At 39.1% G+C, this 72,089-nt stretch overlaps 1 long non-coding RNA gene across 5 annotated transcripts; it reads right to left on the reverse strand.

The window, feature by feature from the left end:
* Nucleotides 1-3,003: 3,003 nt before the first annotated feature.
* LOC142361951 (uncharacterized) lies at nt 3,004-45,922 on the reverse strand. Of its 5 annotated transcripts, none has more exons than XR_012764541.1 (3): nt 45,815-45,922; nt 43,771-43,841; nt 3,004-3,149 (listed from the first exon to the last, which is right to left on the reverse strand). It is a non-coding gene; the product is annotated as an uncharacterized LOC142361951 (long non-coding RNA). The 5 variants fall into 5 exon arrangements; XR_012764540.1 differs by having other exon boundaries at nt 45,708-45,922; XR_012764543.1 differs by lacking the exon at nt 3,004-3,149 and adding an exon at nt 9,784-10,335.
* Between the last annotated feature and the right edge of the window lie 26,167 nt (nt 45,923-72,089).

Below are 72,089 nucleotides of genomic sequence, written 5' to 3' on the forward strand. Positions count from 1 at the left end.
TGCATTGCCACTAAGAATCTTTTGCAGCTGAAATACCTCATTGGCCGTTGTAGAAGACCGCTACAAACTGGTTTTGTCTCGACATTGCTGTTCTCATCTCTTTCTGGCCTCCGAAAAAACCGCCACGACGACCTGCAGGAAAGAATTACTTTGCGCTTGCGTGCAGACTAGCGCGTGGACCAGCAAGAGAGGACTTGTCTAAGGGGGCAGCACGTATGCAGACACGTTATGTGCATGGAAAAATGCCCCTATAAAAGGACAGCACATGGTCCTCTGAGCTCTCTCTTTCTCTTCTTCTTGCTGCCTGCTGCTCTGGACTCTGTCCTCGCCGGAACCTCCACACCTGCACAGAGACTGAGCCGACTGGATATCACTGGACATCGCTAAATCCGATGGTGGTGATAACCGATCACACACCGCCCCCCCCCCCCACCCTCGCCCCCCCCCCCCCCAACTCCTTTCCTCGCCCGCTGGGGTTGCTCGACTTTACTGCTTTCTTTCTTTCTCTCACCCTTTCTCCTTTTCTCCTCTCATCCTCCCCCCGCTGCTGTCCCCGCCCAACCTCTGATTCCCGGTTCACCGAAATAAAGTTTACAAGGTTGCATGGCATATGACTCTGTTTGTGTCTTAATCTCGTCCTTGGGATCGTATCAAAATCTGCCCAACAATGGATCAGGACAGCCATAACATCCAATCTTTGACACACATGTGAAGATATCAAGAAAGGACCTAAATATATAGATTTGGCTAGATTTTGCAACATATTATTGTGTGCACCTTCAGGTAATCTGTATGGCTTTATCATGGGGAAATTACTACCAGCAGAAGTCTCAAAAACAGCAAAATGTATTCCAAAAACCGATACGGTGTCAATATGCCACCCAACTGTTCCTCGTTGTTTCCGTGGCCTTATATAGAAATACACTTTCTCAGTCACTATCCTAGAGGTGTGTCCAGCCCTGCTATTTGCTGTCCTGGCCATGACATAACATACACGTCAGAAGGCCCCTGATTAACTAAAGAATCCTTCAGAAGACTCACTTTAAAAAACCAGCATGTGTAGCTGATACCAATGTCACAGCCTCTAGTCACCTGTGCATTTGCAGTTCCATTTGGGCCTTCTCTAGCCAGATTTCACCTTCTCTTTTCCCCATGATGTGGAAATCAATTAGATGCAATTATATTACTCCAGTGGTGTAAAATAGTTCCCTTTCTAGTCCAAGCCACAAAACATGTACAACACATCAGAAACAACTTAGAAATGTTTGATTTCTCTTGGGATCATATTTACAGACTCTTTTGCTCCTTTCTTTTCCCTTAAAGAAGAAAATAAAGTGCCTTTTCTTGAAAAGGGATTGGCTCATTTTGTTCTGCCTGTTTCACTTGTCCCATTCTCTGAGCCAGGAATAGTGAGTTATTACCTTCTTTGATGAGACTCTCTGCCATGTAGGTCCGTATCTTCTTAGAGGGGTAGCAGAAAATATCGAGAGTGTCTATGATAGATTCAAGTTTGTTCACTGTTCTTATAGAGTTAGTATTTTCAGGGTTTCACAGTCTAGGCTTTCTTGCCATTAAGCTTTGGATTATCCCATGGTCATTCGGGAGGGAGATACAACCTTGCCTAAGCATAGGTTTCCTTGCCCTGTACATTTCTCTATTGTAATTTTGATCTTCTTTCTTTGTAACCGACAACCAAGCACTGGTTTCAAAGGGAGAATGATAGTCATGTTGAAGCTATCCATGAAAGGCTATTCATCTTGAGATAATTATTGAAATATTAATTATTCTACAAACGCAGTGGGGAAGCTTAAATTATCCATGTTCAGAGGTTATATATTTACAAGTGAATACCAAATCACACACAGTATTTCTAAAGTAAGAGTACTCAAAACTCAATTTAGATAAAGCTATCTTTTGTCATTAATGATACCTGTTTCAAATTACTAGATTGTCTCATAATGAATTATGGCAAAATCCAGGGGGATATTTTCTCTAATTATTCTACATAATTATTTTCATTTATATTGAGTTTTATGTTGTCAACAAGTGTGTTGCAACTTCTTGTGATATTAATCGTGAGAAGTGCATGACCATAAAAGCAAATAAGAGCTTATGGAGCATATGCTGTGTTCCATAAGCATATTTAAACTTTATAATGCATAATACTTCAATTGTCATATGATAGCAATCTCATAGATATAAGCACCCCCAAAAGTCAAAAATTGCTTCAACTAATTTATTCACATTCCTAGAACATATAAATTTTTTTTTTGACCAAGCAAATAGGGGTAGAAAACAAGGACTCTTCAAACCTGCAAATTTGCTATGTGTGCATGCTGTTTTATGAAGATATGCAAAAATGTTGACACCCATACCATCTGTGGGATATTCTGCTTGTCAGTAGTCACTAGCTGTTCGTCAAATCATTGTTTAATATTTTCTTAATTCTGCAGTTCAGGTGATTTTTAAATAGTTTAATCATTCATTCAACCAGCCCATGCTTCCTCAGCTTAAGAGGCAATAGAAATGGGAGACTGTGTCAAAAGCCCTCATGAAAGGGCTTTTCAAGGTACATTGTATTGACTTTTTTCCACTTTTCTTCAAAATCAGTGATTTCAACATTGAGGGCAATCAGGTTGGTCAAGTTTGATATAACTTCGGTAAATTCTTGGTAAGTGCTTTCTCATCTGTACCATGTTTGGAAACGGTGGAAGTACATATTCTACAATTTTTCCTGAGACTTAAGCCATGGATCTGTGGATCTTCCTTTTTGTATTTAAGGAGGATGGGTATAATATTAGGAGTTTTAATGTCAGCTTTAGCTGGCTAATGTTAGCCAGCTACTTAGGCTGGCTAGTCCTTCTGGGATTTCCCTTAGGAAATTGTCATCAACACAGCACAGAATCTTCCTGGCTTGCTTGCACTACACTGTGTTGACTTGGTAGATGTCTGGATGGTTGAAATCCCCTGTGCAGATGAGGCTTTCCACAAACAGCAGAAGTCCTCTGGCTGCCAGCCTTCATCCTCTGCATCCTGTTGAGAAGATGGCTGGTAACAAATAATCACCACAACAATGCCAGTGTTCTTTCCCCGCTTAACAATGATCCAGAGAGTTTTAACAGCCATGTCTTTGGCTTTATACTGGAGATCTGTGTAGACAAAAAGGTGTTTACATAGAATATAAATACCTCTTAAATGGTGAAATCAAATTTTTTCAGTCCCTTCATTTCATGCTTAAGTAACATTACACACAGAATTATTTACACAAGTCAGCACTATGAATTGGATTGCTATAACATTATATGCCATCCCATGATATTCTAAGGTCAGTATTTTGTTTTCTTTGGTTAAGTGAGAGATGTTTGAAAGATTAGGTATATATGTATATACATATAGATACACATTCATGCCTAGAGAAACAGTAAAAAATAGTTGGCTTTTGATCCATTTCATTTGTTTAGAGGGCTCCAGGTAGGACTGAACAGATGGTAAGTTAAACATTGAAGATGGAAATTTATTGGAGGGGATTATTTGACTGTGATGTCAGTTCGCTAAGAAAATTTTGAGAAATCAGCTTTTCTTTTTTTTTTCCCTGAGAGTAAAGTGAAAGGCACTGGTTCAGAAGAAGAGCTAAAAGAATTTTTAGGCATTTCCATATCACCCCATTTACAGAAAGGCAGCATCTTTAAGTTTACGTATTAAAAACTTTTTTCTCTTTTAGGACTGAGACAAACGCAGACAACCGTTCTCTGAAATAGAATGGTTTTCTGAGTTACCTGGCAAAGCAACATCAACAAGTGTTTCCTAGATTTCTTGCTTGATATTGTTATCCATAATTATTTATCCATGAAAATTTAAGTAATTTGTTTATCAAGCATTTAGGTAGAAGTAGTATTAGTGTAGTCAACAACTACAAACAGATAAAGAGCTTCATGCACTCTACTTGCATGGAATCGTAAACTCACAGAATAATTTACACTGGGATGGACCTCAGGTCTTCCAGTTCAACACCCAACTCAGAGCAGGTCAGAAGTGGATCAGGTTACTCGGGCACTGTCCAGCTGATTTTTTAACAACAACAGGATACTTGTTAAAACCTCTGACTTTATTAATTCTGATTTTTTTTCTCCTGATATCTACTTAAAAGAACTTTACTGAAGAAGTCTGGACATGAAAAAGCTGGACATGAGCCAGCAATGTGCGCTTGCAGCCCAGAAGACCAACTGTATCCTGGGCTGCATCAAAAGAAGTTTGGCCAGCTGTTCGAGGGAGGTGATTCTGCCACTCTACTCTGCTTTGGTAAGACCTCACCTGGAGTACTGTGTCCCGCTCTGGAGCCCTCAGCCCAAGAAGGACATGGAACTGTTGGAGCAGGTCCAGAGGAGGGCTACAAAGATGATCCGAGGGCTGGAGCACCTCTCCTACAAGGAAAGACTGAGAGCTGGGGTTGTTCAGCCTGGAGAAGAGAAGGCTGCGGGAAGACCTTATAGCAGCCTTTCAGTACTTAAAGGGGGCCTATAAGAAAGACAGGGACAATCTGTTTAGCAAGGCCTGTTGTGACAGGACAAGGAGTAATAGTTTTAAATTAAGAGAGGGTAGATTTAGACTAGATATACAGAAGAAATTTTTTACCCTGAGGGTAGTGAAACACTGGAATGGGTTGCCCAGAGAGGTAGTGGAGGCCCCATCCCTGGAAACATGGAAGGTCACGTTGGGTGGGGCTCCGAACACCCTGGTCTAGTTGAAGAAGTCCCTGCTCAATGCAGGGGGTTGGGCTAAATGACCTCTGAAGTTTCCTTCCAATCCAAAGCATTGTACGATTTTATGATTCTGTGATACTATGATTCTGTGATTCAAATTTATTTCCATAAATTCAGGACTTTATTGGTATAGCTTTATATTCTTCTGAACTGAAAAAGGTGAAATACTTGCCTGGGGTAGCACCATTGCCATCTGAATGACTGAGTCATTTTTATACTGCTACATTTGGCCTCCTAGATTCACAGATATCAGAATCATGGGGGGAAAAAAACAAACATACGTGCAGTTGTCTCGCAGCTTGAGAGACTAATACACACGTGCAGATGATGTGAGTCTTCTCTGCTTATGGTCCAATTGAGCTTAACAAATGTTCAAGTAATATAGCATAGCTAAACCTACACATATTGCTTAGGGACAATGGGAAGGCATTTCACATTATTGTGTCACCAGCTTTAGACAAAGCCTTGTCATTTCTGTCTGTCACACATTTTCTTTGCCATTTTTGAAATCACACTTTAGTTTCATCTCCATCTGGGGCAGAAACAGGGGTGTTGCAATATTGCAAGAAAAAATGCTTTTTTGGTGTTTTTAGCTTGATTGGGTGATAAGAACTCTGAAAATGCCATGACATAGCCTGGTCTTTTAACGGTTATCGAGAAAGTTTGCAGATACAATAGGCTGACCATCTGCACAGCAAAAAGAAGCTTAGGATGACAAGTACTATATTAGCAAAGCTCGTACAGGAAATGACATTTCTCCAACAGCTATAGATATGTCTTACATGCTGCAGCCAAATAGGCATTCTTCAGATCTGGGCTTAGGCTTTTTGAATATGTATTCATCAATTTTATACATGTCATTAACACATTTTGTGGAAAATGGGAGAAATGGTGAATCAAATTATGCCCCAACATACAAATGTAAATTAAGAGTTTGGCTTTGTGTATGAGCTCAGTAGTTAAATAGCTTATACAAAATGAATGGGAGATAGTTGTTCAATGTTAATTATGCTGAATTAGATTGTGCTTAGAACAGGCTAACAGTAGTAGTAAGAAATTATTTCACTTTTATAAAGTATTAAGCAGCAACCCTATAATATTGTTGACCATCTGACTTTTTGATAATTTTCCAAATTTACACCAAGGAACATACATTTTCCTGTCCCTTCATCAACATAGAAATAGAGGCAGTAAAATGATTCCTGCTATTATTTTACACAGGCACTGTCATTTATCAGTAAAGTCAAGAACTGAATGACAGCAGTCTCAAGATATCTCAAGGTCTTTCAGTTCTGTAGAGATTTACTGAGTCCCTGCAGTGAACCTGCTGAACTTTTTAGTCCCTATATAAGATTTACAGAGAGTTTCTTGAATTGGTTATTTTTGTTGGACCAGGTTATATTGCTCTACCAGAGAACAGTAACTGCACTTTGAAGAACCAGCCAGCGTCTCTTGTAACATGTAAGACATGATTTGATGATTTTATTTTATTTGAAATTATGAGTTTAATGGTAATTAAAAGTACTTTCATAAAAGTAGTAATTAGACAGTGGAATAACAATACAGAGAACTGAAAACCAATAAAAATTGTGTTTTGAAACATTTTCAAATACTTGCGAACACAATACTTTTTTTCCTCTAACTCCTTTGTACAAAATATTTAAACTAAAATATGAACATACAATACTGTCTTTATAAAAGCCGTGTGTTTTTTAGGAGTCTAACAGAAGCTTACCTCAATCTTTTTATAAGTTCTAACACATTTAACAATTTCAACTGGATCTCATGAAAAAGCTCTAAACACAAAGCTCTCTATATCAATCCCAACCAAAGAAAACAGTAATAAAATAAGCAATATTTGCAAAATATTGGAGACATTCAAAAGTCGTATGGACATGGTCCTGGGCAGCCTGACCTAGCTGACCCTTCTTGATCAGGTGTGTTGGACAAGATGACCTCCAAAGGTGTCTTCCAACCTACAGCATTCTGTGATTCTCTGACACTTTCCAGGAAAAAGTATCTGAATAACTGCTCCCTCTTTTCCTCCATTCTAGGATTTAGAGCTGCTGTCTAGTCTGTGGCTTGTGTCTGAAATTACAATGTTACAAAACCATTTAAACCTTCCCTATCATGGATGTACATATTTTTGTAAGGTGTTTTCAAACCAAAGATTGCCAAATATGTTTTTTCTTTTTACAATCTCTGGTCTCTTTCAACACACCCCCAGAAATTCTAACAGTAGTTTCTAATACATTGTAACAATTTAGTTATCCTGACTTTCATTCTCTGCAGACAAGAGTTTGCTAAACCACGTCTCAGACTTCATTGGTATACTTCTGAACCTGGCAGTGCTAAATACAACTGCATCAGAAAATTCACATGAGCAGACTAATACTAATTAATACGACAAGTCAAACCCAGAGACGTGTGAACTTCTGCCTCATCTACAAACCTGATTCAAACTACATGTCAAAGCTCCAGTTCATTCTGTCTCTTTTTAAATGATGCATGTAATCTAAGTTAGGAGCCTAGTTACCGTCATCATCAGTTAACAGAGAAAGGAGGCAGGTCGAGAAGACTCGGTTTTGAAGGAATATTTTATTCCATTGACCAGCAAGGAAGTCTGGGAAGACCAGGCCACTCGTTTAAGCACCTTGGTGATGTGGAATGAATCTGGGTATCTGTGCTAACTGTCCAAACTGATGGAGAGTACACACCTACAACGTCAGGAACCTGAGCAGAGCTCATCCTTTAAGAAACACAAGAAAACATAAAACAGCTATCACTCAGCTCTTGAATCACAAGGCAGTAATTACAATGCTGTTCCAACTCATGAGAGACAAAGTTTCATAGTCTCAGTCTGAGGGACTGCAACCTGATATCTTTCATCTCATCAGATTATCAGAGTAGTTTAGGGCTTAGGGCAATCCTCATTCCTTCTGAAGAAGATCACTCATGTCCACTTGTCTCCGGAGAGGAAATCTGCGTTCTGCTTGTGTGATTTGTAAATATGTCTTTCAGTGATATTATCTTGTCAAATGCATAAAAAGCTATGGTAGGACGGAACACAAGTTAGTGTGCTCACCTAAATAAGGTGACCTGAAACATCATGTCAATAAGTAACCTTCTTCTGTTGACATTTTACAGAATTGAGGTGTATGGTCATATTTAGAAATAATACAGGACTGTATTATTAGATTAACACTGTATTATTAGAAATAATACAACCCAGAGAGGTAACTCTGGGACATTTCAGAACCCAAGGCAACTTGGTTTTGTCCTCCCTCCCTTTTTAGCCACTACTACCTCTGTTCACCCTAATATTTCTCTTCCAGATAGCTGCAACTAGAAGGGCTCCAGAACTCTTCTCGCAGTATGACAGTGCCTTTCTTTTACAAGAGCTCTGGGACCATATCTAGCATCCAGTGACATATGTGGAAGCCTGATATTGACATCTAGGAATCAATTCAATGCCAACTATAAGAGCAGAATAAGATCAAATACGACTCTGTTCCAACATTAAATTTAAGCAATAAATATCTTTTATGTAAAACTTTCTACCTTCAGATCACAAAGAGTTATATAAAAGAAGTTTTGTCAGTAGTCATATTTTGCAAATGTAAAAGCTGATAAACAGAAAACCAAAGAGGCTTGCTTGAGATGATGCCCAAATTTACTGTCTTTTCTGGAAAGGAAGAAAACAGATTTCCAAAAAATGTGCTCCTTTGACAATTTTACTTATGTGAGAGTCAGATTCTTTAACTCCTGAATATACAGACACTTAAAACAGAAGTGTGAGAGTGAGACATAAGAACAACAGTGATAAAAGAATTCTAATGAGTTCCATCAAAGTGATATAGAAAAAGTACAAATGTCTCAGTTTCACAGTTTAGTCTTAGTCTGCAGCTTTATAATCAAAGGGAAGACATTCGTATGAAAGAAAATAAAACTATCTTGAACAGAATAACATTAAATGCAATGTGTACTTTATTATAAAAAAATTTACAGCTATAAAGTAGAGTTATATTCAAGTATTGTCACTGTTCCTTTGAAGATAAATACCTTCCCAGCTTTTCTTGCAAGAGCTAGAAGGGGAAGTTTTACCAACCCAACAATGAACTTATAAATAACATTTCCGGAGATGGTGAATATGATGTGCCCCTCTGGGCAGTCTAAATCTGCTGAGAAGATCAATGACTCAAGGAGTAGAAGTTCTTTGGCTCTACTTCATAACAGACAGGAAGTTTTCCCCTTATTTCCTAAGTATTATTTGTCTTTCTTAGTTTCACAACCTCAAACACAAAATCAGATTTCTTGCAATGTTGTCTAACATTAGCTGCAGTTTTATTTAGTAGAAAAACTCTTTCACACCAATAGCAAATTTCATGTTTTAAAGAGATTGCCTATGAAATACGAACTCTCATGATGTGTATTTGTACTTTGTTAAGAAGAGAAAGCTTATACACAAAAGTGATGAAGAGTAAAGTAAAAAAACGAAAAAACAACAAAAAAACCACAAACATTCACAATTGCCACTGTTATCTAAGTCAGTGAAAGATTTGCCATAATTCTAAAGAATTCTGTTTGCCATAAACTCAGGCTGATGGCAGTGTCTTCAAATAGATGTCTGCTTTGTAAGCTGTATCAGTCCTGACAAAGGCTAGTGGGGTCTAATCTTGGCAGCTTTCCCCTAAGCAATGAAAGAAAGACAAAATTTTATCTTCAATATTAGAAGGTCATGTCTGTTGCTAGCATGCAACAATATAGAAGCACATAAATTATAGTCATAATTTGCTCAAGAACAGCTCATAGCTACTCTATAATTAGCTCTGTCTTAATTGTTTTTGGATGATATCTTTAAGGTTTTTAGACATAAAACCTCTTTCAGGATAGATTGCAGTATGTAAAAATCTTTACCATTTTATAAAAGCTTTATTTAATTTTAAAACAAGTATTTGAAAGTCACTGCATTGATACCATGGTTATCCCAAATAATTATCAGAATAACTACTTGTCACCTTGGAGACCACACAGTAAAATCTATAGGAGGGTACAGACTGTGACCCCTAAGACTCAGCAAACATGGTTACTCATAATTCATAAAACTAATAGTTACCTAAAATCCATTTGCTCAAAAGCAAATGATCGGTGACAGATATTATTGTTCATTCTCATCTTTAGTACTTTTAAGAGCTCGTAACTCTCAATATCAGCTAATTTCATTCTCAGAAAAATACTCTTAGAGACAAATCCCAGGAAGGAATTCCCCATAATTTTCAAATAGCAAGAAGCCTCTTCCTGCAGAATTATTAGGTTCAAAAGGTTCAAAGAAAAATACAATTTCTTAGAATTTATCAACGTTTTAGAAACTATAGTGAACTACTTGATGGTTTTATGACATTTTTGGTCAACTTAACTGTGTTTCGGTTTGATGATAAATGCCACACAGCTGCTGTGTTTATGTAAGATATAAGGTCCTCTTTTTATGCACTCAAATTTAAAGTGATCACTCTGTCAGGCAGGCAAGAGAGGTAAATGTCAGGCATTATTCGAGGTCTTGTCCTTACATCTCATTCTGTTTTCAAAACAAAGTAAAAATCACAAATCTGATTTGCAACATATAAGGTAATAATTTTCATGAAGTTTAACATAGCTTTAATCAGCCTGGAAGTGAAAACAGCTTCTTTTCCTTTCCTATTCTTGGACTATATGACAGTCATGCAGCTGCTAATCCTTGGTAGTCTCCAGTGCTGTTATCTCGTCATAGCCTCTAAAAAGTGAATGAACAAAAAATGAGAGCTAAAACATACAAGAGTTTAAAAAACAGCTCTGAAATTTTTCTCAATAACATGAAATAAAGGCTAGTCAGAGAAATAGAGACAGGATCTGGTTTCTGGAGAGAGAAAAGTAGTGCATTTTTAAAATATTTCAAATCAGAATGTGACTTAAATTTTTGCTTAAACAGGTCCGGGCAGACAAAACAGATTGTCAGCTTCATAATAAAATACCACATGAGAAGATATGCTATCATTAGAAATATAATCAAGGGTAAATGACATATATATGCTATAGACTGCATTGTGGTGGATGGATGACAGTTCAGCTGCAAACTTACTAAAAACTACGAGAAAATTCCAGAGTGTCTTTCACACTATATTTTAAAATTACTTCACTACAGTTTTTCCTATGTGCTTTTATCTTTTCTTTTTCATGATTAGTTATTAAAAATACAGCACTATACTCTTTTAGCAGTGTCGTATTAGCTAGCATCCTAAACATGGCCAGCAGAACATGACTTGCTTACCTTCTTTCCAAGACAAATGAGGTCAAACAGTAACTGATAAATAATGTGCACTTTCATTTCCATTTTCTGCAGGAATTTATGATCTATTGTGTTGGTGGAATTGCACAGTAAAGACAAAAGCATTAGCTGTTACTAATCAAGCCCTAAACAATCAGACTCTGATGGTCTGAATCGTTGAATTCTAGTTATTGTTGTAGTTGTTGGTCTTATGTCAATAGTCATCTCTGTGCACTATGGATAGCTTTCTTCAACATTTAGGTTTATTTTAAATTCAGCTTTATTAGAAAGCATGTTTTTTACAGAAACCTATCACCTTTAGATGTTGAAAAATATGAAAGGAAATTTTCAGAAATGGTTATGATTTTATTAAGAACTGTAAATATTGGTTGCTTATAAATTAGTTGTTTTGTATTTTCTTATGCTTATATAGTCCGTGTACAATATACTTTTTACACTTCCTAAGCTGATAAATGGCTCACAGTGTGGTTAATTACCTTTTCAAGTGGGACTAGTTGTGGATTTTGAGTTGGGAAACTTCGAAGAATTCAGAGCAGAAACTAAATAATGTTAGACAAACAACAAAATGCTATGGACCTGATAAACTACTTCAGAAACAAGGTTGGGACCACAGTGAAAAATTATGGGGCAAGTGAATTAGTATACCATTCTGAGAAAGAGTAAGATGCTAGAACAGTCCAATTTGGTTAACTTTATATGGAATTTTGGGTTAGAGATTAGTTTAGATTATAAACGTGGATTAGATTCCTGTTCTAGAACTGTAGCACTGGGCTTTCTGAAATTGCACATGTAAGTAGTTCATTCCCTTCAAGACTTGTTGACCTCTAGACTGAATGTTTTGACATTGTATCCTCTTCCCAAAGACCTGTCAAGCTAAAACTATCTTGTCACATCCTTGCTGAGGTCCCACCAAACATCTCTAACATGTACATTTGTTGTCATTTTCCTGGGGTATAGCAGTAAACTGACAGTGTATAATGAATGGAGAGCAGAGATGGCTGGAGAGCAAATACTGACTGAGCAGGAGAGGCCAATATAAGTTTTGCCCAAGAAGTACGTGAGACAGCCACTAGAGCGGTCTCTAACATTCAGAAATAAAACAGGTGCTTGCAAACACTCAAAATATTTTCTTCATTCTCCTGGAAATCACTCACCAACGCCAAAAGTTTTCGTGAACTACACAGGAAGGTGTCTACATACTGCAGGCTGTAAACTACCTGTAAAGTCAAAGATTGATTATTCAGTGTATCCAAGCAGAAAATATAAAAACTTCACTTGGCAAGAGAACTCAGCTGTGATTGTGGAGGCCTTGGAGGTTCGAGCAGAGGTCTTTTTCCGTTATTCTTCCTTGAGACAGACTTTTGTAGTGACAGGCCAGATGGTCAGGGGCACTGGGAGTCGTATATTGAGGCTGTATATGACCACTGTATCCCAAAAGCATTTAGGGTTTTTTTTTGTATAGTAAGACAAACTGTAACTTCCAAGTGACACTTTTCTGTAATAATTTTGTCAGGTACTCCCATTCTAGATGAAAAGAAACCATGTTTGCAAACTAGCTATGGATAATTTAGAATTGCCTGGTGTTTCTTCTCTCTGAACTTTTTGGAGACTTCATTTTTTTATTTCTGGTGATAAAGACTGTCAGCTTCTTAGTGGTGTCCATTGCAGGGTGACCTTGCAGAGGTGAGTGGTATGGCAAGAGATATTTCTTACTGTTCCTCCTGCTGGAAGAAAAATTTTAATTTCAAGGTCAGTAATAAACCCTTTCTGTGCACTGGATAGGTGCCCATGTTAGATGCCCACACAATCTGTTATGTTAGGGATTGTATGGGAGGGAAAGCGCACTGTAAAGAAGACACCCAATGCCTTGTAAAGCCAGTTGTTTCTTTAGCTACAGTATCAGGCAGCTACTGTATGATACATGCCCATAGGGTCTTAAAAGATGCTATAGACAACAGATGCATATTCTCATCCACGACATATATTTGTTTAGGAACTATTCTAATATTCCATTTTACAGGTGTGAAGAAGTTATCAGCCTGCCTCAGCACATTAAAGATTTGCTGCTATTGTTGCTGACTTCTGGCATCCAGGAGGCAGAAAGTAGCTGCAGAATCCTGCTAACTTAATCCAGTGTTTGTGGAAGGACAATATGGCAATATTTGGTGATATGGATATCATCTAGGGCACTTCCATGATGGAATTGTCTGAGGCAGGTGAATGTACATTGAGGAGATGCTGTAAAGACTTCTGACATGAGCCACAGAGACAGTAGCTGTATCTAATGAGCATGCATTCTTCATTCTGCCCCTAGAAATGGTGTTAGCCATTCTTAACAAATTTCACAACCCAAGTTGGTAGTCAGCCTATTCTCTCTTGCTTGAAAACTGGAAAACAAGCTCTGATTTTGTTTGAGAAAGGATAGACTGCAGACTAAAATCATAATATACTACATGTCTCTATAATGCTGGTAGGAATTAGTTATTAACAATAAATTAAATGTACACCACTGTTTCTTAACACACAAACAAGTCTTTGTATTTTGCACAGTAACATAGTCCAGCTTTACACTTGCCTCAAATAAGTAGTCAATAGTAATATAATCAGATTAAATTTGAACATTTAATTTTATATTATTTTTGTTGTTGCTATTATTTTTGTTATCTGAGACACCACATCATTAGTCCACAGAACACTGGAAGACCTCCTAGGCCATACACTGTCACAGAACATTTTCCCGGCTGTTTCAGAAAAAATTTGCAGGAGAACAGTTGTGGGAAAAGCTGCCAAACAAAGGCAGCTTATTCCTATTTCATCTGTTTAATTGACTTAAGCCCCGAAGCACGCACATTTACATCACGTCTATAAATCTTTGTTTTTGACGTAAGAATAAATGTTTCAATTAATCATTAACATAGCTATCCCCTTCTTGAAATTCTATCCTGTCCTTACTGATAGCCCCTACAGGAAAGAATTCAATTACCAATACAATTGCTATCAATCAGGCTTCTACAGAATAAGCTGCAGTTCAGACTCTGACAATTTCACAACAAACATGTTATTGCTCCTCTGTAACGGTAGCGCTAACTAGGTTTAATGGGTCCTGTTGGGATTTGACAATTAACCATTGGGATGGCTTTAGGGGAATTGCAGCTCCCAAACCAATCCATCTCTACCTGGTATAATATTAAGAATTACTAATTTTTCATAAATTCTTGAGCTACCAGTAAAAAGAAGAGAGTGCTGAGGCATTCATGTGTCTCTGCATCTTTTCTTTTTGGAGAGTTAGCAGTAGTGCACATTGTCCATTGATGTGATTAATGCATTAAGTGCTAGCAGGGAGGAATAGCACTGACACAGGTGCAAATAAGGATGGACAGACAGGCAGCTTGGTAATGGCTGCCTATTGCTAGGATCAGAGTGTCTTCTTGGACTTTGCATCCCAAGTTTGACTTAGTACGCTGGTGTTTGAGCGAACCCAACTGGAAGTCCACCGTGCAGGACTCTGATGAGAAGCCTTGGACTTTGACTCAGTCTGATCTTAGTTTGATCATTCAGTTTTCACAGAATCACAGAATCCATTTAGGGACCTCTGGAGATCACCATTTAGTCCAGTCTCCCTGCTCAGAGGAGGGACAACTGCAGCAGGGCACTCAGGATCACGTCCACTTAGGTTTCAAATGTCTCCAGGGATGCAGACTCACCAACCTCTCTCAGCAACCTGCTGCAGAGTTCGGTCACCTTCATAGTAAAAAAACTTTTCATACGATTAAATGGAATTATTTGTATTTCAGTTTGTGTCCACTGCCCCACTGCCTCTTGTCGTTTCCCTGGGTACCACTGAGCAGGGTTTGGCTCTGTCTTCTTTATTGCCTTTTGTTACATATTTACACATACTGATAACCCCTTTGCTCCCAAGCTTCCTCTTCTCCAGTCTAAACAGTCACAGTTCTCTCAGCCTCTCCCAGTTTGACCGATGCTCCAAGCCCTGGATCACCTTAGTGGCCCTTTGCTGCACTTGCTCCATATTAAAATGTCTGACTTGTATTGGTGAACCCAGCACTGCACACAGCACTCCAGATGTGGCCTCATCAATTCTGAGAAGAGGGCAATTATCGCTTCCTGCACCTGATCGTGGTGCTTTTCCTAATTTATCCCATGATACCGTTGGAATTCTTTGTCCAGCAGGAAACTCAGCTCCTTTTCTGCAAAGCTACTTTCCAGACTGTGGGAGCACAATGTGTACTGGTGCACAGGGTTCTTCCTCCGCAGATGCAGACTTTGCATTTCCCTTGCACTTGAACTTCTTGAGGTTCCTGTCAGCCCATTTGCTGGCCTGTCAAGGTCTGTCTGAACAGCAGCATCCACATCTGATGCTTCAGACAGTCCTGTCTGTGGCATATGATGGCATGGACTCAGCTTGTGTTTTTATTACAGCAATCTGCGTTTGTCCCCTTCCTCTATACTTGTCAGTTTTGCATCACCTGAAAATCTGCTGAGGGTGTGCTCTGTCCCATCATCCGTGTCATTCATGAAGGTGTTAAATAGTATTGGCCCCAGGGTAAAACCCTGAGGTAAGCCACCAGTGACTGGCTTTCAGCTGGACTTTGTGCTGCAGTTATTTTGTCCCAGCAGTTCAGCCATTTTTCAACCCATTTCATTCCTCATTTATCTAAGCTATTCTTCATCAGCTTGTCAATGAGGGTGTTACAGGAGACAGTGTTGAAAACCCTGCTAAAGTCAAGATAAACGTCCACTGCTCTTCTCTTATCCACTGACAAGTTACCTCATCACAGGATATCAGGTAGCTCAGGAACGATTTCTGCTTTCTAAGTCAATACTGCCTACTGCAAACCACCTTCTTGCCCTTCATAAGCTTGTAAATGGCTTCCAGAAGGATTTGCTCCATCACCTTTCCAGGGATCAAGGTCAGGCTGACTGGCCTGTAGTTCCCTGGTTCCTTCTTCTTCCTCTTATTGAAAATAGGAGTAACTTTTACTTTCTTACAGTCTTCATCAACCTCTACAGACCACCAGAACCTTTCAATGATAATCAAGAATCACCTCACAATGACATCAGCCAGCTTCCTCAGCACTCAGGAGTGCATCCCATCATGTCCCATTGATTTGTTTATGCTCAGTTTGTTTACCTATTCCCTTATCTGATTCTCATCATCTTCCTTGCTCAAGACTTCCCCAATGGTGTCAGAGATCTGGGATTCCTGAAGGCAACTCTTACCAGTAAAGACAAATATGAAGAAGACATTATCCATATCCCTTCTCACCAGGTCATCTGCCCGATTCAGCAGTGGACCCACTTTTTGCTTAGTCTTCCTTTTCATGCTGGCTTACCTGTGGAAACCCTGCTTGTAGCCCTTTGCATCATTTCCCAGCCTTAGCTCCAGGTGGGCTTTTGCTTTCCTAAACCCAACCCTGCACACTTGGAAAGTGTTTCCATATTCCTGACTCTGTTTCCATCTTTTGTATACTTTTTTACATATGTCCTGGTTTTGTCAGGAGCTCCTTATTCATCCATGCATTCATCTTGTCATCTTTCTTGACTTTCTTCACATTGGGATAGACCATTCTAGAGTTTGGAGGAGATGATCCTTGAAAAATCAGCCAGTTACCCTAGACCTCTCTTCTCTGCAAAACTGCCTTCCATGACATTCTTCAAAGCAGGTCTCTGAATAGAACAAAGTCGGCTCTCCTGAAATCCAGGGCTGTGATCCTCTTGTTTTGCTTGTTCCCTCCTCTCAGGATCCTGAACTCTAGCATCTCATGGTGTACTGTCTGGTTTGGATGGAGTTAATTTTCTTCACAGCAGCCCTTATTGGTGCTATGTTTTAGATTTGTGACCAAATCTGTTAATAATATATCAGCATTTTAGCTATTGCTGAACAGTGTCTGTACAGCTTCAAGGCTCTGTTTCATGCTCTGCACCCCACAGAGAGTAGGTGGAGGTGCGCAAGAGGCTGGGAGGGGACACAACTGGGACAGCTGACCCAAATTGACCAAAGAGGTATTCTACACAGTATAATGTCACGCTCAGTAATAAAAACACGGGAAGCAGTTTTCTAGGATTGCCATTGCTCAGGAATTGACTGGACTTCGGTTGGCTGGAGGTGGGTGATTGCTTTTGCATCATTTTGTATTTTCAGTTTTGTTGCCCCTCCCCTCTTTTTTTTGCCTTTACTTATTAAACTGTCTTTATCTCAACCCACAAGTTTTCTCAGTTTTACCCTTGTGATTCACTTCCCTATCCCACTGGGTGGAAGTGAGCAAGCAGCTGTATGGCACTTAGCTGCTTACTGTGGTTAACACACAACACATGGTCACTGCAGTCAGGGCTGTTCCTAGTCTAAAGATCCCCATCCAGTTCCTTCTTGCTTGCAAATACAAGGTCCAGCAGAGTATTTCCCCCCCCATTGACACTTAGATCATCTACATCAGGTTATATTCATCAGTGCTCTCTAGAAACCTCCCAGAATGCTTGTGCCCTGTTATGCCATCCTCCAGCACAAGTCAGGGTGGTTGAAGTCCCCTATGAGGACCAGGGCCCTAAATCAAGAAGCTTCTGAAATCTGAAGAAGGCCTCATCTGCCTTCTCCATAGTGCTGTCCTGTAGGTGCTTTCTTATTTGTGTGCATACACTCGAGGTGCACCTCTTCAGCCTTTTTTCATTGGTTTCACAAACTCTCAAATCCACATCTGCCTGCCCTTTTGCTTACTAACGCAGCCCATGAATTCCCATCCTGACTGTAGGTCATCATGTCCCTCTGCCATCATTTCTAGTTTAAAGTTCTCTTTGCAAGGTTGGCAAAGATAATTTTGCCTCAACCAAATGCATTAGCTCAAGATTTTTGTGAATATGCTTTTAGTTTTATGAATTTTGAGAGATATGACATTTACCACAGCATGAGTATAAATATAACTCTCAGTGGTGGAAAACAATACAAAACACTCGCTCCTCTTGGCTGATGTTCAGAGTATTTTGCATTTGCTATTTCTGGAAATTTGAGACCAAGCAGTGCTAAGAAAAATGTCCTCTTCTTTGATGAATGTATCATGTCTTCTCATTAACACCTAGAACATGTTTCTTATTGCATCATGAAAAATTATGGCTGCAGGATTTCCTTGTTTATTTGGAAAACTGTCTGGAAGTTATGTAAGTTGCAAACGTTTGTCGTTTAATGAGATATATCTTTCAAGTATATTACTATAAGTTTAGAAATATGCATGCATGAAACTGATAGGTACTCGAAGTATAGTGACCCACTGCACTGGAAAGTTATTCCCAGAAGTAACATATAAACTAGTTGCTTGCAGGAGCACTTTTACAGTTATAGACATTAGCTTTTCCTTTCTGATGATAATATTTCTTTAGGTACCCAAAAGAAGCTTTTCCTCTGAACGTCAGTGAAAGGACAAGACATAAAATATTCCCTTCTTTTTTTTTTCACCTGCTTTTTAGGCACAAGATTCCACGGTTGACCGAAATTATATCAAATTCTTAGTCAGATTGCAGAAGACATCTCTACCAATGTTAATATTTCCCTCAGAGTATAATATCAGAGAGCCTCAGGCAAAGTTGTGTAATCCCCTGAAGCTTCTTGTTACCGGGCTGCATATTATGCAGGTTTACATTTTCATAGTTCAGTTAACAAGTTAAAGAGACACTGCTACCTTGCATCTAGTTTTGCACTCCATTAGAATAGCTTTAAGTGTTTTGTTTTAGTCTTTAAGCTCTCTGTATTCAATACTGTTTGCAAGTATTTGGCCCCTAGGTTTCTCCTTGAATCTGTCCTCTGCTGTCTTTTTCTGCTCTTGTTCCCAGTGACATTTTCTACACCATAGCTCCCAGCTATCCCTCAACCACAAAGGTAGCTGAAGCAGCTTCCAAAAATACCAGCTCCCAAGAGCAACCCTTCTGTGTTTAGAGTATAAAACAGGTCTTCTCTCTGTGTAATAAATGAATTCATGATTCTCAGTTCCCAGCTGACATTAATAGCAGCAAGGAGCAAGAAGCAAGTTAATGTTAATTTCTGCAGGTAATGCGTGAATGTAGATAGGGAAAGCTTGAAAGGTCAACATCTGCCATCATGCAGGAAAGTTGCAAAATTTGATTGGCCAGTAAATGTCGACACCATGTTCTAAAATCTACATACTATCCTTTCAATTTAATCTTAGCTTTCAGCCCAGCTAGAGATCATGCAGCATGTTTCAAAAACCTTGAGTTTGAAAACAGAGTTGTATGATTGCCTTCCCGTGGCAATAAGACACTTGTAAATTACAAACTTGTCATTTAATCAGCATAGCAGGTAGTACAACTCCTGTGACTTTTTATATCAATTTTCAGGAAATGCTGAAGAATCCATAATGATTATATAATAAAGAACTGCAGTTCCAATTGTTGCCATGGTATTATGTAGTCCTCTTTTTTAAAAGCAGTGACCAGAATGTAAAACAGATAACGAAACTAATTGATTGTCCCCTGCACCTCACAGAGATGCTTTATTTTTGTCCCTGCTTTGTTCTCTGTTTTGTCTCACAATATGTCAGATGCAGAGCTACATTGTTTAGTGCATTGATGGCAGTAATTTAGAGGAGAGCAGATGCAGTTTCTAAAGCAGAAATATGATGACCAGCTCTAAGCAAATGACAATGAAAATTATATCCTCTTTGTCTAGATGGCAAATAGCAGTGGCTGTTGGAAAACATGTCCTCAGTCTATGTTTATGTAAAATTTTCTGTAATGTATGAGGCAATATTGAACCAGTGGAAGCTAGAGACAGGAAGAGGGAGTGCATGTGTCCACATCCAGCCAGCATAGATGATTATGTATAGCTTAAGCAGTAAAATGTGACTGCAAGCCTGTGATTCTAAACGCAATTTAAATTATCATGCTAAATGTCATATTGTACTAATTATAAAGCTGCACAATAAGAAAGATTCTGAATTTTTAGGTGCAGAAAGTTTCATATTCTCTGAAGAAATGCCATGCCTTGTTATACCTGGCCTTTCTGGGCCTTGCTCTATATCACTTAGCCCTGATGTTTCTTTTCATTTCTATGACTTGCCTCAAATGTATCATGACACAATTTGCTTGATCCATCTTATGCAGTGCAAAGGAGGAGAGCTAGGGGAAAACTATACTCCCTGCTTAGTGAGCCAGAGATGAATTGCTGTATGAGTCAATGAGGGGGAGGGAGTAGAGAAAAGAAAGGACTGGCAAATCTCACATAGACTCACATGAGAGTTTGGTGGTGCCATCTCCATGGGGGTCACATCACCTATATGTTTTTGAATTTCCCAACAAGTTCCAGTAAGCTGGGGAACAGAGTGTACTGAATTAACAGATCTGCAAACCAGCTTGCAGAAATTTCTGACAGGTCTCTGTAATTTTGTCAAAATAGCCTCCAAAAGATTCTATTGAAGTACCTGTTGTGACACTGCAAATCTCCTTCTGTTCTTTGGTATCAATTTTATGAGAGACTACTGGTAGATAGCTGTGCAAGAATCACTCTAGATAGGCCAAAATTGTTGTTACTTCTTCATATATTGACAGCCTACAACATGTGACTAAGGAAAGGAACTATGTCCTGGATTTCTCTGTATATTCACAGTGACCTTCAGCCTGCGTAAGTGGCAAAAAGCAGAGAAGCAGGTGAGAATGAAACCATGGAGCTGCTATTATCAGTGTAAAGGTCTTTATCAAAAAAACTGAAAATATTTTCAGAGCTGGAGATGAAAATCTCAGAGTTTTAAAATTATTTTTAATGGAAACCAGTTAAATAATTGTATATTTCTGACAAAAAGCATATGGAAATTCAATAACAAATCACAGAAAGAACATTTTGGAGTTCCAGAAAGCAGAACTATCGCTTAACTGGTTCCATTTTTTTATTTACTCTTTCATTGTCCACTGCTACTCCATGTGAGGTATGATGGTCTGTAAAAAGATATGAAAAGTCAAACAAGTTATCAAGGCCTTTAAAATTCTAGTACTAGTAAAGAAGATTCCTAAAGCTTTCTAGTCCTTTTAAATAGATGCTTAAAGAATGACAAATATTACAATATTAGACAAGATTATCTATTGTGAAAGTAAATCATGAAGGCAAAGTAGGAATTACATATACATTTTTGTGGGCACATTCTTGGGAAAAAGAGAGTCTTCCACACACCCCTCATACTCCTTTCTGAGGTCATCTTGAGGCACAAAGTTCCCCACCAGTTACAGCTCTTTACATACGTTGTTACGTTGTCACTGGAAGAATCGTTTGGCTCCCACAAGATCATTTTTCCCAGACAGCACCCACCTATGGCAACGCCGGTAATGTTCTTGAAAGGGTTATAAACGTTATAATACTCCTGTCACTGAACAAATTTCTTAATAGGTAAACAGAATTTCCCACTGTCTTTTAGACCAGTCTATTTATTTCACTTATTCCTTTAATTTAATGGCACTGCATTTCATTTGCGTCTGGTGAAATGCTCTGAAAAGGGCAGGACTAAGGCTTTGGCACAAGCTTCTCTCTTCTACTGCCTCTTATTCTGCCTCTCATTGATCTACTCGTACATGCCAAGTCAGTCGTGCATGGTTACTCTAATAGCTCCTCTCATCACTTGTCCTTCTTGTCTCAACCACAATCACTGAAGCAAAGAACCTTAATCTACCTTTTAAATATAATTACATGAGTAATTCGTATATGTATCTGCTCATTATTGATTTTCTTTAGAACTCCCTCTCCCCCAAAGTTATGTGCAGTAGAAATGGTACATCTGCTCACACATACATTTAGATTGTGAACGATTCTTTTGAACATCTGTTATACTGCTACTGAACAGTTGTGGTTTCTTTAAGAAGGCACAAGGGACTGGACCTGCAACACCTCAATCTCGGCTATTTTGGGGGGAAAAACAGCTCTGGGAGCCGTTTATATATATGGTGCCATACTGACACAAACTTACGGCTCACTGTTTCATCATTTCTTTGTCCATTATGTTATTGATCAGTCTGTGCTGTTATTCAATACTGAAACACTAACTGCTTTACATATTTGCTTCATTGCTCACCAGTCGTATGTGCTGAATATCAAAATGCCACAACTATAAAGCCCTTTAGTCAACTAGGATATGCGACTGAAAAACAGCTAGGACAAGAACCGCACATCAGAAAATTCGTCTCGGCTGGGAGATGCTGGTAGCAATTTGTACGATAATATATCAGAAGCAACAAAAAATACCTAACCATATTTATGTGTGGGAGGAGAAAAATGGCAACATCATGCATTCAGAAGCAAAAGGGTTTGTTGAAACACCAGTAAAACAAGAGTTTAAACTGAAGTCAATCAGACCAGCAGCTACTGTACTGTAAGTGATACATGGGGTCTACTACTCCAAAGGGGAAAGTGTGATGAGGCAAAAAATTCCAGAATTTCTTTTTTTAATTGTCAGATAAATTGTCTGAGAGATATTTTGAGCAATAATGAACAGCTCCTAATGTGTTTATTTTCTTGCTGGTTGCATCATGTAAGCAAACAGTGCAGTGACTTACGTAGAAGAATCGATATACGCAGAATTGCTGCTGATTTCTAGGACAGATTTCTATGGCCAATAATCAACCATGAGCATAGTGTTTACCACAAGTGTGCCACTGAAGATACTGTTCAACACTGGTAAAAATAGAAAGAATATAGATGGAGGACAAGAACCCTTGGCATATGTTATACCTAGGTGTCCTGCTTTCTGCTTGGGACAGAGTTAATTTTCCTATCAGTAGCTGTTGTGTTTTGGATTTAGTAAGAGAAGAATGTTGACAGCACTGATGTTTTCAGTTGTTTCTGTGAAATCAAGGACTTCTTTCCAGTTTCTCATATTCAGCTATTAAGCAGGTGGGCAGGAGCTGGGAGGGAGCACAGCCAGACAGATAGCCCAAGCTGGCCAATGGAAATATTCCATACCATAGTCGTCATACTCACTTTATGAATGGGCATTGGCCGAGGGCCAGGAATCTTTCCTCTCTCATTTCCAGGCATTTGAATCCTCTCTGGTCCAGGAGCTCAAACTTTTATGGTAGTTCAGCATTCCACAATTGCTGCTCAGTGGTGAAGAAATTGTATTGTATATAGTTTGTTTTGAATATTCGCTATTATCATTACTAGTAGTAATATTATTAGTATTAGCATTCACTTTGTTGTCTTATTAAACTGTCTTTGTCTCCAACCATGAGTTTTACCTTTTGTCCATTTCTCCTCCCTATCCCGCTGAGGGGGAAGGGGAGGGGTGAGCAAGCAGCTGTCTGGTGCTTAGTTGCTGGCTGCCGAGTTAAACTACAACACTAGCCTAGCCCCACTGTGATTTGATCAAACAGTTAAATAAAACCTCGCCAACTGCAAATTCTTATGTCAGATACTGATATTTTAGACTTGGAAGCCTCTATTCTTATGCTTGAACAAGGGAAGGAAACAACTTTAGTAGGCTTGATAAATGATGATGGGCAGACATCCATTCTTATCTTCCATAGCCTTTCTGCAACATTAACTCTCTCAACACTAAAAACACCTTTTTTTCCACCTGACAGAAATGCCAGGAATCAAGGGAATTACTTATATATGATTTAGGGCACTCCAAATGAATGTACCCAGAAAGTATGCCCAGAAACCTCCAGCTCCAGATCTCACATTTTACAGAGTTCCGTCGGGATCAGTTCTCTCTCCTAGCTGCCATTTCTCTAAAACTTTTAGAAGAACTGCTGAGGTAAAATACTGAAAGACGTAAATGCTGGTAAAATGCAGATAAACCACAACTGCATATACTTTTTCATTATGTGTGACTGTATGACCACTGCTGGTGTGACTTCATGCTCAAATAAGATGACTTCTAGTTGGTTAAAGCTCGTCTCTAGAAAGGCAAAAGTGATACAGGTTAAAAAGTTAGTAGTACTGAACTTTCTAACTAATTTACTGCTAGTGGTCATTAAAGGAGATGCATCCCATTCTGACAGACTATTTCTTGACTAAAAACTTATCTTTCTCCTTTAGTACCGTGCTGCAGGTTTTAGTAAAATTCAACTCAGACATACAGAAAACTCTTCCTATAGCTACAAAGCTACTGAAGCTGTACACCCAATCTTCTCTCTGTTGTTTGTTGCAGCTTCAGATTCAAAGGACATTGGTACGACACCAGCAGTAGACAGATTATTCTGAGAGAGGATGCAATGGAGCTTTCAGATCCATAAGATCCATATTTTAGTCTTGCCAAGACAGAATTTCACAGATGACTTCTAACATGGAGCAAAAGGGGAAAATTTTAATGGCTTGGAAAGCTGTTCAACTTGAGCAAATTTTAAAAGGACAGTTTAATTGCATAGCATATGAGTTATTCCATTCATTCTCGTCAGATCATGGGAAAACGTGTAGCTTGGGGAAAACGTGTAGGTTTTACTCACAGTTGATTCTGTTGCCAGTTCTTGCAATAAGTATATAAAGACTACTGAAATAAGTCTATAGGTGAGGTGAATTGATTAAAGCTAGCTATAGCTAAGCTCCATGCAGCTTTAACTCCTGTTTCATGACCTCGTACAGATTACCTCACAGGACTTAACACTACATTCCTACAGCACATAGCTACATGCAATTCTGCAAAACTAACAATATGTAGTGAAATATTATGCAACAAAATCATAAAATCAGTTGAGCATAAGTCACATGCCAAAATCAGAAGAAAGACAAAGAACACTGTTAAGCCATTCAAAAATGTAACTCAATTGCAGTAAATATAAGGAAACAGAAATTGCGAGAATGATATGGGTTTGGACCTAAGACAGTCCAGTGAGTTCATTTACTGAAAGTCACTGCGTACTTTTATCCTAACCCCGAGATTCTTTGAATATGTTGCTTGTTTGTTTGTCAAATATTCCATAACCTAAAAATCTTAAGCAGATATATGTTGAGAAGGGATAATTTAACCAAACTCTTAAAAAACACAAATCACAGAATGACATCTAATTATTCAAGACTGCATCTATAGTTTATAATTCAACTGAAGTAAAACTTTTGTTTACAGACTTCAAACACCAGAAAATTCACCACACTGTAAATTGTCTCTTCTTACAGTTATTTACACCTCAAAAATCAAAATTTATTTCCAGTTTAGTACTACATAGTTTCAGTTTCTAAGCAATGAACCTTTTAGCTTTGTCTGCTAAATTAGAGATGCTTGCTCTACATGCACATTGATATTTTTAACTCTGACTTTTGCACTACTGGACTAGTGTAGAGGTACTTTATATATCTCATTCCTGTCTTTCATCAGTATTCATTAGAAGGGCAAGAATCTCACACTTCAGTTATGTATCTGAAGCCGTATGTTGGTATCTTTTTAACCTAAGCTCCAAGTTAGGTGTCAAGAGTTGAGGAAGATTGCAATATCCAACTTCTGTTTCATTTATGGGACTGATTCCTGTTGTTTACAAGACTGATTCCTGTGGTGAGAGTCTTATGGCATTATAACACTTGTGAGGGCTCCTGCACGTGGAAGCAGGAAATTTTCAAGTGGAACTGGATCATAGCCTTTGCTTCACGCAAAAAAAGAAGTAACATTGTAGTTATTTTCTCATGCAAATGAATTGGAGAGAAGCCTAATCAGCGAGAAATAGTGACTCAGCAGCTGCTATGTATTAGTTTCCCATTCTATCAGCAAGTTTTCAACTTTCAGAAAACTGTTGCAATCCCTGTTTAACCACAATCTTAGTGGCCAAGTGATCTTCTGTTCCAGAAAGAATTACATGAAAACCTGCCTGAATATAGCAATATCTTCAAGGGAAGGAAAAAATACAGCAAGAAATTGATTCAATTTGCCCATGTCTTCCCTACAGAATTTTAAACTAGAATCTGTCACGAGCACTTTCTATATGAAATTTCTTTCTGTACCTGGTAGTTTTTATGATGTGTCTATGTGAAACATCAGTATGCCTTAAGCCATTGCATTCATATAAATAACTCGTATTTGTATGGCACCTTTCAGACGTGAAAGAAGAATTGCAGCCTCTGGTGGATGAATGAGTTATGAAACTGCCAGTTTACTGTATACAATTATAAATGAAGCATGCATCATTTCTCCATAAAAATAATAAATACATAAAAAATTCTTAAGTAATCATTATGAATTGCAATGGATATCACTTGTGATGCAATAAAGGAATTTGAGTTGTGGTTTATTTATTCTATTTCCCTAAGCAACTAGTTATTTTTCCAGTTTGTTAAGAAAATGTTGGCCAATATTTTTATTAGAAAAGTAGCCAAGTTCCTATTTCGCAATGTCCTTTACTAATGTTGATTAACTTTGTGACAGAAAAAGTGTCTTAGAAAGTCTCATCATATAAGGAGCTCTTCTGTAGTTTATTAACTAAATTAAATGACATACATTCTAGTTATTGCCTTTTTTTGCTGTACGTAATGTAACTACAAGAATTGCCATAAATAAATAGTGTCTCTCCTTCCAATAAGTTGCTTAGTAAAAATAATATTAAATTATTAGGTGAATAGGGAAATTGTGTGGATACAGATGTGTTTTAAGCTGAAAGACAAGAGGAAAACCTTACCTCCCCTTTCCACTATTTTACTTTTTTTTTTTCTAATCATTCTCACTATCTAAAATGGGGGATTGGATTGTTTTTGCTTTTATTGACTTAAAACCAAGAGATTATTACAATTTCAAAATAAAGCAGTCTTTCTCTTTAATTGTGCTACAGTAGTTACAACCCAGATGTATTACAGCAAGTTTAAAAGTGAATCTGACTTTAACTAAAATGGGACTGACTTACTCAGTTTTCATTGCCTGAGATAAGAGAAGACCTACATAAGGAGGAATAAGGAAATTGCGTTTTCAGACCTCTGTTGGTCTGAATAGGTGAAATAGTTATTAGTGACAAAGTAGGAAAGAAATGTTCTTGTTTGCAATGCAAAATTGATTTCACAGCATCTCTTGCAGAGCCAGTTAAACTTGACGCTGTTCTTGAAATTGGCTACTGAGACCAGATAATGTCTGTTTGTGGCCACATATCATACAATACAACAAAGCTTGGAGCATTAACAACTGATGTAATAAAAATTATTTTTTATAATATTTATTAAGTACTCATAAGTTCATTGAAGACTTCAGTTACAAGCAGAATAAATAAAAGTCCCTTCTTAAAAATATAAAATTATAAAATGTTTGTATGTGCCAGGTTTCAGAAGAATTTTCTCCTAATATAGACTGGGGTCTAGTACATCTGTGAAGCTGCACTGAATTCAGCCTAGTGTTTAAAGACAAAATTGAACAAACCTCCTCTCTCAACCCTGCATTTTGTAGGCAAGAACAATACAAACATTTTACGCATTGATGTTTATTTAGTCAAAGTGTTGGTTTTGGAACAGAAAGACCTAAAAAAATTTGAAACAGCTTGAATTTTGAGCTTTTTTTCCTTAAATACTTCGAACTGCACAAATATTTCTATTCAACAGAATTCTTCACTAGCAGATAAAATGACATTAAAGATTCTATTTGTGGTGAAACAGAACAGATTGTATAAATCCGTTTAGATAATCCTACAATATTAGTAGGAAGCTATAACAACATCCACTATACTCCCGCATTGTCGTTGTGTAGAATTTAGCTGAAATACAATAGACCTTGGTAAAAAAAAAAAATGGCCTTTGTTGGTGAACAACCTACTTTACACAAAGAATGTTATTTAATCTAAATAAGATAACAGGAAAAAAAACCCTGAAAGGTGTAAAAGGAGATATCTTACCCATTAATAAAACACCAGGGGCTATCAGTGATTACAAGCAACCAAGACTCTACAAAATGAGAAACAAGGCAATGAAATCATCTGCTTGGCAGAACAGAGTGGTGAAAGATCCTTCACCTCTGTGTAGTGTATTGCTCTGGAGCAGGAGAAAGAATACAGCTATCTCTACAGTAGCATCCTTGTTTTCTTGTTTTCTTGTAGCCTTCCACAACCAATAAACAGAAGTCTTTGTAAGTCTAGGGACAAACATTGGACACATTACTCCTTGCCATGCACGAAGCAGTTCCTTCTTTTCCACTGGAAAAGCAATTTCCTTCTTTTCCATTGTTTTTCCATGAGATTAACCATAGGGAAATTTTATACCATTGCCCAGTCATTGTCAGTACAAATGTGATAGTTCCACATCAGCACAATAAATTTTATTTTCTATGGTACTCTTTTAAGCAAAAATATGCTGAGAACACTATAATTTTCTTTAACTCCACTTCCCATCATGGAAAAAAAATGGTGATTTTTTTCTTTTATTTTACCTTAAGAGAAATTCTGAAAATAATTATGCCAAGCTTTAAGTTTGTCTCGTATTCTTCTGACTTTTTTCCAGGACAATAAGGTGGATTACCTGTAATTATTTGACTAAGTATATTTTTAAAGAGATTTGTGTTATTGCAGAAGGACTTTACAAAATAGACTTCATATTTTTTAACCATTTTTTATAAATAGAATACATAATTGTAAGATTTGTGTTATATATTGGAAATGGAAATTGGTATAAATCTGCACAGACACAAAATATTTCAGGTTATAAAGTCTTGTATATAGTAATGGATCCCTGAGCTGAGATCCTTCTTAAAGTATACCCTATTTACCACATTAGCATTGAAGTAACTGATCATATTGGTTGTACAATGCATTTCCATTTAATATATTTTGAAATGGTAGCTTGAAGAAATTTGTGCTCTGTTCTGAAGAGAGCTTTGAAAGCTTTGAAAGCCACATTCTGGCTGCTAAACTGCTGCCTTAGACATATCTTGTTTTGTGTTTCATGGAAGTAACGGGTACGAATTCCTACCTCTACTAAGTAACTCTAATTTCATCTAATGTCGATGCATACTGCTTCTGCTCACTGTCTCTTGAAATCAGACTACTTAGCAAGTTATTTATCACTCATTTAAGGAACTCCATTTAAGGAACTCCAAAAACTTTTCAAGCACAACAGTGCAGAATATTTCCTGTTCACAGCAAAGTAAATACTTTTGAAGACATAATGAATAATAATTATCCTGATAAGCCATCCAGTTGAGGAAATTCTAGAAATCCTTTTCTAAGTACTGTAATAATCCTGCAAGGCTAAGAACTGTTGACACATACTTTTACAATATCGTACAAGCAAATTACAACAAAGAATTTACAAAGGCATCATTTGGCCTGGTAAGTACAGTAACACTAAGCTTTATTGTATTGATTAAGATTGATATCCACAGTCTTTTTAATACTGCATTTCAAGATCTTGGATATACAAGAAATGAGCGAAATGTCCTAGGCAATACTACACCTTCCATTATATTCATATCTGAAATGAACAAAAGATCTCCTGTCATTTAAGAAAATGGACTGGCTAGTTTGCGTGATAAAAATGCTTCCAATACTCATCTTCCTCAACACAATGAAAGATACCAGCAACTGAACTAAACTTTCCACATGACTAAACTGAGAGCATTTAAACAGGAAATAGTTGAGAAAGCACCAACTTTCTCACTCACTCCCCATTGCAATATACCCAGCTGCTTTATATTGTCATAGAAGAAGAAGTCATAGCACAGGGTGAATAGCAAAAACACCTATCAAATAAAAATTATTTACTTGGCTTTTCGAGATGTCTGTGATAAAATCCTTCACAGAAGGTTATTAAGGAAACAGAAGCCAAAGAATAAATGATAAAAGTTCTGTTTTATATTAGAAAATGGCTAAGAGATAGGAAAACAAAGGGTAGATATAAGTGTTCATTTTCAACATGGAAGAAGGTTAATAATGAGATGCCCCTGGATTCTTACTTATAGTGGTGGCACTTGACACGTTTATTACACACTTATTAATGTCCTGAAGAAAAGGATAAACAGAAAGATGGACTAAAGTCTCTTACTGAAAAATATGTAGGTCAAGAATGAAAAGGAAGCAAAGAATTCCATGCATAAACAAGCCAGGAAATTACCAAGGGTAACACCAAAGGAAATTCATAAGGCGTAAAGGTGGATATTGGATCTGGCCACTTCACATTAATTCATCCATATTGATGTCTCCCAAATCAACGTCAATTACTAAGGGAAAGAATAGTTTCATGCCAGACAATTTATTTGATTTCATTCTTCAATGCACCTAGGAAAACAGAAAAACTGCAAAGCAAATAAAATGTTCATTTCTATTGAAGAATAATAGAGGACTGAAAATCTGTTACTGCATTTTTGTGGACTGTTGGTGTGCCGTTCGAAAAGTTCAAGAGAAGTCACAGAAGAATATGGAGTAAGATAAGATATGGGGAAGATTTAAAAGATTACAACCATTAGTTACATGATACGGAAATTAAGTTGTAAATTAATGTAAATAATGGCAATATTGAGGGATTCATAGTGATTCCTATTACTGGGACAAATTTCACCCAAGAAAGCTAAAAGGCTACAAATTTAAAAGTCATACCAAGAAATACTTTGCTTCTTTATACAGTGTCTAATTGGCCTGTTGTCACATTGAGCTTCTTACAAGGATTAGACCATAAAACTATTACAAACTCTTTCAATTACAGCTAGAAAGATTTTCACAAAACACTAAAAATTATTTTGAACAGAATAATGAACCCGTGAAAAGTATTGCAGACAAAGACTGTGGAATTTCCATCACTAGGGGTCCAACATTGTAAAACATCTGTCAACAATATCACGCTGTTCTTTTCTGCAGGTGTAAGAAGATTAAATTATATTCTGAGTTTTCCTCCAGCTGTATCATCTCATGAATTTGGTCTATTGTTTTGGCACCACAAGCAAAACAAAACAAGGAAACAAAAAGCACTAAGTCAACAACCATAGACTCTCTTAGTCTAGTAGAGTCTAGGTACACAGACAGCACTCTTAAAATTATCGTAGAACCTGTTTCATTAAAACTCAGCAAATAGGATTAAAATCCTGAGAGGCAGAAGAAAAACTATATTTAACAGGAAAATTTGGGAAACAGGGGAAGCTGTTTCAGGAAAGAAGTTACTTCATATGTTTATTGAGGAATTATTACAAGGGAATTTAGTGAGACATTTTTCACTATCTCAGCAAGCTTCATCTTACTATACCCACTAAAGAGACAGAAACTGGTTTTATAATGAGGAAAAACTCCAGTGAAATACAACGAGAATTTGTTCTGCACAGATAATGCAATATATGTTACTGCAATGCCGAGGTATTTTTATTTTATATCATTGGGCAAAGTTTGCCTTTTAATACTGCAAAACTTTGAACACTCCACAAGTACAGTCAATACTGTTCCATTTAAACAAATTTCTATGTGAAATATCACATTTGCTCTTTGCAGGCACTCGAGAAAGTCCATATTTTAATTAAAGTCAAAATGTTACCATTTCCATCAGTGAACACACTGTAGTAGATATTTCTGGATCTGAAGTTTCAAGTAATTTTCAAAAAGCTGCTACGATTCATCATGAATCTCTATTTGCATGTTTGCCTGGTGGCCTTCTGTGTACTGTTGATATAAGTGATAGATTTTGTTGTCTGGATGGTTTTTCAGTTACTTAGGAGAGTTCAGTTATTTCAAATACTTATGGTCAATGTCACCTGTGCTAAGACAAAAGGTCCAGCTGAAGGTGAGTACTTCAAATAGTTGCACCTCTGAAGGCCTGACTGAAAGTGCAAGACTGGGAGACCAAACTAAACCCTGCAACAAAAAGAATTTTTCCCAGCCTTTGTCCTGGTCAGTTATGTTGAATATGGGTGTCGTAAATAGCTGCATGGATTACTGTGAACCAAAATACCTCTTTTTAAAGAGCTCTTCAACTCTGTTGGAAAAAAAATAAACTAAATAAACCTTTTTTTTTTATTCTGGAACAGTTCATTACAGAAATATTTCGTTATGAAAAGAATGAAATCTTACTTGTTTTTAATATACTTGGTTTGCATTAAGCCTATATTTTCTCAGTCAGTGTGTAATTTCTTTTCTTCCCCTGCGATAAACAGATACCATAGGACAATTAGGAACAAAGGCTAAAATTTTTAAATAGGGTACCTCAAAGTACAGGCTTGGGGTGGACCTGCTGGAGAGCAGCTCTGCAGAGAGGGACCTGGGTGCCCTGGTGGACGACAGGTTTACCATGAGCCAGCAGTGTGCCCTGGCTGCCAAGAAAGCCAATGGGATCCTGGGGTGCATCAAGAAGAGTGTGGCCAGCAGGACGAGGGAGGTTCTCCTTCCCCTCTACACTGCCCTGGTGAGGCCCCATCTGGAGTACTGTGTCCAGTTCTGGGCTCCCCAGTTCAAGAAAGATGAAGAGCTACTGGAGAGAGTCCAGCAGAGGACTACGAGGATGGTGAGGGGACTGGAACATCTCCCCTACGAGAAGAGGTTGAGGGAACTGGGCTTGTTCAGCCTGAAGAAGGGGAGACTGAGAGGGGACCTTATAAATGCTTACAAATGTCTGAAGGGTGGGTGGCAGGAGGATGGGGCCAAGCTCTTTTCAGTGGTGCCCAGAGGCAGGACAAGGGGCAATGGGCACAAACTGAAGCACAGGAAGTTTCGTCTGAACATGAGGAAGAACTTCTTCCCTCTGAGGGTGACGGAGCACTGGAACAGGCTGCCCAGGGAGGTTGTGGAGTCTCCTTCTCTGGAGATATTCAAGACCCGCCTGGACAAGGTCCTGTGCAGCCTGCTGTAGGTGACCCTGCTTCGACAGGGGGGTTGGACTAGATGACCCACAGAGGTCCCTTCCAACCCCTACTATTCTGTGAATCTGTGATTCTGTGATTCTGTGAGTCCATACTTCACCAAGTGAACGAACAACTTAATTTGCAGAAAGAAAAGACCTGAAGTCTCCACTGATTTCCTTGTTGGCAGTGGGTTTCTTATTGCTATTATTTTGTGCACTGATTCTGACATCACCTCTGACTCTCCCAGCATATTTCTTATTACTGCTACTCTTGCATAGTACTATGTCCCTCAACAGTACCAGAATGATTTATTCTTTTCTTAGTCATTATTTCTAAATTCTGCCACCATTGTGGGATAAAGCTATATTCAATTCAGTTTTGTATAATTTGCTGTCTTTACCCTGGGAACAGGGAAAACAGCAGTATCTGACAGAACTACACCAACAGTGGAAATCTAGGCCTAAGCCTGGAAAAGGAAAGAAAAATGTATGCTCCAAGCTTAGTACTCCCTTTTATTCCATCTTCCCTCACCCCTTGCTCCCAGTAATAATATACCATAAGAGTTGTGTCTGGTGTAGGTTCAAACTCTGAGTTTAAAAATTTCTAGGACTGGAGCAATCAGAAGAATTTCCAGGTTTTCCAATGTTTGCTCTAGACAGTTTTAGCAGAAAAAATCTAGATTCCTGATTCAGTGAGTGGACCTGTTTAGAGTACTGCAAAGATGAGGATGGTTCTGCGTGACCACGCTAAGGTACACCCTCATGGATTTTTTCTGAGGTCTGGACCCTAAATGTTGCAGTATATTCCTTGGGCTATGTTCTGATTTTGGCTGCAGCCGGCAACAAAAGCACCAGGCGGCCATCCCTCCCCCCGCCGGGGTGTGGAGGAGAATGGAAAGAAACAGGCAGAAACCAGTGGGTCGGGATAAGGGCAGTTTAACAGAACAGCAAACAGAGGGAACAGGAACAACAACGATACAGAAAAGGGGAATACACAAAACAAACCAGCAGAACAGAACTGCTCTCTCGGACCACACCGCCGCTGAGCCCTCCCGAGCTGCAAGCGAGTTCCCGCTGCCCCGCCCCCCCACCGGAACCCAGCATGACGGCACATGGTGTGGAATACCCAGCTCTATTTGGCCAGGTGGGGTCAGCCTGCCCGGCTTTGTCCTTTCCTGGATTCCCTTCCTGGATTCTGGTGAAAATTAACCCTGTCCTGGCCGAACCCAGGACAGGCTACTACTCATCTCCCACTAAAATCAATAGGAGGAAAAGACTTACAACATCTGTTGTTAGGTGCCAAGTAACTTGGAGGGTGTGGTCTCCATGTACACAGAAAGTACTTGGCTTCAGTCTCTCAGTGTGATTAACAAAGAATGGAACAGGAAGTGTAATTCAGGAAGATGTTATTTAAATAAGGATATCAAAATTGTCTTTGAGATTTTCAACTGCATAAGTGCATAGCTGAGGGCAGAATTTGGCCTTAAAGTTTATCTTGCTGATTTCTGACTGACACCCCACACAACAGCAGGAAAAAAAAATGCTTTATGATATAGACAGTACTCTATTATCATTTGACTCGACTTCAAAATAATGGACCAAGTTCTTCTCTAGAGCACTACCACTGAAGTCAGTGGACTTATGCCAAGGATGAATTTGACCCAATTTTATTTTCAAACCGAGATTAGAGAGCAAGTGAACCAGCAAAAGACAATTAAATCAGTGATGCACTTACTATCTTGAGTACGCAAGTGATCTGAAAGCCAACATAATGCAGTTCTTATTCACCAGGCATGCAAATAAATCAAGTTTAATGTCAACAAAGTCAGTAATGACAGATTTTATCACTAAGTTATAACTAAGCAATAATGATTGGAAGAAAGGCAAGTAGCTCACAGCAACAGAAGTGATTTTTTATTTTGTCCTAGGTGAAGCCAAGGGTAACTGAAAAGACTGGCCTTTGCTCTCTCTATTATTAACTGCAAATCATTCTTGTCATGTTAGAAAGCAGATCTTTTTTTTACTCACTGTTATGGTGTGCCTCACACCATAACCTCCTTCAGACGTGCTGCAATCCGTTTCCAATTAGACTCTGCATATTAGTGTGGTTCAGTTCTGCTTTAAGGGAATCAGGACCAAAATTACATTTCTATTTCTTCTATAAATGCAGTTACTGATTTAATTCATCCATCAGCTGTGACGACAGAAATCAGAGAACAAATAAAAAGCCAACGTGAGGATGATTTAACACTTCACAAGAATCAGTCCTACACTAAATACTGTTAAGACAGCTGTAGTATTCCACTTGCAGTGACTACATTTCAGTGAGTAGTAAAATCAATGTTAGAGGCGATAAGGCATATTTAAAATGCTTCTAAACTATTTGATTGAAGGGCATAACAAAAATACCAGCTATTATTTTTCTTAATGTGTAGAAGAAGGAGGAATTCAGGTTATAAATATTTTTTAAATCATATATTAAGTAGGTAGATGATCTACTGATATTTTAAACTCAGGTAGCCACTTTAAAAGCAAACTCCTTTGACTGTTTACAAAATGTGGTTTATATGAGTTTGTACAATCATTTTTCTGTCTCTGCATCTTAACAAAAATATGTATGTAGTTGTTCTCCCTGTGGGATATGTTTAACAATGGTCGATTGCTATGTTTCAGTAGTTTTGGCTGACATTCAACAAATGTCTGAGCAGCTAATAATGCACTTAGTTCTGTTAGTCCACCCATCTGTCCATCACATACGCCTGTCCTCATAAAGGCTGTCATTAAGCAACATAGCATTTCTCTAATATCTTTTCTATATTCACTCTCTTCCTGAATGCCTAGAAGGTAAACAATATGTGCTTACAATTGTTTTAACTCTTTTCATAAGCTAAAGATAAATAAACACTATTTACACTTCCTCATGTTCTGTCTGAACATGAGGAAGAACTTCTTCCTTCTGAGGGTGACGGAGCACTGGAACAGGCTGCTCAGGGAGGCTGTGGAGTCTCCTTCTCTGAAGATATTCAAGACCCACCTGGACAAGGTCCTGTGCAGTCTACTGTAGGTGACCCTGCTTCGGCAGGAGGGTTGGACTAGATGACCCACAGAGGTCCCTTCCAACCACAAACATTCTGTGATTCTGTGAACACTTCTTTAAAAATCAGCAACAAAGAAACCATTTCCTTCGCTATTTTTTAATGGCACTTTAATCCATCAAACTTACATGATTGCTAGTCAACATTCAATTGAAATAATTTGAAAACACAAGGAGAGACCTTTCTCTTATCCATAACAATTACACAATTTGTCACCAGACACATAACCCCCAAAAACAGATTCAAGAAAAATTACAGTAATTAAGCTTGGCTATTGATATTTTGGGGGGACTGCACATTATGACTGTCTGTTACTGTCCTAAGGTTGGGGCTGACTGCCTTTACAAACTCTTCTAGCACCAGAGTACCTTCTTCCACATAGAAAGATGCAGGAACATGGCTCATAAAAGCAAAGAAGTTATTGTAGTAGTAGTGTGTGTCCTTGTTCATGCTACATTTGAAATTGATTACAGTAACAAAAGAAGCACTAAATATTTAATAGAAAATGTTTTCTACATTAGCTCAAAAAGGGGGAAGAAAAGATAGTCAAAAGAAGAACCATGATGTCAAATTTAGCCAATGCCTATTTTTCAGAAAGGATGTAATTCCATAAAAATAACAGCTAAAGTAAGCATTGTGACACTTTTGTAGAACATTATAAGCCCTTTCTACTGCTCCTTGTCTGTAACCCCAACTTCTGGAGAATGAAGAGTATCGAGAGTAAACCAAAAATCTGTATATGAACAGAAGGAATATTTAACCTACAATGATAAGGGGCATACTATCCAAAAAGCTACTTAGGAACTATTATATTGTTGTTTTCCACTTTCTTTGAGCTGGTTTGCTATAGAACCTATTATAATAATAGTATTTCCTATCCTAAGGAGATTTTCAAAGCATTACATGAAGTGTCAGGTTCTCAGGATTCTAAGCTTTATAGTCAACATCATTTCATAGAATCATAGAATCGTAGAATGGTTTTAATTGGAAGGGACTTTATAGATTACAAAGTTTCAACTCCCCTGCCATGGCCAGGGACATCTTCCACTAGATCAGGTTGCTCGAAGCCCCATTCAACCTGGCCTTCAACACTTCCAGAGAGGGGGCATCCACAGCTTCTCTGGGCAATCTCGTTCAGTACCTCACAACCCTCACAGTAAAAAATTTCTTTCTTGTATCTAACCTAAATCTGCCCTCTTTCAGCTTGTAGCCATTACCCCTTGTCCTGTCGCTACATGCCCTTGTAAAATGTCCCGCTCCAGCTTTTCTGTAGGCCCTCTTCATGTGCTGGAAGGCTGCTAGAAGGTCTGCCTGCAGCCGCCTTTTCTCCAAGCTGAACAGCCCCAACTCTCTCAACCTTTCTTCATTGGAGAGGCGTTCCATCTCACTTATCATTTTTGTGGCCCTCCTCTGGACCTGATTTCAAACTGTCTAAGTGCCAGAAGAATAACTATAAATTCTGGAAATAAAACCATGCACTTCAGAAAGAAGCTCTTTAAAGAAAAGCCAACAGATGTTTGCTGCTGTCAGGGAAACAAAATATTCATAAGATTTAATTATGCTTTTCCTGCATGACTATCCTAAGACAAGGCACTCTTCACAAGCTGCCTGTTCAAAGACAATCCCGAGTTAGGCAGTGTCTCTTCTACAACTGTAACATACCATACAGCAGCATTCTGAAAGAACCCTTTTTGCCATGTACCCAGCAAGAGTTGTACCAAAAACACCTAGTAAAACATGTGCTGTGCTATAAAATATGGTCCCTTATGGACATTTGTGAAAGTATCCCAAACATTTGCTATTGACATTGTGTTTAAATAGGAGGATTGAGGAGACAAGAACATTGCAAGATTCCTTTATGCTTAAGATTTTTCTTCTCATTCTTTCTTTTTTTCCTTTGTTCTTTTGACTAGCCTGCCTGGCCAAAAGTACATTCAATTTCAGAGATGTTTTCCATTTATCTTGATTGTTTGAACCTATTGATTTAGGTCCAGTCTTAAAGCAAAATACAAGTGTTATTATCAAATGTAAAATCTGTGTTGAGGAATTTGTAAAATAGATTAGAATACAGAAAGTACAGAACTGTCAGTGTCTGATGAGGAAAGTGTCAAAAGAACCGAGGAGATGAAGAGAATATAACCTACACTGAAGTAGACCTTGTTACATTCACTTCCTCAATGTGCAAAACTTTGCAAAAGCTTAGTTAAGGTACTTGACCTAATTACACCAACCCCTTTGGTCTGTAAAATTAGACACAGGGGGAAAAAAAAAAAAAAAACATAAACATAAAGGAAGGTATTTACATCTCTGAGGTCAAACAACACTACTGCCCATCTCTGGTGGAGTTAGAATGAGGAACACTGTGGAGAGAGGCAGGCACCTCCAAAGATAGGTCAACAGTCCTAAGGCAGAAGTTATCACTTAAAAGCTCTAATAATTATTCAGTAACCACTGTGCTCCCTTCCCTCCTCTTTGCTCTTTTTTAATTTTTTTTTATTTCCATTTTGCTGAAATGTAACCTACTTTTAGTAGTTCCATTGAAGAACACAAAAAACATTAACGGCTTCTTTATTTCCGAACATATTCCAAATATCTGTAACAAAGTGGAGCTACAACAGCCTCGAATGTCTTGTTGGGATGTTTTTATCCTAGCATGAAGTACATCTTCCAGTGCATCATTGCTCAAACACAGACTTGGCATCCTGAAAAAGCCTTCAAGGCAGCCAGATTTTATTATTTGTACCATTTCAAGGGCAATTTGTCTTTTTCAGAAAAAAAAGACAATTTTCTCCTTTACAGAAGAAACATGTTAAAAGCAAAAGTTGAACTGCTTTAGAAGTGACATGAGCTGAAGAACTAGCAGCATGTATTATGCATGATAGCAACAGCAGTCCTGGTGAAAGTTCAAACTTTGAATCCTCCTAATATAACTTGGGTATTTTATGTCAGATTGAGTAAACTGGTACTGAAGATGAAAGATAGTATGTCCTTTACCCCTGCTAAAAATTTATGCAATGACTGCATTGAGATGAAGAAGACAAGTAGCTGATGATCTCAACTGTGCTGCAATGACATGTCCCAGTTGTCCTGTTGGTCACCATAGCGAAGGCTGATGAATGGCTCCAGCTGGGTTACAGTTTACATTGGTCCTCCAAGTATACCAGGTATTGTGAAACTAGTAAAAATTGGAAGTAAAGAGTGGTAATGTCCATTTATTCATTTTGAAAAAAAATATTTCCTAAACATTTGGAAAATATTCTATGTCACTTCTAGAGAGCAGACGGAATGAACAAAAAAAAGTAACATCGAAATACTGTTATCTAAAGATGAAAAAAAAAAAGGCAAAAAAAAAAGATCTAGTAATACACCATTTTTTCAGTTCTGCTTCTGCTACACTTAGTTAAACCTTTTTGAATGATCTGGGAAGATTTTGAGTGTCTTCAGCTTCAGAAGGAAAGGTCTACCATTTGCAGGACAAGGTCACATGAAAGAATAATTTTTTCCGACCCAAAACTTTCTATGATTCTGTAATTCTAGGATTTGAACATCATCACTTTGGACTGAGATCAGATTAGGGTTTGTTTAGTTGTTTGTTTGTTTTTATATAAAGAGAAGCAAATATAAATGCAAAGAAAATAGATAAAATTATGTATATAAATAAAATTAAAATTTAAATAATATAGCAATGAACATGTAAAATAATATATCCGTGCATAAAACAATTAAAATATGTTTAATATATTAAAAATATAAAAACATCTTAAAATTAACCATCCCCAAAGACTGTTCCAGAACCACAGAAGTGTCTGGATGCCTTGGTCCTCCTGTCACTTGAAAAGTACTTAATTTAAAATGCTAGACTTCTATTTCAGAGCAGTGGAAATATTTGCTGAGCTTGTTGTAGCACACATCCCACACAGACTAATTTTCTGAGCGCAGGCTCAGACACATGTTATCTGCTGGTGTCAAAGTGCAAAGCACAAATAAGAAAACATGCTGTTGCTTCAGCTACTTTCTCTTTCTTTTTTGTCCTTTATTCAGACGGAGCTGCTTGTTCGATCTTCCAGGTTCAGTCATGCTGTTTGATTTTCTTTTTGAAGGAGAAAAAGGCTCTGGGGCCAGAATCACTGGTACTTTTTGTGTTGGTGCAAATGAGGTTAGAAGTCAGATTAAATGTCCAGCTGGGGCATTTCCCTGAGTAGAAGAAATATGGGGTGACACAGAGCTGCCAAAACTTAAGAGTTCCTTGCCCCTCATCTCTGACGAGAAGAACAGACACAGTGAAGAGGGTACGATCAAAGCATTTGGCCCTCATTGATTGCCCATAGAAATCTATGTTTAAAGCAAAAGGGTTTTGAGCCACAGTATTTAATTTCAAGGATCAAGCTGAGGATGAAGCAGCCATCTCATTGGTGATATTGCTTATTTGACAAGCAGGTATTACTTATTTCTTGTTTAATAAAAAGATTAATCTAGAATCGCTACCAGTTAGAACTTCAGACTGTAAGACAACTGCAATGTCATATGATCACTGTCCACCGTTTACAATCATATTTGTGATTCTACAATTCTTGCCTATAGTAAGGTTTTTAAAATTTTCCAGATGTCTCAAAAATACATTTAGTTTTGTCAGCCATGGTCATGTCACGCTCTGTTTTTATTGTCATCCCCTAACTATAAACATGAAAGTTCAAATGCGTTATGCAGGGTGGGACCTAGATTTCTGTTCAGTTCTGAGTTATAAATTCTACATCACAACTTTTGAAAAAGAAAATTGTCTAGCAAAAGACGCTTAAAATACTAAGAAAATTCATTCTCTTATGTTTTTTCTTTAAATGTGTCACTCTGCATGTACTTGAAAAGAAACACAAGCACGTTACATAACTTTACTAGTCTGAGTATTACCTTTGCAATCTGTATCAGGATGTACACTTTCCAAGTACAAATGCAGGATATGCCATACGTTTCCTGTTATGCAGTCCTAATTCCCCAGAGGCACTATGTTTCACCTGGAAAGCACTCAGAAATAACACTGATGACTTGCAATGTAAAACCAAAAAATAAAGACAGGGAGAGAATCTCTGCTGTGTGTTAAATTCTGAGCTTCGTTTTGAGAAGATAAGAACCACAGTTTTGCAGGAGGAGAAAAAAAGAGAAAGAAATAAAGAAAGAAAGAGAAAGAAAGAGAAAGAAGAAAGAAAGGGAGGAAGGGAGAAAGGGAGGAAGAAAGCTGAACAGCCACCAACACTTTGATTAAAATCATGTTTTAGGTGGTTTACAGACACTTACAGGCACCCTCAGTTTCTGTAGACTGTTTCCACTTTCATTCTGTGGTACGATGTGAATCATTTCAGAACTGGACACGAAAGAAGTTTCTATCACCATAAAGCTTTCTGTATTTATAACAGTAATTTCATCAGAATAAAGCTTTCACAGTTTTTATTTACTCTTTTCAGCTCTTTCTACATGTATTTTTTCTTATTTGACGCAAACAATAAAGAAGCTTCATTCAAGAGGCTTCTATTTGAGTCACCTAACAGTGATCTTGGAGAGTACTTTCACAGCTGTAAAAGTGAACATTTACCAAATCCTCAGATACATATCCACCTACTTTCTGAAATTTTGAATGAGCAAGACTTTTGCCTTCTTAATGAAGATTCTATCACTAGTTTATGTAGAAATGAACAACATATAAAAGGGTTTGCATTAAAAAATGGTTATGCTTTTCAATGAGAAGTAAAAAACAAGCCTAAAACAGAGCAGTTGGCATTTCAGACTATTTGTTATTTTATTTCCATAATGCTTGTTGATTATTATAATTGATTACTCCAACAATTTCAAAGATATAATTAATTGGTAAAAGTAATTTAGTTGCCTTTTCTGTAAAATATTCTTAATTAACAAAGAACATTTAAATAAATTACCATAATACTGAAGGTCACACAAATATTAGCTACAGTTGTGCTCACTGTTGCATAGTTACATATTTCTAGGTAGAGACAGAAGGAACAAAGCTAATTCTAATAAAATGAAAATACTATCTTTCTTTCATTGAAATTTCAGTACAAGCATCTTATTCTACTTGTCCTTTTAGCTAAGATCAAATCTAATGTCTTTTCAACATTATATATGGTAATGTAATTTAATCTACTTTCTACTTTGGCAAATCTGGAGCAACAACTTTATTTGGTCTCTCCTTTCTTCAAATACTGTAATGACTTTTTGCTGTAAAATCAAGCAAATGCAATGAGATCGTGATGCACCAAAGGTTAACTGACACAATCACTCCTGAACTGTATTGTACACGACACTATCACAGATCTTTCTCCTGTCACCATTTCCTCACTAAACTTTGTGGGAATTAGGGTGCTTTCTCGGGTGACTGGTAATAAAGCTTCCTCAAGCAGAGTAAGGAGAGAAATTTGCATTTCACACAATCACAGAACGATAGGGGTTGGAAGGGATCTCTGGCGATCATCTAGTCCAACCCCCCTGCCAAAGCAGGGTCACCTAGAGCAGGCTGCACAGGACCTCGTTCAGGCAGGGTTCAAATATCTCCAGAGAAGGAGACTCCACAATCTCCCTGGGCAGCCTGTTCCAGTGCTCCATCACCCTCAAAGTGAAGAAGTTCTTCCTCATGTTCAGACGGAAGCTCCTGTGCTTCAGTTTATGCCCGTTGCCCCTTGCCCAGTCACCGGGCACCGCTGAAAAGAGTCTGGCCCCATCCTGTTGACACCCACCCTTAAGATATTTGTAGGCATTTATAAGGCCCCCTCTCAGCCTTCTCTTCTTCAGGCTAAACAAGCCCAGCTCCCTCAGCCTTTCCTCATAGGAGAGGTGCTCCAGTCCCCTCATCACCCTTGTAGCCCTCCACTGGACTCTCTCCAGTAGCTCCTCATCTTTCTTGAACTGGGGATCCCAGAACTGGACAGAGTACTCCAGACAGGACCTCACTAGGGCTGAGTAGAGGGGGAGAAGAACCTCCCTCGACCAGCTGGCCACACTCTTCTTAATGCATCTCAGGATACCATTGGCCTCCTTGGCAACAAGGGCACACTGCTGGCTCATGGTCAGCTTGTCGTCCACCAGGACTCCCAGGTCCCTCTCCACAGACCTGCTCTGCAGCAGGTCCACTCCAAGCCTGTACTGGTGCATGGGGTTGTTCCTCCCCAAGTGTAGGACCTTGCACTTGCCCTTGTTGAACTTCATCAGGTTCCTCTGCACCCAACTCTCCAGCCTGTCTAGGTCTCGCTCAATGGCAGCATAGCCTTCCAGTGTATCCACCACTCCTCCCAGTTTTGTGTTATCAGCATCATTTGCCACTTCCTGCGTGATAGCTCAGTCATTATTGTTGACAGCAGAAAAGATGTACGGGGAATCACCTTCTTCTTCACTGCATATTGAAACAAAGTCATAGTTGTCACAGCAGCTGGCATGGAGGCAAAGCAACTGCCATGTTGAACATCTTAGAAAGACTTACTTCAAGAAATTTAGGAGAAGCATTACTTTCAGGATTCCAAAGTCAAAATGTCAAAATGGTGTAAAGCAAAAGCAAAAGACTAGAGGGCTTTTTGTCTAACATCTTTTCCATACACATTAAATATTAGACTTTCAAATCAAGATTAGATTCAATTTCAACTGAAGTTGTGACCTTCCATAGCTGAAAAAAAAAGTGCTAAGTTGATGACAAGATTAATGATATTTACATGCCAAATGACAGAACTAAAGCTGGAGTACTGATTAAAGATAATTAGTCAGTGTAATGCCATTTTGCACCTATGTAAAATTTTATAAAATCAACAAATAGTCAGAGTTTGGATATGCTCTGAATGCATAAGCAGTAAGGACGTATTTGCGAAGGTGCTATCACTTTTATTTACTTACTTTCTTATGAAGACAATTTTTGCTTCTGCTCTTTCTGTAGTTCCTGAGTGCCTGTATGACTTCAGTTGTAGCTGTGGAGGAAAAATATTTATGAAAATCATCCTTGTATAATATATCCTCTTGAAAAACTAAATAAAACTGTTCCATCAGCTCTAGAACTAAGAAAGAAGCATTTCACATGGACTTCACTTGACTTTGACTGAATTTGGTGTTCAAGGAACTAGTTCTGATTGAAGCTTTTTTCATGGTATCTGTGCTACTTTTTCCAGGGTGTCTGAAAACTGCTCTTTAGACAAGGAGCTGACGTGATCTGCCTAATCTGCTTGGCCACACATTACCAAAAATTAAGAACATAATTACCTTTGACCCCGTAATCACCTTGTTAAAAATTGAAGCAAACCCATCAATAAGTTCAAAAGGAAAGGATTAATCCATGGAAAAAGTGAGTTTGTCTAAGCATAGTTTCCACAAGAAGTCAGGTTACTAAATAATTGAGCAATTTTCAGAAGTACTTTGTGCTTTACCAGGATGGTTTTCTCAAAGATATCAAAGGGAATTGACACAGACCTAAGGACATTAAGGCTTTGTAGCTGTGACAATCTAGGTGTATAAAAGTAGCAAAATATGTAGGGAAAGAGTATTTTAACAGGCAAACCGTTAGTGTTGGAAACAGACACATTTCCAGTCATGCTAGCCCTTCTGTGAAACACCTCCCCAGCTACTCTTGCCAAACGATAGACAGAGCATAAAGAGTAGGTGCCAGCAGCCATTCATACTTTCTGATCTGTTTCTGTGTCACTTCAATGTGTGCGAAAACTGGCATTAATATGAAGGGGGTTAATGGAAATCCTACTCTTACCATCAAAGATTTGCTCAGTTATTTTAAAAGTTTTGTATGAACATATTTTGAATGCAACAGTGGAAACTTTGCATGTTATCAAGTAGAAATCCTGAGCCCAACGAGTGAACACTGCTTTGGTGGTAAACTGAATTTTTGCCTGACTCATTGTATATGTCACCCTGATGTTTCGAACTTCCTTACAGTGTCACAAAAACAGCCAAACAGACTCAAAGCAGCCTCTCTTGCTTTTCTGTTAATTCTCTTTTGTTCCTAACAGCTTTGGGTTTTGATCAAAAGCAGAAACATAAAAGCACTACAAAAAAGACTTTTTTTCAAAATGGTTCTTAAGTATGGAATCAGTCACAGAATCCTTAGAAGGCATATAATAGTGGGATGTGAGCTATTTATCCTACCACTTCAGAGGTTTATCAAACATTATTTTTCATGAAATAATTGCATTTAGGATAACACTGATCAAGAAAATTATATACTGCAATCCTTCTTCAAATACACATTACCAGGCTATAACAATGAAAAATGAAAGTAGAGTATTAAAACTATGCTATTAAGTTTCTTTAATCTTCTACAAATCAGAAAGGGTTAACAGCAACAAGAAAAAAAAAGTGGTTCTTAAAAACAAAATAAAACTCTAGATAATCTGTACTTTGGAGTAAGGCTTTTTTGTACAGACACCAGATACAATTTACTCAGACTACAGAAATATCAACACAAATATTTAATGGAAAAAAACTCAATGCACTCTTAGATTGCTAGTCTCACAGGAAATTAATGGTACTGGTAACTAAATAATTAGAAAGGGGAATTTGTGAACGTCTTTATTAACCTTATAATAATTTGCAAAATGAGAAAACAAAATAAAGAGAAAACTTTACTCCCCAAAATTACTGTGCATAATATACAGAATAAATTGCAACTGTAATAAAAAAGATCTGCGTCTTTTGTTTATAAAAGACAGAGTTATAAACCAAAAACCATTATAAACTATTAAGTCAAAACTATTAAATCACTTAAATTATTACCTTCATGTGAACCATTTCACTTTCAGTAATGAGGGGTTAAACCAATAAAGTCATACCTTAATAAGTTGGGGAGAAAGTATGCATTATATTTTCAATTTTTACAGTAAGAGATTAGGTAGGAAAACATATCTTCATATCAGGAGATACATCATTCCAGCTCTACCTTTCAAAGTTACTTTAAAGCAGGCTTCATTGATCTTGGTGAGGAACAGAGACCCGAGGAGAATGTTATAGCTATAGAGGCGTGATCTTGCAAGCTAAGTCTTGCTGTAAGAGGTGCAAAAAGTCAAATAAGCACCACCGAACACTTAGGACAGATTGTGAACCATTTATTCATACTAGCAGGCAATTAGGTGTCATGTTAGAGCCAATGTTGGCTCCTGATCGAGAAAACATTTGAGTATGTGCTGAGTTTGAAGTGGCACTTAAGTATGCCTGGCAGGATTTCACTGAACTGAGACCCATAATAAACATTGATTCTCAGCAAAAGGAGATTCACAGTCTGGTCTCCATTGCTTACTAATTTTGTAGGGTAAGAAGTTTCCATAAACTGAAACTAGGACACTGTTTATCATGCGGACAAGCCTCTATACCTCTACTAAATGTACAAGACTGAGGTGAAAGAAAAATCTTTACGGCAGAGGGACAGATACAATCTAGAGTACATATACTTAAAAGGCTTACTGTGACCTTGTATGTACAGGAATCATTTTTAGGGTTTTTAGTAATTCCTACTGTCAACAGAGTAAGAGGCGTTCTTGAGTATGCTGAGGAAAATGGGAGTAAGGGCAGCTGTGCAGAACAGCCTCTGAAAGAAATACATTCAAAGTTTCTGTTGAAAAGGCTGTTTCTCAAAGGCAGCTCCTTGATGCCTCATGATGTATTCAAGGCACAGCCTCCTTGCTTGGCCCATCACCCTGCGCCACCTGCTCCTTTCAGCTCACTTCACCTTAGCAAATCGTGACAAGAGTAACAAAGCGCTGTGCTCCAGCATCCAACAGAAAGCTCAGCAATGTTTTCCCTGTCTCCTCAGCTGTACCGCTGCAGAGTCAAGCTCCTGGTTATACACTGTATTTGCTCAGACCATCAGGCTCTAGCTCTCCGTTTACCTTCCTTTCATTCCTCCCTGCTGCAATTTCTCTTTATGGCTAAGCGATTCCTGTGTAAGAAGTGCCTAGATACAGCTCCGAATTTTAATATGTTGCCTGAGATGTCTCTTCGTTTACAAGTCACAGAGGATGGTATCAATATCTCACTAATTTCAGATATCTTTACATTTGGCAAAGGTACTACCAGGAAAATTACAAGTGTATTTATTGGGAAATGATAACATTTATCATCGAGATCTATTGAAAGATGTCCATGGCAGCAATTTACAGCAGTTGTATGATTTAGAGCCCCGTGCTAACTCAATCAGAGTTACCTGCAATTAAATCTAGCCTCTGCTTTTAAAATCCCTGCTTTTAGCCAGGCCGCACAGTGTTCTCTCTGCATAGTGGGTACTGCAGGCTAGAAGATGTGCCCCAAGTTTTCCAAAATATCAGTAATCTTTATCCTGGTCACCTGACAAGTCCTCTTTCACTTTTCAATTGTTCCAGAATTCTACTACATTGACAAATATTTATTACATTTTCTAAACAAGCTAATTCCAAATGTTTCAAAATAAAAGGTATCAGAGTAAATTAGAGCAGCAAGAACTATTAATCTATAACTCATTATAAATAAAGTTTGAAATATGTCCTTTTGCTGCAAATGTTTTTCATGACTTTCAAAGCTTGTAGTGCTCTTTTCTAAATATTCAACATGTGAGCTGACTACGGAAGATTTTTCGGTTTTGTCAGTGAAGTGGAATCATTTAGAGCTGATTTTGTTTTTTTGTTCATTGCACTAATGGAGGAGCTTCCTTGGTTGTGTTATTAGTACATCTCAAGCAATTAGAATGAAAAGATTGCAAAAGTTAAAAAAAGAGGATGGCTTGCTTGGATTTAGCACATTTATGATTATAATAGGGATGGAAAGGTTATAAGGAACTTTTAATTTGATATAAAATTCATCCTGCAAATCTCTGACAACTTAATTATCTGCATTTCCATAGGATTTGCTATACTGAGCATATACAACATACAGATATGCTATCGTTTGCATCATTTATTGCACAGCTTTAAGTATTAATTTTGCTATAATTTGAATAAACTTAAACAAAACTTGAAACAGTAAAATTTCATTTATAGTAAAATACCCATGCAACTTCTATCACAGGGCTCCATCAGACTTGTTTGGAGAAGACCTGAGTGTCACTCAGAATCATCTGGGCAGTAAGCAAACTGTAGACACAGACTGAGACAGCAGAGCTTTCGATGTTGAACAAATCTTATTTTTAACAAATCCACACTCTGCTACAGATTAATTATTCTCCAGCATGCAGTTCAGAATCTCTCTGATGAAAAAAACACGTGTTGTGACATTCAGAAAATTATCACACTGTGCCTTTAAAATTTGCTGTTTCTTTCGGGCTTGTACAGACGAGATTCAGGCAACTCTGGTTTGTTTTTCTCAACAAAGGGCCACGAAGGTCCTCCTAGATACTCTCTGCATCAGGAAACAACACTGGAACTTCTGTTGGGACTTCAGATCAGTAGGTTAGTGTCTGAACTTTGAAGAATGTGTAGCAAACTAAGAATCTGCCTATCTATTTTTCTGCAGTACTTTACCATTTCTTTAGAACGGTGTGGCAAATCTACATGTTTACTATGGTATTTTATTTCATCTCTCAAAGGAAGACTGAAACCTGGGGATTTATGTGAGGAAAAAATAATTAGCAGGGAGTATACTATCTGGGACTACACAGAGGACACATAAAAAGAATGAGATTATTTTCTTCCACAAATCAAAGATTTTAGAGGAATATACTATACACCCTGTCCTATCCATTTTCAGCCATTCTTTGTCTTTACTCTGGCCCGGATACACTGTTGCCACTCTCCAGATACAGAACCTATATTTATAGGGATTCTGCAGTGCCAAAAGAAGAACCTACAAAAAGAATGGAACTCATCCCTCTAGGAAGAAAAACAATCAGCCTGAAGGGTATTCTTCACAGATGTTGAAGGAACAGTCCTCCCCACAGTGAAGACACACTTTCTGCTGAATTTATATGAAGCATGACTCTTGATACTAAAGGCATGGGGTTTTTTTTAGGAATACAGAATTAAAAATCACTAGAAAAAAATCAGGTAGTAGCAGGAATCAGTTATAAAGATATTCTTCTTTCTACAGAGTCCTGGGTAGTCAGAACAGTGATTGTAGTGTCTCAGAGCAAATAAGATTTTCAGACTCATGAAATGGGTGGTTTATTTTTCATTATTGAGATTTTCCTCTTATTTTTTCAGTAGCCTGAGTGTATATCTCAAAGATTTTGAAGTTTTGTTATTCAGCATCTATTCTGCCAAAACTACAATGGACTGGCCGTTGATTTTAAAATTACTTTATTGTGTAATTTGGGAGGACTCAGAGAATCAGACTCAATAGTCAGAGGCAGCTGGCTGGAACAGGTGTTGCAGAAAATTATAATCCTACCTGGATTAATCCTGTGCTGTTCTTTTTTTTTTTTTTTTTTGCAACGACCTTCCACTTATGCATGACAGGTATCCAAATAATCACACGTATAGAGGCAGTAGTAAAAATCTGAGGTATTGTCAGGAGAAACATCAGAAAAGTTGGCAAGGATGTGAGCGAAAAGAATTTGCTTTTCAGGGAGAAAGATTTTCATAAAGTCCTCCTCCACTCATGCGTTTGCTGGAAAATGCAGGTTTGTTTCTAACAGCTCAGGTTTCACAACTCATTTTCAAAATAGCTTTCACATGAAGATAAATTGGAATACAAAATAAAAATTGCATTAATCATCCGTGAACACGTTGTAACAGTTGAGTAAGGGAGATTAAAAGCTAGTTTAATGCAGTCTTAAGCCTTTATTCTTCTATCAGTGATGCAAACAATAAAACCACTAGGATGAAATATGTAGCTAAAGCTTGAAAATTCTAATCTTCTGCTAATCCCAGAGTTTTAAGGTGACTAGATACATTGGCTAGCTCACTTGGTATCAGTTTGGAACAACTTAAGACTTTATAAAGGAACCTGATTATTAAGAAAATTCAGAGGTCCCACTCAGTGAAATCAGATACCTTTCAAAAACCTCACTGTATCGTCACAAAGCAAAGTTTGATTTGTGGCCTGCCTGCCATTGACGAAGTAGGGGCAGCATTTTTTATGAGAACTGTTAAGCATTATCTAATGCATAGTCTTAGAAACATTTTAAAATCACTTAAAATCTAGAAAAACATAATCCAGGAGCGCAACACAGGCTGGGATCTACCTGGCAGGGGAGCAACTCTGTGGAAAGGGACCTGGGTGTCCTGGTGGACAACAAGCTCAATATGAGAGAACAGTGTACTACTGCAGCAAAAAAGCCAGCAGGGTGCTGGGTTGCATCAACAAGGGCATCACCAGAAGAGATAAAGTCATTACCTCACTCTACTCAGCCAAACCTGGAAGACTGTGTTCAGCTTTGGTCCCTGCTATACAAAAAAGATGTGGACAGGCTGGGTAGTGTTCAGTGAAGGGCCACAAATACGATCAGACGACTGGGAAAACTATCATATGAGGAAAGGCTGAGAGAAGTAAGTTTGTTCAGCCTTAAGTAAAGAAGACTTAGGGGAGACATTATTATCATATTCCACTATTTAAAGAATGTCTACAAAGGAGATGGAGAACAACCAGCCATTGGAATAATCTCTCCAGGGAAGTGGTGGATTTGCCAACAGTGGACACTTCTAAGATTCAGCTGGACAGAGTGCTGGGACATCTTGTCTAGAATGTGCTTTTGCCAAGAAAGTTTGGACCAGATGATCCTTGAAGTCCCTGCACACCTGGTATTCTATGACTCCAGGATTCTATGTTTATCAGATAGTGAAAGTAAAATAAATATCAGTTTCATACCTGATCTATTTAAAAACTGTGTTCAGAGAGGAAAGCAGATGCCATTTCTATTCTCAGCAAAGGGTGAAAAAGGAAGAACTACAAATTACGAAAGCCAGCAAGCAAAATGCACTTCAATACATTTTACGGTTTTACAGCACTTCACCCAGGGTGTCCTGGAGCTTTGTAAAGCTACAGCTTGTAGCTGAACCTACCACATTTATTTTACCTTAGAGTATTCCTTCAGATAAGCAGACAAGGCTCAGAAGGATTATGGCCTGGTTTTCAGTGGTTTCAGGCACTTGTAATTCAAACTGAAATCATAAGAACTAAACTCTCTTGATGAGCAAAGTGAGAACAGAAGTTGGATTACTGTTTAAATCATCTGTCTACAATAGTAACATTAACAGAAAAGGAACTCACACACTGTAGGCGTGGGTAACGGACCGTTGTAACGATGTGACCCCAATATGAGTATGATCGTACAGCTTTATTAGTCAGCAAAACAAGGTTTATATAGCAAAACTATTACAGCATCTGAATGGTTAAAACCCCAACCCATATATAGGCAAAACTACTGCAACTCGTTGTGATTGGTGCAGAGCTGCATCTCGAAGTGAAAACAGTACTGTGGCAGGAAACAGCAACGTGGCAGGAAGGAAGTGACAGTGTGGCAGGAAACGGTGACGTTCCCCCTGCTCCAGTGTCCCGTGCTCGTCGCTCTGCCTTCCCAGCAGGGTTCCGTGTCAGCCGCTCCCAAGGCTCACCTCCGGATCAGAACCTGGGTTGCTCAGTGCACCAAACTATGTCCCCTCTCGTCCAGCCAGGACTCCACAATTCCCCCTTTTTGTTTTTTGAGCAAGCCAGGTTTGCTTCGTCATCTTGGAGAGAGCCTTTTTAAGACAGCTAAAGCAAATACATATTATAACTCCAACAGCAAGTAACATGATACATATGCGCAAAATTTCTATAATTAAACCGTTAAGCCAAGCGGGCAGATTACCAAAGAGCGAGGTGAGAAATCCATCAAAAAATCCCTGGCTTTGTTGTATTTGATTGGCGTGCTGTTCAAGCCATTATAATTTCTTGTGGATGGACTTACTATGATCGGACAAGTTCATACAGCACATGCCTTCAAAATCCTCACAACCATGTCCCTGGGCCAGCAGTAAAAAATCAATTGCGGCTCTATTTTGCAATACTGCATGTCGTAGACTACTCTGATCTTCTAGCAGGGATTGCAAGACTTTTGTGGTAACACTGGCTTGCTTCTCTGCCCAGCGTTCTGTGTTCACCAATCTACTTCTGTAGCAGTGTTCCGTGTTCGCTACTTTCAAGGTCTATCTCCATTACCAAGCCTGGGTTGCTCAACAGCACCAAACGATGTCCCTTCTCGTCCAGCCAGGACTCCACAATTCCCCCTTTTTGTTTTTTGAGCAAGCCAGGTATAGTTGATGAGGTTGTTGATGATGATGAGAGCTGACATAATTTTGGTCTTCAGCTTGCTACCACTCTTTCAGAGGCCCACACAAACTACAATACTAACAGTATAAGAACACAAATGCTAATTGAAGACATAGAGATGTGAAGTGCATACCACAACCTGCTGGATATAAAGAAAGATTAAATTAACTTGAGAATGATACATACTGATGGTAAATCTGTTACCTAGCATATGGGTGTAGATTGATTTACTTGTATTCAATTTTCTTGCTGGATTTACTTGTATCCAATTTTCTTCCTGTGTGGATGGTGGGACTAAAGTACCGCTTGACCACAACATATCGTTATTGTCAATGGGAGGGAATGCATCTCACCACGTCAGGCATCGAAATAGCAGTGTATCAATAATATGAGCTCAGTAAATTTGCACTTGGGTTATAGGTATACTTATCACATATACAAACATCCATAACATTTAGTATTGGCTATCGATATTAATTACCTAGGTTAAGATCAATGTACCTAGAACTATGACTCATTAACTATATAGGCTAAAATTAATGTACATAAAAGCATAAAGCTGCAAACATCACCACATCTATTCCCTGCTGCATCAAATGCTTCCAAAGTTTTGATAAATCAGAGTCCAAATACAACAATCTAAAGTCAAAAACCAGAAATAGTCAATACCTGCAGAACTTACCAAACCAAAAGACACAAAACAGTTACTTAGTCCAGACAAATCCGTTAGATCACAGAAACCAAATAAATCCATCAGATCACAGAAATACAAACACGGTAACATAAAACCACACGTTCATGGTCGCGACCACACACACACACAGGCACACCAAGTTTTTAGCATAAATCCAAATATTGCAAAGACAGGACTTACAATAATATTCAACATTTAACAGACAAATTCCCAAGCTTCAGTTTCAGGAAGAGTACTCTCTTTTCAATTCAGGATTAGAAAGGACACTTTCCCTTCTCGTCAGGGATATAGCTCAATGCTGTGAAGCTTTTACTATGACTAACAAATAGGCAACAAGAAACAATACTGGAAGAATGCCTTTGCCTTATTAATGGTTCACGCTCAGAACTTTTTGGTCCAGTGATAAGAGGTTCTCCCCGAGAATCCCTCGGTGCCGACTGGAGGTCCTGCAATCCCTCGGACCATTGAAGTTCAAGAGCAGCGTCCTACCTGGGTACCCAAAATCTGTTACTAGAAAGCAGCAAAATAATTAACTTCCTAAAACTTAATGTTGGAGTTCTAGAAAGCAGGCATTCTTTACTGCAGTACTGAACGCACAGGGAATAGTTCTACTCAAATGTGTGTACCGAAAAGACACTCTTACTAGATATTTATGCCATGTTAACATACATAATCATTACATTTCTGCAAAGTACTTATCATTCTCCATTTCTCCCCCCCCCCCTTTTTTTTTTTTTTTTTTTTAATGTCTTTTGTACATGCATATTGGCACCTCTAGGCAGTTCTCAGGAGCCCTCAGGTGAAGGTTTATACTTTTCCTCACGGTGTCTGCTAGCTGACCTTTGCTCTTGTGCAGACGCAGTTCTAAAATCGCATATACCGTGTCCTCCAAGATTGCTTCGTTATACAAAAGCTGTTGTGGGAGATAATTGCCAAATATGCAAGGAATGTATTAATTGGTGTGGGTGGTGCACCCACTGCAGTCATCAGAGTACTTGCGTTTGCTGTAATTTTTTCAGTGTTCCCTGTGTAATAGGATCATCCAGAGTGGACCTCTTCTGCTTCCATGTCAGAGGTTGCTCCCTGAGAGTGAGTGTGGTCACCTCTGGCATCGGATTCTGCGTTACTTTCTTTCAGCTCATGATATAGCTTCACACATTTTGCTGGCAACCATCAAGGGCCTGTTGAAAGAAGAACACACGCATACCCTCTTCCCCACGTTATTAGTTCTATAGGACTTGTCCATTGTGATTCCCCAAATTCTTTATACCATACTTTTGGTCGAACCACAAATGGGGGGACCATCCCGAATTGACGGTCAGCTGCCGTTGTAAATAATTGATCATCAGAACGATTTTAAAAATTAAGTACATTAACTGTTCCTGTGGGGTAACACTGCCCATAGGATTCCCCCTTTTTTGTTTATTTAGCATAGCTTTGAGGGTCCCGTGGACACTTTCGACAATGGCTTGTGCAGTAGAAGAATGAGGTATACCTGTAACATGTTGTATACTCCAGTCCTGTAGGTAAACAGAAATTGTCCATGAAACGTTCCTTTTCTCCCGTATGTGCCGTGGCTACCAGAAATCCTGAGAAAGTATCCGCATTAACATGTACACAATGCAATCGACCAAATGTTGATATATGTGTAACATCACTTTGCCACAACTCATCAGCTCGTAAACCACGAGGGTTCCCTCCTGCACACGATGGTACGGGTGTAATACATTGACAATCAGGGCATGCATGAACATTTTCTGTGGCTTGCCCCTGGGGCAAAGCAAATTGTTTATGCAAGGAAGAAGCATTTTGATGAAAGAAGTCATGAGATAATCGGGCTTGCTTGAAACGGTGTGGCAGTACTGCTGCCATTGTCAATTGATCTGCTACAGCTTTTTCTTCAGTTATTGGTTTTAGTAGAGTAGTATGTAACTATATATGCATTATAAAATATACACGTACATGATTTTCTAATTTCAATAGCAATTGCATCTGCAATGCGTTGAACAATATTCACAACATGCAGAATCTGTGACAACATTGAGTGGTTCAGTCGAAAACAATTCAAAAAACGTGCAAGGCCACTGATAGCTTAAAAATTTGTGTGGATCCTTCAACGACTAAAATAGATGATTGCTAATCTGATGAATTTGTTTGTTTCTGAAACACTGTTCATGCTCCTTTAGTAGGAACAGAAACACGTCGGTTTTTTGGCTGCAATGAAATTTGAGAGAGGGAATGTAACAGCTTATGTTGTGGAAGGGTATAACGTATGTTATTTAAATAATCAGCTAGAGCGGCTTGCAGTGATAAGGATTCACTGTTTAAAGCCACAAAGTCATCTTTAGCCAGCAGCAGGCAAATAGTATCAACTTGCTGACAGTGATTCCAACCTTGTGCTATTAAGGACACTATGATGTGTACCTTTGAAGTCAATGTTTTCATGGGCGTATGAGACAAAAAGATTCATTCCAGAGTCTTCAACTTCTGCGTGTTAACACACCACTGATCGAAAAGAGGGTAAGGCTGTAAAACAAAACCTTCATAAATGATATACAAATTTGTTGGCAATTCGACATTAATTCTGAAGGTAAAGGCAATTGCAATTCTATCTGAAATCTTTTGTAAAACAGTTTTTGCTTTTGGCATTGATCTTCGGGAAAATAATAAATCTGAGTCCTTTTTGACAAAGTAAATAGAGGGGACAAATCTTCAGCTGTAAAGTCAATATTTTCACTTTTCAGCAGAGTGAATAACATCATCTAGGTAGACTATCTGAACCTTGGAAAGATAATAAAGTCCAGCTGTTTGTTCACAAGGAATTCTACTGCAGTAATTGAATTGTATACATTTTTTGTAACCAAGTCCTTGAATGTTAGAAATGATGGTTCTCGCCGCGCCGCTTCTGGGCTGGCCGGAACGGGCCGGTGCGCTGGGATCGAGGAAAAGGGGGGGGGAAAAAAGGGGGGGGGGGGGGGGGGAGGAACCGTGCCGCCGGTTGCCCGGGGGGAGCCATGTGCCCCACCAGGTGTAAGGTTTGCTGACCCATTCGATGCGGTGACTGCTGGCGCGGCGGCTGTACAGCGTCTGAGGGACTGTGCAGTTTTATGTTGGAATTCACCTCGTTTTGATCTCAGGTCGGGTACGCCAATTGCTGTCGAGAGACCCTGTTGTACACTTTCGGGATGCCGGATTTTTACACCCCACTTCCCGTTTCTCTGGATTCAAAGGATCGTCAGGTTTTGGCAGATTTACTTCCCGCACTTCTCATGTTCGGTAGGAATTTCGTCGTATGTAGGGTTAAATTTCAGCAGACTGCTGCTCTGTCCTTGCTTTTGAGATAAGGACAGAGGTATAGCAGCTGCTTCTGAGATAGTCTCTGTAAGTTTTAGAGCATTTAAAGCTGTATGCACTGATTTCCAAGTTATGATTTCCTCAGGTATTTTAAACTGCAAGACTTTGTTCTTTCAAACTTCACTGTAAAAAAAATTCTTTAACGGAGCCTTCGCTCCTTTTCTCAGTGACTGTCCCATTCTCCAGCGAGCCGGGGGAGGGGGGGTGGAAAACAGACCTGATTCCTGCTCAGGGTCTGTTAGACCCAGCCCCTGCTCACGGCTTTCTTCACGTGGTAACTTAGTGGCCACTCCTCCGGCCAAACACCTGTACTTACGATTGTCATCCATTAACCTGTTCCACAGGACAGGCTGAGGCTTGTGTACCTCAGATAATGGTGGTAACGTTCCACTGTCCATCTAGGATGGCATCTCTTGTAACACCGCTCCAGCGGGTAGGTGTGATCTGTGCCAGAGGCCCAGCTAAACATCTCGGAGAAGAAGCCTCATTTTCCCGGTGGGGGGGTTGGTAACGATTGACATATGCTGGAACTGCGAGCTCTTGTCTTGAAGATGCTGCAAAACTGACTGCAACAGATAGCATGGTTTTTGGTTTTTTTTTTTTTTGTTTTTTTTTTTTGAGTAATTCGTTCTGGCCGGCATCAGAGGGCGTCGAGAGTGGAGACGCCTCGCTGGAATGTGGCAAGGGTGGATAGAGAGGAGGGGCCGATGTTGCAGGCCGCGCCCCAGGAGGGGCCGATGTCATAAGCCGCACCCCTTCCCCCTCCCCCTCTGGGGGTGGTACTAGCCGCTCCTCCCCTCTTCCGAAAGACAGTCGCAGTTCCGCGCCCGACTCCTCCCCGCTCCCTGGGGACGGTCGTACTACCGTGTCCGGCTGGCATTTCGAGTTGATGTCTCTGGCAACAACTTCTGGTGGGCCACCCCCCTCTGCGCTGAGACCTGAACCGCACTCTGCACTCGCTCGAATCTCGGCAATTGTGTTACAACTGATCCCAGTCATCCCTCTAACGGCAGGTAGCCCGAAAACCCGTGCTAATGTCCCAGGCTTAGGCGCGTGATCCTTCCCAGGCTCCGGAGCTAGCATCTGAGCTGCAGCACACGCCACCTCTCGTTCAGCTTTCATGGCTTTTAAAGTGTGTAATACTGTTCGCCAGAGCTCGCGGACGGCTTTTATCTCCTTTTCCTCCTTGTCCTCCCCCGTTATTGTCCTTTCCCACATCATCTCTCCTAACTCTTGCCATTCCGAGACGGAAATCAGTACCGGGGTATCCGCAAAGTGACCCCATCATTGCCCCAGTTTAATCAACTTCATGAGTTGGTTTGCCGTTGTGTCTATTCCTCTCTTAGAGAGAATACCGACTAGCAACGTTGCCGCAGCATCCACCTCCATGCCTGCGACCACGGCCTCCACGTTAAAATTTAGCTGCGCCAGGCAGCCCCAGTGTGGCTCAAAAATCCCTGGGAGTCGGCCGTCCGTACCTGCCCTGCGCATTCGCACCCAGGCAGGACCCTCCCAGCCGTTACTCCCACGCCCCCCTCTCTAACTGCTCACCGCAGACCGAGGGCCTCCTGCAGGGAAACCGTCCATCCGCTGCTACCAAATGTAGGCGTGGATAACGGACCGTTGTAACGATGTGACCCCAATATGAGTATGATCGTACAGCTTTATTAGTCAGCAAAACAAGGTTTATATAGCAAAACTATTACAGCATCTGAATGGTTAAAACCCCAACCCATATATAGGCAAAACTACTGCAACTCGTTGTGATTGGTGCAGAGCTGCATCTCGAAGTGAAAACAGTACTGTGGCAGGAAACAGCAACGTGGCAGGAAGGAAGTGACAGTGTGGCAGGAAACGGTGACGTTCCCCCTGCTCCAGTGTCCCGTGCTCGTCGCTCTGCCTTCCCAGCAGGGTTCCGTGTCAGCCGCTCCCAAGGCTCACCTCCGGATCAGAACCTGGGTTGCTCAGCGCACCAAACTATGTCCCCTCTCGTCCAGCCAGGACTCCACAACACACCTCAACCCCTCTCAATCAGGTAAAAGTTAGATAAAACTGTAAATTGTTTATGTGAGTGAGGAACATCAAGCAGTAGGGGTGTTCTTCCTCCTAGTACAAGACACATATGCAGGAGAAGCTTCCTGACAATCAATATTTGACCTGTGTCTGTAGATTTGACTCTGAGACCTGTGATTCCACACTCTTGGCAAATTTTCATTTTAATTATATTTATTTATTTATTTTAGTGGTTAGCAGCTTTTTTGGCACCATGCACAGCAGTTATCCAGATGGTCATCTGTTGTAAGGTCAAGCAAAACAAACAAAAGGACTTTTGTGCATTCCTTCCCTGAAAGCTAAATGGTGCCAGTACTATTGTCTCTCTCTTGATATATTTAAAAAAAATATATAGTTTTAGAACTGGATTTGTACAATAAGACCAGAAGACTGACGTACGCTGGGGAATGTTTATTTATCTTGAACTGGACAATTCTGTCCTTTATTGCTGCTTAAAAGCTCTGATCTAATTCTACATTATATTGGGGTACTGTATGATACAATGAAACCCCGAAACAAGAGCTTACACACTTTATTCTACTGAACTAATTTGCTCATATTATTAGCATTACAAAATAAATCAATGTTGTGCAGATAACGTACTAGTCATTCACTGCGATAAAAAGAAGAAATTTTTTAATTATACTACCTACTTTAACTGTCCAAAATTAAAATTATTAGAATTATGTTCTATCAATACTCTGGTCACTTCTTTAGTCATGAAAAAGCAGAGAGTACAGAGGAACTTTGTTAATTACTCTTTATCAGGCTATATTACTATCTTCTGATTATTATCTTCTAGCCTTCACCCCATATCCAATAAACTATTGAAGTCACTCTTTTTTAAGAAATCATTATACACTTATTTTGCATCAGAGAAGTAATTTATGAGATGTGAAGTATTCAATTCTCCAGCACTTTCAGTATTTTGCTGAAGCTGAGTCTTTTCTACTCAAAAATGTGCAGTCTCATGAGAGGTAGAGGAAAATAAACAAATACCTTCCTCTCCCTATTTTTCTCAGATAACAGATGCACTGGGCTGCAAACTACTTCTACTGTTGCAAATATTTATCTTCCTAACATGAGAAAAAAGAACTGCATGGCAGAATAACTAATATAAAAGTCATTGTCATGTATAAACTACATTTTGCAAGTGGCAGGCTACCTTCATATGCTGGGTGTTGACCTGGAATCAGAGATGAGTTCTATCAAGTACCGGAAATTAAGCATCTAATTCCATCTCATGTCATCTGTATCCAACACACTGTGATGCCGCTCTCCTTCCCTACTTTTGGCCTCTTTGGTTTCTCCCTGTCCTCTTGCCAACATTCACATTTTTGAGACTAGGGGGTGAGCTCCTTTAGGAAGCTGATGCAGCTCAAAACTAACTGCCAAAAATAAATGAATAGTACCAAAGGAAAGGAAGCTCCTTATGTTTTAATGATGAATTACCACAATGTCACCATGATGCTGTCATTATTTAAATTGGGTAATTTTTGTCTTAGGAATCATAAATGACAAACCAAAATTTACTTGTCCTCCATGTAACTGGCAGCAGAATGACCACTGGTAAGTTCAGCATTTGTGTAAACACGCGGCTATACATTGGCTGTACATTTTGACTGCGTTTAAAGAAGTTGCAGATTAAGTGGAGAAATTGTGAAATAAGATCACAACTGTTCTGTTAAACTACTATTCAGGTAAAATAAAGACTACTGATAATATTACAGTCAAGTTTAACGTTCTTATGCAGACTTTAAATGTGTCTTCTAAACAGTGTTCCTTAGAACTCAGACCAAAATCCATTGATGCATTATGCATTTTATTGAGCTACGGTAAAATTTACTGGGACTGTCTTCATGGAACTGTTTGTTATCAAAATTCTCTTTTAAAATCTTTTTCCAAATGCAGCAAAAAAAATCTGTTTCACAACCACTTGAAATAACTTGCTTATCTTCAAAATAAGTATTTTATCTGATTTTAAGACTGTGTTTACTTTAGAATATGATCTACTATTATATTTTTCCCTGTATACAACTTCTAACTTTATTCAAGGGATCAAGGAGTAGAGCTTCTGTTGCTGTTCTTTTGCTTTCAGTAATTTTTCACTGTTATACCTTTCAATCTAGCTTTCCTGTTTCCCAGAGGTAAGAATTTGAACTGAGATAGAAAACATCTTTTGAAAAGCATTTCTTTGCATCTATTAAAGTAAATGTAAATTTCAAAAGAATCTGCATCTATGGTGGCATGTGGGATAGCTTTCAGGTAAGGGACCTATGTAGTTTCAAGTTGGGTATAATTCTAAAATTGAAGCAAAAAGGAGTAACTAAAAGAGCTGAGCATTTCCTGTTTTAAGATGAACTGTAAATTGCTTCAAAACCATATCAGCATGAAAAATATTTAATTTGTTTGCCTTTAATCTATGTTTGAGAAATACTCTAAAGAGAAATTAGTATTGACTTGCCTTCCTGAAACAATATGTACTTTTGGATTTACTTAAGAAGTCCTTTTATGGAATTTTTTTCATCAATTTAGTAACTAATATTTCTTCAGGACCAAGAAAAGGAGACCTCAGTAGCTCTAGTAAAATATTCATGCATCCTAAATTTTTAAACATCATTTAGTGACAACTTCAATAAGAAATATGCCAACCACTTTTTCAAGTAAGGAACAGAGTCATATATAAATGGACATAGATGTTTTCAGCTAACAGTACTGGTGTAGCCAACAGATGTTCTACACACATTTTTTAATACACTTCTCTGCTATTCATATATAGTATCCTATATAAATAAAATAATGTTATTTTCTGTTGAAGAATGATAAAAAACCATGTACCAAAATGTTCTACTTGTCTATTTATATGTATTTTATATATATATGCAATTGGACATACATGACTAAACTAAACAATTCTATGCTTGTAACTCTAACAGTTCCTCAAAGCCATTCTCCCTGGAATTGAGATCACTTTTTCAGTTAAAGATGTTTTGCTATTGTCAGCCATGTACAAACATAATGGTCATCAAATCATTTATATATACTTTACAGCAAGGACTGCAGCCTTATTTCAGGGCAAACTAAAAAGCCACACAGCAAGCACAGCAGATAAATTGAGAAATACATTATTCTCTGTTCCTTCCTGTGATGTCATCTGAACTAGCTACTACCATCAACAAACTGGGATGTTTTCTTTTTGTTCCAAGGGGGACACAGATACCTGAAGAGTCAGTTCCTCCCCAAAAAATTGCAGCACATGTACCAGTCGTACTGGACCCTGGACTTTGAGCCTGTGGTTGAAAATAAACTCTCACACAAGCCATGAAGTGCATCATACCAAGCTTGGTAGTTTCACCCCAGCTTTTGGACCACAACTGCCTACCAAATTTCATCATGGCAAGTGTCCTTGTCAAGCGGGTTTTTTTCAAATCTGGAGGCATTTCAAGTTCTGAAAATGTATAGGCCTTCCCCAAAACACAAAGTTTCCTTCCTCACTGTGCTCTCCCAGACTTCCTTTTTGCTTTTAGTACAGGAAGTGTTGAATTTGCTATACTGATTTCTAGCAACCTCTGAACTGTTTCCCTCCCATTTTGTTCAATAATGAAAATAGATAAAAGGACTGCAGCTGGTAGTTGTAAAATTTGACCAGGAAAGTTTTGTGTGATAGACATTCTTCATCACGGAATCTTCCCTAGGCCTTATGCACTGTCTTGTTCAATCTTCAAAGTGTGAGACTCTAGAATTGGGTCTCAGGAGCTGCTTTTTTGGCTTTTCCTGTTATGACACAGTGACACAGCTGCAAGCCATGAAGTTCCCTTTAAAAGGCCTGTGAGTTTTAAAAAATGTCATTCTCCATTTGCAAGGGTCTACAGTCCCTTATCACAGAATCACAGAATCACAGAATAGTAGGGGTTGGAAGGGACCTCTGTGGGTCATCTAGTCCAACCCTCCTGTCGAAGCAGGGTCACCTACAGCAAGCTGCACAGGACCTTGTCCAGGCGGGTCTTGAATATCTCCAGAGAAGGAGACTCCACAACCTCCCTGGGCAGCCTGTTCCAGTGCTCCGTCACCCTCAGAGGGAAGAAGTTCTTCCTCATGTTCAGACAGAACTTCCTGTGCTTCAGTTTGTGCCCATTGCCCCTTGTCCTGTCACTGGGCACCACTGAAAAGAGCTTGGCCCCATCCTCCTGACACCCACCCTTCAGATATTTATAAGCATATATTAGGTCCTCTCGCAGCCTTCTCTTCTTCAGGCTGAACAAGCCCAGCTCCCTCAGCCTCTCCTCGTAGGGGAGATGTTCCAGTCCCCTCATCATCCTTGTAGCCCTCCGCTGGACTCTCTCCAGTAGCTCTTCATCTTTCTTGAAATGGGGAGCCCAGAACTGGACACAGTATTCCAGATGGGGCCTCACCAGGGCAGTGTAGAGGGGAAGGAGAACCTCCCTCGTCCTGCTGGCCACACTCTTCTTGATACACCCCAGGATTCCATTGGCTTTCTTGGCAGCCAGGGCACACTGCTGGCTCATGGTTAACCTGTCGTCCACCAGGACACCCAAGTCCCTCTCCTCAGAGCTGCTCTCCAGCAGGTCCGTCCCAAGCCTGTACTGGTGCATGAGGTTGTTCCTCCCCAGGTGCAGGACCCTGCATTTGCCTTTGTTGAACCTCATCAGGTTCCTCTCTGCCCAGCTTTCCAGCCTATCCAGGTCACGCTGAATGGCAGCACAGCCTTCCGGTGTGTCTACCACACCTCCCAGTTTGGTGTCATCAGCAAACTTGCTGAGGGTACGTTCTAACTCTTCATCCAGGTCGTTGATGAAGAAGTTAAACAAGACTGGGCCCAGTACTGACCCCTGGGGGACACCACTTGTCACCAGTCTCCAACTAGACTCAGAGCCGCTGATGACAACCCTCTGAGTTCTGCCTTTCAGCCAGTTCTCTATCCACTTCACTGACCACTCATCCAGCCCACACTTCCTCAGCTTCCCTAGGAGGATGTTATGGGAGACTGTCGAAAGCCTTGCTGAAGTCCAGGTAGGCAACATCCACGGCTCTCTGTCTACCCAGCCAGTCATGTCATCGTAGAAAGCTATTAGATTGGTCAGGCATGATTTCCCCTTCGTGAATCCATGCTGACTACTCCTGATAACCTGCTTTTCTTCCACTTGCTTAATGATGGCCTCCAGGATAAGCTGCTCCATCACCTTTCCCGGGATGGAGGTGAGGCTGACCGGCCTGTAGTTCCCTGGCTCCTCCTTCTTGCCCTTTTTGAAGACTGGAGTGACATTGGCCTTTCTCCAGTCCTCGGGGACTTCTCCTGTCCTCCAGGACCTCTCAAAGATGATGGAGAGTGGCTCAGCAATGACATCCGCCAGCTCGCTCAGCACTCGTGGGTGCATTCCATCGGGGCCCATGGATTTGTGGACGTCCAGATCGCTGAAGCGATCCCTCACACAGTCCTCCCCGACCAAGGGAAAGTCGTCCTCTTTGTAGGCTTCTTCTCTTACCTCCGGGGCCTGGGATTCCTGAGGGCCAGTCTTAGCACTGAAGACTGAAGCAAAGAAGGCATTCAATAGCTCTGCCTTCTCCGCATCCTCCGTCACCAGGACACCCGCCTCATTCAGCAGCGGCCCCACATTGTCCCTAGCCTTACTTTTGCTGCTGATGTAGTTGAAGAAGCCCTTCTTGTTGTTTTTGACATCCCTTGCCAGCTTCAATTCCAGGTGGGCCTTGGCCTTCCTCGTCGCATCCCTGCGTGCTCTGACCACATTGCTGTACTCTTCCCAAGTGGCCTGCCCCTCTTTCCACATTCCATGGACCTTTCTCTTCTGCCTGATCTCTGCTAGAAGCTCCTTGTTTAACCATGCAGGTCTCCTGCCTCCTTTGCTAGATTTCTTTCTCAGGGGGATGCATTGCTCCTGTGCATGGAAGAAGTGTTGTTTAAAGAGCGACCAGCACTCATGGACCCCCCTGTCTTCGAGAGCCCTGGCCCACGGGATTCCTCCCAGTAGCTCCTTGAAGAGGGCAAAGTCAGCCCTCCTGAGGTCCAAGGTTTTGACCCTGCTTATCGCCCTGCTTCCTCCACGCAGGATCCTGAACTCCACCATTTCATGGTCACTGCAGCCGAGTCTACCTCCGAACTTCACATCCTCCACCAGTCCCTCCTTGTTTGTTAACACAAGGTCCAGCAGCGTGCCTTTCCTTGTTGGTTCCTTGTCGCGTTAAAGGGGGGGGTAAGGGGAGTCTGATATTCAACTAGCCTGCCAGAGCCCTTCCAAGGACTTTCACTGACACAGTTTCGCAAAGTTGAAACAATAGGTAATTTATTCAAGCGACTGTTATCACAGATTCGGAATTGCCGTTGATAAATTCACTGTCTACAAAAGTTGAGCTCAAAGTAATAGTTTAGCGCTTTAGTTAACAATGTGTTCCCGGGGGTACGTCTGACAAAGTCAGAGGCGCGACTCTTACCAAAAAGGCGTCCCTTCTTGGGGGGGGAAGAGAGGTTCAGGCCCGTCGACCCGTCCGTCAGGTGAAGTTCTCGCGTGGCTCCTCCTCCCAAAGAGAGTTTTCAAGTGCCAATTTTTATATGTTTGGAAATCTTTTTGCGAGGTGGGACTAAGTCAATTATTGTGTATCGATTGGCTCTTGGCATGGAATGTCATGTTGTCAGAAGCGGGACTCAGCAGTGTGACACGCCTTCAGAGTGGGCATCTTGGTATGTGTATTCGGGGGCCATCTGTGCTTTGTCCAAAGCAATCTCTGAAGCAATCTCTGGCTGCGCAGCCTCTGCGGTGCCCCACAGATCACTGATTTTACAGTGATGGGCTATCCCCCCTTACTTTTGTCTGATAAGATAAGCACCAGTTATTTACTTCCTTTGTTAGCTCTTCGGCTCTTGACAACCTCAGTCCGTTTGTCTTTTGTCTTGCATTCGACAAGTCCAGCAAGGCCATCGATTACATCCCTCCACCACTTGCATCAGAAAGTTATCATGGATGCTCTGTAGGAACCTCCTGGATTGTGCCTGCCTAGCTGTATGGTCTTCCCAGCTGATGTCAGGGTGGTTGAAGTCCCCTATGAGAACCAGGGCCTGTGACTGTGAGGCTGCTTGCAGCTGCCTGTAGAAGGCCTCATCAACCTCCTCCTCCTGGTCAGGTGGCCTGTAGTACACACCCACCGTAATGTCACCCTTATGAGCCTGTCCCTTAATTCTAATTATGCAACTGTAAAGACTGCTAGTTGTCTAGCTTTTGTGACAGATTGTGAGACAAAGCATGTGAAGGGAATCCTGTCACTTGGGTAGAAATATAGATGTGTGTCTCTCAGGAGCACATTGCTCTTTCCTATTTTTCTTTTTTTTTTCAGATAGGAGTAGCTAACACTTCATAGTGTTACATATAGTGATAGTGATTCCTAATATTCAGCTAAATGCTTCCTACTGGGATAAAGTGAGGTTGATCTGACAATAGACTAACATATAAGAACAGAAATAAATAAAACAATGTTTAGTTATATTGTAGAGTGTATCCAGATGATGTTAAAACAGATTCATAAACAAGTTAATGTAAAAATGCAGTCACTGCTGGGCTTTTCTAAATATCAGAGGGATCGCTAAAATTCTCTGCAGTGATACATACCTGACAGAAATTCCAGAGAATGTAGTTTATCAGTTAAGTGTAAATCATCACTGAAATTGCACCAGTACAGAACACTAGTAACTCAAGGACGTCACACAAATACTTGTCAGGATGGGAAGCTACTACTTTAAAATGGGCATTGCTATCCCTTGCATCAGGTATTTTTAATTAAATTTATGGATTCCCTGAGTTCAAAGCCACAAGGAACCTTTTTGATCACCTAATCTGACTTAATATACATAGCAGAGATCCTTAAATTTCTCCACTTCAACTTTCACTTCACTAACACATATCTTCTACAAAGACTGATAGTCTTGAACTGAAATCCTTGAAAGACACTGAATCCAGCATTCCCTTTGGCAGTTTGTTGCAGGAGTTAATCAACTGTCCTTATTTTCTGTTTCTGTTTGTCTGGCATGATCTAATGAAAATTGTTATGTTTTCTCCTGTTACACCAGAGGGTCATTTGATATTCAAGCTTCTCCCTGACACCTAAACAGTGTAGTCATGTCAGCTCTCAAAAATCTTTGCAATAAACTACACAGGCTGATCTCTTCATATCTCTTTCTGTCAAATACTTTCTTTAATTCTCTGTATTTCTGCTGGTGTCCACTTCACAATGCAGACTTCAGTACCACACAAAGCATTTTAGTATAATCTTACCCATCTACAGGGATAAATATTCCTATCCCTAGCCACTAATCATCCTCTGCTTCAAGAGCAAAATAGGAAAGTTTAGAAAACAGTTTGTCTAACCTACTTCAGAAGCCTACTCTAGAATAAGATGTTCTTTATTTCTATTCAATAATGAAGAGTCTGGATGATTCAGTCATAAATAGGCATCTACATTTGGTTATGAGGAATCACCCTCTAGCTGCCACTAGGCCCAAAATCCTTCAGAGCTCTGATGCAACACCCATATTCTGAGTATGTTTACCATAGGGTGATGAAAACACTTATTTAAACAAGGGCATGTTCTCATACCCACATTTGATATTAGCCCATAATCTAGAGGTTTACACCCATGGAAGCAAGCAAAGCTGTTTCAGTCCCATGCTCATCCTGATAGAGGGCGTGTGTTATAGTTTGGCTGCGGCCGGCAACAAAAGCGCCACGCGGCCGGCCCTCCCCCCCGGGGCGTGGAGGAGAATGGAAAGAAAAACAGGCAAAAAAACGGTGGGTCGGGATAAGGGCAGTTTAACAGAAAAGCAAACAAAGGGAACAGGAACAACAACGACACAGAAAAGGGGAATACACAACACAAAACAGCAGAACGCAGAGAGCAACTCTCACCGCCCGCCACCGCCGCGTGCTCCTGAGCCGTGAGAGACTTCTCACCGCCCAGGCCCCCCCCAACCAGAACCCGTCATGACATCACATGGTATGGAATATCCTGCTCTGTTTGACCAGGTGGGGTCAGCCCGCCCGGCTGTGTCCCTTCCTGGATTCTGGTGAGAATTAACCCTGTCCTGGCCAAACCCAGGACAGCATATTTCTCCATATCTAAGAATTTTCCCTCAAAATGTGTTAGCTGTGAAATGTGATTTCCTCCAGACTTAGATTTCTTGGACAATGTTTTGGATTTTGATTAGATCATGTACTTCCTTTCTGTTCCTCAGTCCTTGACAACCAAGCAACAGGACATATGGATATATCCTCATGTGATATAGGATGGCAATAATACATGATGTCTAGTAAATGCAAATCTCCAACTTGAAAGTAACCCAGAAAAGTAATTAGAGCTAAACAAAGGAAAAATTTTGTCAATCAAACAGATAAAAATAGGCACAGAAATCTAATTCACCATAGTTCCAAACTTAATTGTGCAAGCTGTTAAAACACTTGCAAAATATTGGTAAACTAAACTCCATTTTACTTTTTATAGCCTCTTCTTTGCTATGCACATGCTTGTTAGTTCATTTACATAGTAATGAGTCTCAGAGATGTAAAGCTTTTCATTTTCACTGAATACAACTTACAAGCATTATGCATGCTAAATTGGAAAGAGAAAGACTTCTGAAAAAAAAGAAATAAGACAAGTTTTATAGCTCTGTGATATATTGAAACAGAATTTCAGTTAAATCTGAAATTTTCTAGGTATTTATAGGAAGAAGGGGATTGTGTGTTTCTGCTACATCTAAACAAAACCTTTATTGAAATGGTAGTGTTTCCATATTGTGATCTGCAGAGTCCAGAAAGCTGCTACATTAATGAACATCTAGAAACATAAGCCTAGCTTCTATGTAAGATACGAGTTCTATGGAGAAGATATGCTCATACATGTAGTCTTAGAGAAAACATCCCAAAATATTTTAATATTCTTTAGGAACAATGAACTGATTCCTCTGTGGGAAGGGAGACAGCCAGTAAAGGGTCTCCTGATGTCCTTCTTCAGTGAGGCTGTCCTGACTAATGTAATCCATCAGCAACACAGAACAGAGTAGGGGAGAAAACTTTCTTTTTCCATCCTATTGGAAGTTCTAGGGCTTTTCTCTTTTATCCTAGGTCTACTGAGACAGTTTATGGGACAGTTTGACAAGTAATTTTACAGTTGCTGGTAAGAGAGCAATGCAAGAGAAGAAACACACGAGCAGGAAAGGTAAAGTCAATGAAATTTGAGCTCTTCTTCTAACATTAGCCCTGCTATTTTTGCAATGGTTGTCTCTAAAACCTTTCCTTTGGGGGAGGGTGGTAACTCTGTGTGATTGATAAATTACAAAAAATAGATTATGAGCCAATAAATGTCTACGGCTGAAGAAATGAAACATTCAATTCTGTAGGTATTTGTTAGGCCAAGTTTAAAATTGTGTTGATTTAACATGACCTTAAATATTTTTAAAATATTATATATATAGTATTTATATATTGCTAATTGTAACATATTTTAATGATGAAGTGAATACATAAATAAGTATTTTATATGTATTTCAATGCATTTGCTTTTGGGGTTAAAACATATTCTTTTAATTTTCTTTGTAATGAATTTGTATTAGAATTCAGTTTAAAATAATTTCTGGAATCCTTAACAACATATCTACTTTTAAAATAGAAATGTAGAATAATGGGTTGTGTTTCTAGATAGAAAAAGTACATTAAACTTGTACTTGCATTGTAAATCTATTCAGTATAACTATAGGTGTGAATTTACATTCTTATCATATATCAAGGCATTGGAATTTATATTTTTTCATTCCTTTACACATGTATGAATATTGCTTTTTATCAGAACGAGGTTTCAAGCAAGGCAGTTTTAGAAGCTTACTAGGTATATGTTTTTATGAATAAGGATAGATAAAGGTAAGTAGATGCTAAGAGTCCTTCCTCCATGATGACTTTTACTGAGTTAGAATCACACTGTGGTGGTGTTGATACGTTGCATGATAGTATGTTCACAATTCTAAAATTGTTCCTAAATTCACATTCACTAAAACCTCACCCTAAAAAAGCCAAAAGGAGAGCTGCAAATGATCAGATGACACTTTCATAAGTGTGTAAAATAATGAAGGACTATAAAATACTCTATACATTCATCATAATTAATTGCTTATTCTGTGCATGGCCTTGTCTCTTTCTTGGAAATTTTGACATTTTCATCTAACTTGATATGCATTTTTTCATGGTAGTATTTAATTGAAAATTATACTGTTTAGTAAATTGAAATCATAGCTTCCAAGATTGTGATGGCTTATGTCATGGTAATAAGACATATATTTTAACATGAGCAAGCATCTTTGTATGTAATGTATAATATGTATTTGACTCTGCATTATTAGCATTATCAGCATAGAGGTAAGGATACCATCTATTTAAACACTCAGAGCAACCATGGGAAACTTTTACTATAGGGTATACAGGTTCTGCCACCACATGGATGACATTTATTCTCAAAATGCACTGTTGAGCCCAACAGTAATTTCTGCCACCAAACATCTTTGAAAAAATCTGCTCTTTTTAAACTTTGGGACAGTCACAAGTCAGGTCCTCAAGTAGACATCAACATTAATGTTAGTTTGACTCACCCCAATAGCAGATTTTTTTCCAATTTGGTATTTTTCTAGAGGAAAAACCAGTGTTATATACAAAACAGTCTATTCAAACATTTGGTCATGTTGCCATTCTTTCTATCAAATCTATATGGAAATGGACATTATTACATTTTACCTCAAACAATAAATATCTTGCAAATTTAATGTAAGGTCTAAATTTAAGCAAAGGCTTCCACAGAAAATGTTTGTATAGAACAAATTCTAACTGAATTAAGTACGTGTAGAAAGAACTTTAATTGCTGATAGAAATGGTACTATTATTATTACCATGTAGGAAGACAACAATGGATCAATAGCAGTAAAAAAACCCATATGACCATGAGACAGCTCAGCCCAGAAACCATTTAGCTTTACAATTCTAACTATAACAAGTAACAGGGATGCTGATTGTGTTATTGAAATGAGAACGGATATATGTACTTAAACACCTGTCATTTCCATACCCAAGTGAGTCATAATTTATTATAGCCAAATAAATGTATACATATTTCTATTAATAGTCTAAGCTCACTAGCAGCTTAGCTCATGATATTAACCTTCATATGAGCATTCACACACTGTTCTATTAAAGTTAAAAGAATTCCTCCTTTGGGGAAATACTTATTTCAACTCTTACACAAGTTTAGTCAGACAGTGGCTTGCTTTGCAGATTCCAAAAAAAAAGAAGGACTTATTTTTTGCCTTTCTTTCTTTCTTTTTTCCCACCTTTTCAGGAAAACAATTTAAGTCTCCTAATCCCTTTTAGCAGTAAATACCTTGTCAGGAGTCCTGCAAAGTAAAAACAATGTTTAATTTGTTCTGCTGAATGTTCAAATATTCAAAGTTAAAGATCTCCAGTGGGAGTTCTTTTGAGAGATGTACACCAGAATAACAATTGTTTTAACAGATTTGGGCCATCAGGTAAATTCAAATCTCTGGCTTGAGGCTGTGAGACAGCTTAAGGCTATCACAGTTTAGTACCTATCAGTTCAGCTACTGAGTTACTTGTAATGGGCAGAGAGATAGGGGCCTCACATTTTGTTCAAATTTGTGTTCTTATTGAAACTAATATATACACAGAAACCTTTGGTTTCAACAAACTAGTACATTTCTAATAAAAGAGGGGTGATGGTGAAGGAAACAGGAAATTGTCAAACAGATGTGATCACAATCTGGGCTGCAAACAGAATGACACAGTTTGTCCACTGGGTGGTATATTAGTCTAGCACGACTTACAGCAGTCCTACTGGCAAAGGATCAATTTTCGGATGAACTCTCTCCCAGGCCGACTAATTCTTTGATTTTAATCAAAAAAACAGCATTTCCTCTTGTTATGGTTTGGCTGCGGCCGGCAACAAAAGGACAACGCGGCTGCCCCTCCCCCCGCCGGGGTACGGAGGAGAATGGAAAGAAACAGGCAGAAACCAGTGGGTCGGGATAAGGGCAGTTTAACAGAACAGCAAGCAAAGGGAACAGGAACAACAACGATACAGAAAAGGGGAATACACAAAACAAAACAGACCGCACAACAGAGCCGCTCTCACCACCCGTCGCCACGTGCTCCCGAATCGCGAGTGAGTTCCCGCAGCCCCTCACCCCCCCACCGGAACCCAGCATGACGGCACATGGTATGGAATACCCTGCTCTGTTTGGCCAGGTGGGGTCAGCCCGCCCGGCTGTGTCCCTTCCTGGATTCCAGTGAAAATTAACCCTGTCCTGGCCGAACCCAGGACACCTCTTATTTACGGTTGGACTCCATGGTCTCAAGGGCCTTTTCAAACGTAAATGATTGTATGATTCTATGTTTTTTTAAAATCTGAGGTTATGTTAAATAATCAGAAACTTGCTTAAAGTAGAAAAATTGGTACAATACTAAAATGCTAAAAACTCCATGCAAAAAAATAGGTGCATGACAATAACAGAGGCAGAAGAAAACATTTCAAAAAATATAGGAATGGCAGAATCTTCAGTATTTAATAAGATAAGTAAATAACAGTACTAACAGAGTACAGACTTCCTACACATGACATATGAGAACTAATTAGGTAGTACTAACATATTTTTATTAACTCCCGTGCTGTAGGCTAGAAAGAATCAAATATATTTAAGTAAACAAGTTTCATAGCCGTCACCAAGGTTGCCATAATTGAATCCGTGTAAAGCTAATAATAAACAGTTAGAAGGATGTTACATACGTGTGTGTATGTTTGTGTATGTTCTACACATGGATGGGTACAC

Source organism: Opisthocomus hoazin, chromosome 7 (genome assembly GCF_030867145.1).
Source record: "Opisthocomus hoazin isolate bOpiHoa1 chromosome 7, bOpiHoa1.hap1, whole genome shotgun sequence".
Classification (NCBI taxonomy): domain Eukaryota; kingdom Metazoa; phylum Chordata; class Aves; order Opisthocomiformes; family Opisthocomidae; genus Opisthocomus; species Opisthocomus hoazin.